The sequence below is a fragment of the Natator depressus genome, chromosome 3, assembly GCF_965152275.1.
Source record: "Natator depressus isolate rNatDep1 chromosome 3, rNatDep2.hap1, whole genome shotgun sequence".
NCBI lineage: Eukaryota > Metazoa > Chordata > Testudines > Cheloniidae > Natator > Natator depressus.
The window spans coordinates 118,407,383-118,479,471 of NC_134236.1; the positions used below are offsets into that span (position 1 = coordinate 118,407,383).

The 72,089-nt window shown below is 42.6% G+C and overlaps 1 long non-coding RNA gene across 1 annotated transcript; it reads right to left on the reverse strand.

Annotated features, from left to right (window-relative positions):
- Positions 1-34,606: 34,606 nt before the first annotated feature.
- On the reverse strand, positions 34,607-54,170 carry LOC141984058 (uncharacterized). Its single transcript, XR_012638629.1, has 3 exons — positions 54,031-54,170; positions 49,988-50,098; positions 34,607-34,751 (listed from the first exon to the last, which is right to left on the reverse strand). It is a non-coding gene; the product is annotated as an uncharacterized LOC141984058 (long non-coding RNA).
- Between the last annotated feature and the right edge of the window lie 17,919 nt (positions 54,171-72,089).

Here is a 72,089-nt window from a genome sequence, read left to right on the forward strand (position 1 = left end):
TGGGGACCAATTGGCTAAGCAGCAGTTCTGCAGAAAAGGACCTGGGGATTACAGTGGACAAGAAGCTGGATATGAGTCAACAGTGTGCCCTTGTTGCCAAGAAGGCTAATGGCATATTGGGCTGCATTAGTAGGAGCATTGCCAGCAGATCGAGGGAAGTGATTATTCCCCTCTATTCAGCACTGGTGAGGCCACATCTGGAGTACTGCATCCAGTTTTGGGCCCCCCACTACGGAAAGGACATGGACGAACTGGAGAGAGTCCAGCAGAGGGCAAAGAAAATGATTAGGGGGCTGGAGCACATGACTTATGAAGAGAGGCTGAGGGAACTGGGCTTAATTCATCTGCAGAAGAGAAGAGTGAGGGGGGATTTGATAGCAGCTTTCAACTTCCTGAAGGGGGGTTCCAAAGAGGATGGAGCTAATCTGTTCTCATTGGTGGCAGATGACAGAAAAAGGAGCAATGGTCTGAAGTTGCAGTGGGGGAGGTCTAGGTTGGATATTATGAAAAACTATTTCACTAGGAGGGTGGTGAAGCACTGGAATGGGTTACCTAGGGAGGTGGTGGAATCTCCATCCTTAGAGGTTTTCAAGGCCCGGCTTAACAAAGCCCTGGCTGGGATGATTTAGTTGGGGTTGGTCCTGCTTTAAGCAGGGGGTTGGACTAGATGACCTCCTGAGGCCCCTTCTAACCTTGATATTCTATGATTCTATGAATGAATAACCCAGACCATTTTAAATTATTTATGCATAAAGGGGCATCTCAGGACATATCTGATATACCCTGAGTGTGCCTATATGTCCCCAACAAGCTGGTAGCTGGTCCTAAAGAAATTTTTGACCTCACGAGTTTCTTCAAAGCATGACCTTTGTTTCTGAGTTCTTGCTTGGTCCTGCTTCCTCAGTATTTTTCCAGCTTCTTATATCCAATTTACTGTTAAGGGCTATCTTACTCAGAGCATAGCCAAAGTGTTTGCTCCTGGGTTATCATCTCAGCACCTATCCCTCAGCAGCCAGTCACGATCCCTTCAAATGAACAGGATCATACTAAACAGGAAAAATCTGAAATTGTTACTTCAGTATATTAAACAGATTATGAAAAGCTTCTTGTTCTGAGTGAAATTCTTATTTTAACCCAGAAACCAAAATCAGATCCTGATGCACTGAACCAGAACCTTTGAAGAAGCAAAACAGAAATTAATTTAAGAAAAAAGTATCAGAAAACCATCTGAACATAAAACAGTGAGGAATCCTAACAGTGTGCCATGTTACCCCAAGAACAAACACAGGGATCCAAGAGTAGCCCCCCTGTTGCTCACTTCCAGGTTCCCAAGACATTGACATATTAATCTGTTCCTGCAAGGTGAAAGGAGAGGGGCCTCTGATGAAGGGCATAGGGTAAACCCCAGCAATTCTAAGAAACTCCCCAGGAGAGACTAGATCTAGTCACCCCAGGGAGGACATGGATACAGCCCTCCGCTCAAAGTGTTGACATCCAGGCAGTACTTTTCCAAAACAAAGTCTTTTCTTTATATAGTGTAACCAGCCTTTCCTAATACATCTAAACCTAAATTAAAACATAAACATAAATCCCTTAGCACAGATATACAAGCTAAAGTACCCCAGGTGGTAATATCATTCAGTTTGAATGGCTTAAGTGTCAGTGTCCTGCAATATGACTGATCACCATATACAGAACATAATCACTTAAAGTCTGTTCTTGGAGTAACAGCCACTGCAATGACAGGTGGATAAGACTCCAGGACTAATTTATCAATGAGCGGACAGTAAGAGCAGCCACTGTTATGAGCTCCTTCTCGCTAACGCAACCTCCCAAAATTAGTTTCTCACTAAACTTAAAACATGATGTGTAATGATAGGGCTTTAATTCCTTTCTACTTTCATTTCCCATATAATTCCTAGCTACTTTCTTCTGCACCTGTCTTTTATTCTTTCCTCATTCTTTGCTACATTTTTTCCTTTTCACTCTTCAATTCTCTATCTCATACACACACATTTATACCAGTGCACTGTTTGGAGGGAAATTCTCTCTCAGGTAACCAAGGGAGACTGTGACTTATGCCTCTCCAGTCCAGACACAGAATTCCAGTTGGTCATCAAAGGGAGTTGTATGCAAGTAATGAGAGCAGAATCGTGGGGTTGAGCACTTGTATGTAGATCTCAGAAAACAAAATGGATTTCACTTTGAAGAGGAATATGTGTTTGTCATTGAACAGATGCAATAAAAGCCAGGAGGACTCATTTTCCGAAACAGCCCGGTGGCATGTCAAAAATAGAAAAGAAGGGCAAAATGTCGGTCTCAGATCAGCACAGCAAATCTTTACTCTGCTCCAAGAAGAGAACTTTCCCTTTATAGTGGAAGGAGAAAAACAAGGAAGGAGTAGGTTAATGCTGAAATTATTAAGGGAGGTGGATGGAAGTGATGATCACCTCAGCACAAGACATTAAGTAGAGTTGGTTGAAACTTGGAATTTCTACATTTCAAAATTTCATTCCAAATCTGAACAAAAACCAAAAGAAAAAAAATCAAAATTTTCCGCTAGATGGAATTTCTAAAAAAATATTGTTTGGGGGTCCAATCAAAGCATTTTGTTTTGATTTTATCTTTTAAAACAAACATAAACCATAATATTAAAATAAAATAAATGAAAAACCACTTGGAAATGAAAAAATTGAAATGTTCTGTTCCAGTAAGGTCAAAATGTTCTGTTTTCACTTTATCAAAATGCTTTTTTCCCATTTTTTTCTAAACGAAATTTCATCAAAATCAACGTTACCTCTGAAAGTTTCAGTTTTGATGAAATGGCACTTTCCAACAGGAAAATGTTGAGTTAGAAAATTTTCACCCAGCTCTAGTGTTGAACACACTAAAGAAAATGGAATCAAGTTGGGGTCAGAATCAGCAACTATGACTCAAAACCTCAATAAATCAATGGCCTGAGGAGGTCCTGATCACATCTTGACTGCTGTTGCTCAGTGCCTCTGGAAGTCAAGTCATTCAAGTGATTAAACCCATTTATGATACTTCCAATATAAAAGAGTTGTTCCAAAAAGATCACAGTGTTATTGAACAAAAAGCTAATGGGAACCTGGGGAAAACAAAATCCTAAATAAAAGAGGTGAAGCTTAGGGAGAGTTTGGGTTAGAGGTAAAAAAAGATGTGCAGCAGATAGGGCAGATATTTTCTTACTTATCTTACTTCTACAGGATTTTATTTAGTGCATAGACATCAAGATCTTCGTTTGAGATTGTCCTGGGCCAAAAGATACGGAGGATTTTTCTGAGGCAGGTTGTATGGAATGAAGACAGTTTGGACATGTCATGCTGTCTCATTCCCCAGCATTCTGCACTATAAAGTAGTATTGAAAGTACGCAGCTCTGATAAATCTTGAGTTTGGTTTTGGTGCTGTAGTTTGATGATTTCCAGACTGTATTTAAGCTCCTGAAGGTGTTCCTGGCTTTATTGATTTTGTTCTGGATGTCCTGTCTTGTTCCACCATCCTGGCTGATGGTGCTACCCAAGTATGGGAATGTTTCTATATCGGTGAGAACATAATCCTCTATCCGTACTGGTGATGGTGAGGCAATATTAAGGTCATGATATCTGTCTTATTGCAGTTGATTTTCAGTCCAATTTGCTGGCTGAATGCGTTGAGTCGATCTCAGACCAAGATCTATTGGCACTGAGTGGCAACATTGCCAGGAGGCATTGGAGATGGATCGGCCATGTGCTTCAGATGGAAACTGATTCCATCACCAGAGTAGCAATAAGATGGACACCTGAAGGCAAGCGAAAACGAGGCCACCCAAAAACAACATGGCGAAGAGCTGTGGAAGCTGAGCTGAAAAACCTGGGGCACAGCTGGGGAACCATTGAAAGACTTGTCAGAAACAGGCAGGAGTGGAGGAGCTTCGTCACTGCCCTAAACGCCAGAGGCATATTAGGAACATGATGATGATGAACACCGAGGCAGTAGGTGCCTTGGGCCCCAATTCTGCAATATAATTTGAGTGGGAGGACCTCTCTGCCTGTGCAAAACAAATTGCAAGATTGAGGCTTTAAAATTTTATAAATAAATATTTGGAAGGGGTATATCTGACTACTATGCCATTAGGACAGCTGTCTTCCTCTGTTTCCCCACCTGCTGAATTAGTACATTTCACAGAGAATATATGCACAAGTAACATCCCCCTGTTCTGTAGATTAACAGCCTTACGGCAACAAGAAGTCCAGAAAAAGAACCTGCCATTCACAGTCCTATATTCCTTACTGGAAATCCTTCTTGGAGAAAGCTATTCCATAGCTGCCAGCAACCCTGTAGTCGGGAGCCATCCGTGATCTCAGGAGATGTGTGCAATCTAGTTTAACAGAAGATTGAAAAAATACACCTGCAACAAAATAGAGGATAATTTTTTCAATCTCATTCCAATCCATACTATAGCAGAGGAAACATTTCCAAACCAGAGAAAATAATTTCACTCTTTTTGAACATAGTTCAGTGACAGAGGCAATGCTAAAGATTAAAGAAAAAAAGGTACTGTGGGAGTACCCCAGATTTACCAGCTGGTTCTGAAGAAGGATGTCACTTCTGTATGATGAATGCACTGTTTAGATGTGATGATTTGTCTGCAGTGCTTTCATGTAGAGAGCTTGGGCAAAGGAGGATCCCTATCATTTTATTTACAAGGGTCAAGCCCTCAATATTTTAATTTTGTAGAGCTGTCTTGCCTCCTTTCCTTTTTAGCTTTCCATTTTTCCTTTACCACGTGATTAGTAGTATAATAGGGCAAACAATCAAAGGATTGTGCTTTTCTAATTTTTTTCTGATTTGAGCTTCCCAGCTTCCTCTCTTGCTGACAGTCCTAGCATGAGCAGCCTCACTAAGATAATTACTGTAATTCATCTAGCAAAACACCCAACTTATATTTCGGTGGCTAATTAGACAAACTCCCAAATGGGTCATTTTTCAGCCTCCCTCCTTCCCATGAGCACCAACCCTGAGGGGACTCTTTCTCAATCAGGTAGATATTGAATGAATCCCTTATCCTCTAAATTGAAGATTTCCTTTTTTGAGAGAGAGAGTTAAGCATCTGAGACCAAACTCAGCCATGGTGTAAGTGGGAGCCACTGCAATGTAATCATTAGAGTTATACCTTCTTACATCCAGATTACATTTGGCCCTAGTGTATTGACAGATTATTAGGGAAACAAAATCTAGTGGGGTTCTTTTTCCTATTGTTGACCAAAAAAAAAAGCCAATGGACAATTATTATTGTTATTTATTATATGTATAGTGACTAGAGGTCTCCCCTGAGACTGGGGCCACATTATATGGTAGGCACTGTGCAAACACAAGCAAGAGCCAGTCACTGCCCCAAAGAGCTTACAGTCTAAATAGACATGACTGACAAAGGGCAGGAGGGGAAACAGAGGCACAGACAAGGAAAGTGCCTGGCTCAAATTCACACAGCAAGTCAGTGAAAGATGCAAGATTTTTACAAAACCCTGCCAAGCATGTAAGCATAGGAGGGGGAAAATTCATCCCTTGTTTTTACTCCACTTAAGTACACAGAATTATACCAGAGATGAATATGACACTAGGGTTTTGGTCATTTTGCAAGAGTAGTAAGAGCTCTCAGCACACTGCTCTTTCACCAGGACTTTCAAAAGTAGCTTTGCAAACTCAGAGATTTTTCTGGGTTTCCAAATAGATGTTTGGGGCAGTGAGAAAGGGACAAACAGAGTGCCCCTGAATACTTGAGAAAGTATTATCCTTAATAAATATTAGGGTGTGGAATGTACATTCAGAATCCATTGAGCAGTTTACTTTGGCTAATGCTGTCCATTCCCACTGTAAAAACAAAACAACAACAAACCAAAAAAAAAAAAAAACCAACACCACACCCCCAAAAGCCACCCGGATCCAATAATTTAGCTGATATACATTTTCCACAGGATTAAAAATTAGCATAGTCAGGGAAAGTGCTATTTTATTATTCAGTTATGTGAGATTTATGGTATTTTGGGTCAGCATAAACTCAGCAACAGTATGCTCAAAAATGTTCTGGTTGTTATTCAAGGGTCTTTCTCCACTTCCCAAGATAAGCAAACAACATGCCACGTTTGAACTCCATCGTTCAGAACTGTGACATGGAGCAATGTGTTGTGGAGACGTAAGCCTTTTGTGCAGGTAACACAGAAGCCACCTCTCTGCTGCTGCTGCTGCTGCCAGTGCACTGGAAATAATTTGGCATAAAATAGGATATGTGATGTGTAAAATCTTCAAACCAGCAAAGTAAATGCATGCTTTGGGGTTTTTTTCCCCTCACGCAGTTGCAAAAAACAGATGCTAATGTATTGTGTGCAGCCTATTGAAGTTCAATTGTTTCCTAAGACAAGAGCTCTTAAGTGCTTCTCAGTAGCTGAGCTCTCTCTCTCTCCCTTTTCTTCTCCTGTAATCTTAGAGGTGGAAACAAATGAAAAAGGTTTTTCCACCGTAGCACAATGTCTCTTCTTCTGTTGCCTGGCACAAGCTTGATGCCTGGTTATTTTCTGCTCCTCTTGCTTCCACAATGAGCCCCAATGAGGCTCCCTAATGATAACAAAGCATCATTGCAGTAGTATTGATACCTGTTGTAATCACTGGCATTCTGGCTTTTCAATTTTCACTGTTTGCCTTGGATCAAGTAGCTCTGTGCTAATGCAACAGAAGGTCACCAGATGAAGGGGCTGATAACAGAGGGACTGTTCTACTTAACATGCGTGGAGGATTATGCTTTTCAGTCGTCCTAGAGCTAATCTTTCAAGTTGTCCTTTTTTGACTTTCTCAGTTTAATCAGTTTAATCTCATCTTCCCTCTTTTCTGATTACAAGGATTTGCTGTTGAAACTTGCCTCCACAATAAAGACCATGTGGCAATTTATTCTTATATTGATTCCCAACATCTCTTTTCCTTGACTAGTGCACCAGTGGGTGGGGGAAGGGTGGGAATGATAGGGGAGGTGGAGGATCCTTCTAGTGCCTCGTTTCTAACAAATCCATATATTCTAGTTCTCTGGGCATCTGAATACTTCTTTACTACATTGGAAGGCAGAAATGGCAGCCAGATTGGAAATACTCTGAAGTGAGTGGAGACAGTACGAGCAAAAAAATAAAAATAAAAATCACAGGATCATTGTAAAACTGGGGCTACTTCTAATCAAATTGTTTGCGCCAAATTGTCAAAAGGCCTGCTTAATATTTGTAAGCACATCCATTTATATGAAGAAAACCCAGCATTTGTCTCCCCACCCCCCACAAATTAGGTAACAATGTAAAAAACAGTCAGGCATGAAAATTACAGTTTGCACATATGAGTCTATGGACATGCAAACAGATGCACGTACAATTCTTCCTGGCAAATGTATACATGTGGCCTTTAATGTGTTTTTGCAACTCTCCCAAGAGCAGCAGGATGTTTTGTAACTATGACTCTTTTTGGATGAAAGGGATGATAATTATTTAGAACTCGATTGTAACTTTGCCTAAGCGTCTGTGCAGGAGAATAAAAGGGAGGGAGAAAAAAAAAACACATCTCACACCCCTAAACAGGCTATACAAACCTTGGGTCTTGATGCACAGGGATAAGCAGGTGCTGCGTTTCACTTATTCCCCACTTGGCATAGGCGGACAGGAAATGGGCTGAGTCTTGGCTCCATTCCCCCATGCACTGACCAGTACAGCAGATCCTACACAACATGTGTCATGATTTGGTGATGGTACAGGCCAACAGCAAGTTACAACCTTTCCTGGAGCAAAGGTTGTGATGCACTGGAGCTTTGTCTGTACAACTTGTGAATTCTCTTTGATATTGTGAAGTTGTGTTATGCAAAACTGCCTATATGTATGTGGATCCATCATTGCTGACGGGTGCTGTAGAAGGTACTTGCCAAACAAATACAATAGAAGGTGTTTGGGACTTACTGTCCCTATTTAGGTGCAAACATCTGGAACAATGGACAAGCTATCTGCTTAGGAAACCAGCTGATGTGTCTGAAGGGAGAGGGAAGGTAGGAGCAATGGAAACTTACCAGGAGCAGAACAAAAGAGGCCAGGTGACCAGGAGGGGCTTAACATAAGGAAACACACAAGAACAGAGAAAGACAGGAAGAGGAAGCATGGGGCAAGTGACAGCAAGGTCACAGAAGCTGGGTAAGGGGTCCCAGAGGGAGAGAGAGAGACCAGTTAGCATGCAACAGCCTGCATGAGGAAGGGACACCCTCTCTACCTGCGTTCCTGGACACCAATTGGGCCCTAAAAACTCCCAAAGGGAAGGGTAAGATAGAAAGAGATGTGTGTAGTGTTTATTGTTTCCTATGATCTGTACTCTCCTGCACTTTACCTGGTTAAGTATAAAAGCGCATAAAGATGTTAAGACTGTGCAAAATGTGTGTATTCACTGCTTCACAATTGTTGTGTGTCTCTGAGAAAGTTAAACGTAAACCAGAAGCTTCACACCCTTCAAGGTGGAGTTCTGAGAGAGGGGTGTGCTCAAGTAACTGGGGCATCTCGGGGATCAGTACTTGTCCTAGAGGCCTACAGCAGGTGGGATGAGGAACCCCATTTCCAAGAAGTGGTGGCAGACTGAGAATCAGTGCCCCGGAAATGTGCCAGAGAGGCCAGTGGAGAAACCTGATTCAGCCTGCTGAGGCTCTAGAAGTTAATTCCTTCCCAGTAGATCCAGAGCATAGAGTTTGGATTTACAACTGAAGAGCAGCTGGGCCAAATTTGAGTATGAGGCATTTCAGCCTGGCACATGGAGTCACAGTACCACTCAGGTTTGGTGCCTGCCATCGATAGTACAGGGAGCAACCCTCCCACCCCAGGCAGGCCCAGATCCCACTGACAATGTCACTGCCACTGGTATCCTCACACCAGGCCTGAGGTGACCCACCAGGCCGAGAGCCCAGAGGTAGGAGTGAGGTTGGGGAGACCACTCCCAAGGGCAGCAGTGCTGGAGCTCAGGGAAAAGCAAGACCAGCGTCCTGGCCACATGCAGAGCAGAGCCTCTGCTCCCCCTCCCCTCCGCCCCATTGGAAGGATGGGGGTGGAGGGGCTGGCTCAGTTCCAGATTTTGCTCTGAGGTCCCAACAATATCCATGGCCCTGACAAGGGGAAAGCAGAAAGGATTATGCCTCTGAGTGTCTGAGCCACAATCCCCACTCCTATACACGTCTACTTCTGGGGTGGTCCAGGTTATGTACCATTCCTTAAACAGGGCCATGGGTGCAGTCACAATCTACCCCTTCATATACATCCACAATAGAAATAATTCTCCCCTCCCCCTTTTTGGCCACTGACTGAATCACAGTGAGATGGGATCTGCTGGTCTGGGCAGATGTGGCTGTTTAGCCCTACAAGCTCTCTCTATTTTTCCTACATTTAATGAAAGATTCCACTCTCTCATCAGGGTTCCTAGAGATAATGATATACTATAGCTAGCTGAGGTGAACATCTGTTTTAAGAATTGTGAACTTATAGAGACCATTTGTCTGTCTGATCTTTCTTTCTTGTTTTCCAGTGTGCCCTATTCATTTCTCTGCTAATTAAATATATGTGAAATCACTAAACCACTGGGTCGAAGAAACAATTAACAACCACAGTTAAAAAGCAGGGGTGGAGCTGACTCCTTTCTCTCTCCACTGATTCTGCTTGGGAGAAATTGCCCTAGTTTTTAGCTTGTGTTTTCTTTTCCCTTCGTATGGAAGTCTTTGGTTCGTTGGGGCTTACATACCTAATGACAACATGGTGGAGTTAACCCAGGAGAACAATGCATCCCATTAATCTGCCTCATGCTTAATTGGTAACTACTGTATGGGGCTGGCATTTCAAACACAGATTGTAAATGTACTTGAATTAGTTACTGTTTAATTGATACAACTGGCACACATCCTAGAACCTACATGCACACACCATAAAGAGAGAGCAAGAGAAAGCAACAAGGAGCAATTATGAATCATCTTTATATGCAGCTATCAATTACAGACAGAAAATAATTGGATTTCAGATCATTTTAACAAGGTGAAAGAGAGAGAGGTGGACACAGTGGAAAATACCAATGACTACTGTCCATAGGTGTGAGCCCATTACCCACCTATGTCATGAGCTGTTGTGACCATGCCCTGGAAATACTGCCTTAAGAGGACAGCATCTCAGCCAGCCAAAGCGCTAATCGCCAAGGCTTTGTTTTGGGTTCAAGAGACCTAGGACACTGCAGCAGGGTGGGATAAGGTTTGTAGGGGCCAGCCAATGCATCTTGCCCCCTACAATACTTTCTCACCCACACACAGGACGTGGAATTGAGCACGGGAGGTCCCCAAGCTCCAGGTGACCCTCGCTTCTCCTGGGTAATTGGCTGGAGCAGGAAGACCAGAAGACATAGTGACAAAGCCAGCCACCAGTAGCCTTCTCTCAGCAAGAGCCAGGGGAACAGCAGCAGGAATAAGAATGGGGGCAAGGTGAGGTAGCTTGAAGACCATGGCTTAGTTCCTTGCACAGGTGAACGGAGTCAGAATCATACTAAAGTCTTTGGTTCTTAGAGATAAAAATACAGATCACCTTTAATTTTAAGAACAGGTAACTCATTTTTATCCGAGGGGAATCAATAAAAAATGTTCACTCACAGGTATTCACCTGTTCCTTTAAATGATATCAGCTGGATTGAGCTGACTTTTGCAGGGACGGTCTACTATTCTGTGTTTGTTCAGTGCTTAGCACAACCGGGCTATGGTCTTGGTTGGCCCTTAGGTACTGATGTAGCAAATATGATTTTGTACCAAAAGTTGCCAGGATCCCTTATAAAACCAGGCTGACCTTCCCATCTTCTCAGATTTTGAACCAGCTGCCATGAGAAAGACTGCACTTCCTAGAATACAGAAAATTGTTTACCAGCCCACCAGAGAACAACAGACAGTTGCTATATATTAACTAACAAATAAAAACAAACCTGACACAAAAATCACAAAAGCAAGGAAGTGAAAGATTAAGCCTCTTAAAACTACATACTGTTTTCTCCTCCATCACCCTCAGGCATGAGTTATCCCACTATCATATACCACAGACTACACACCTGTACCTTGCCCCTCCAGGGATACCAGCCTTCCACCAACCCCTTTATGAAACTATCTCCCAGAAACACACCAGTCTACCCCTCGTTCCTCTTCACTGCATTACCCCACCCCCAACACTATTAGCTGGGGGGATGCTGTGACCAGCATTTCCTAATTTAATAATATTATATGTATTTCTATCTTACGTAAATAATTGTGTCATACACATAAAGCAGAAGACACTGCCCTTCTCAGTGTGGGCAACAAGCAGTCACGTAAATTATTGTCTCCTTGCCAACAAGTGGCTAGTATAGACAGGAAGCGTTCCAGGAAAAGATGAAAATATCCAAGAGATGAAGATAGAAATATTTCAATGTTGACAAATTCAAATTGTTAAACATTCTTGTAACACGGGAAAGTGAAAAAAGGCTTTAAAAATGCCAGGTCCAGATCCTTGGCCATGGTTTTAAGCCCCTTTTGTCTTCCCCCATCATGGGCCATTTGTATATGGATATAGCCACTGGAGAGTGTAAGCATACTGGGAAGTTGCCACCACTCAGAAGAGAGAAAGAAAGTCAGGATGGAAGTTATGCATTCCTGCTGCTCATGAAGAAAGATATCATTGTGTCTTTAGTTACTGGGATCACTTTGAATCAAAGCACTAATTAGACTCATTAGTGATGTTCCTAACTAAGGGTTTTACTGATCAAGTCTCCACCTTTCAGGGCTAGAATCTCACCTGCACTGAGCTAAAAGGCTGGGGAAAGGCATCTGTAAGCCTAGAGCTACTGAGGGTCACAATGCCATGGCTGTGGGCTGAAATGCCCACTCTACCAGCTGAGGATTGGGCAGAGTGCTGGGTGCAGTAATGTGGCACAGCATTTTTGGAAGCAAAGAAATCAGGCGACTTTTAAATTGCTGCCCATGACTTACTGTTTTCCAGAAAACTGGATTACAAACAATCCTGACCGTAAAAATTGTTAGAAAAATAAAATCGTTGACCTTGGTTTATCTTTCCCTTTAGGGAGAAAAATGCCTGGAACAGTTCTAAGACGTGCAATTCTGTTCACAAAGCATCCTGATATAACATCTGCACCAGTATCCAATTTGGATTTTCAAGTAAAAACAGCCCTGCCTTATGGGTGAATTTGTACACTCACAGTCTTACTACATTAAGATAGAATCACACATCATATAACCAGCTACCTTTCCCAGACAGACCTGGTTGCTCTAATCATAAACTTCCATTAGCTGAACATAATGCAAATGCAGAAAGGCGAATCACTAATATGATAATACATATTTACTGTATAACCTCTTGCAATTTCTGTAATCTATTTATTGAAGCTTTTCCATCATTACAAAAGTTAAAGAAAGAGCAGGAAATCTGAGGACAAAGATCCTCAAGAAATTACAGAGAAAGAAATAAAGCACCTAGTTGCTAAGGGTCCTTATTTATATGGGAGAGGCTCCAGAACAGAATCATTAGAGATCATAGATTATTCAAATAGTGTTGGCCCTTTGGTCTAATGGTTAGCCAAAGTTTGAAGCCTTACCAAGCTGTTTTCATTAGCATGAGAAATTGGTGATACAAGTCAACTTGGTTTCATGTTATTTACAAAAACATGCTTACAAAGTCCTGTTCGGTTTCCTGTTTATTTTTAGGCCCAGTCACTCAGCTTTCCACCTTCAACTTTTTGTTTGTTTTTTGTAGGTAAAATCATCTTGTAAAGTTCCTGCTCCTGCAGCACAGCATTTGGGTGTAACCTTTCATTCTGATTTGTTATTTGACTCCCATACTGACTCTGTTGTGAAGAGTTGTCAATTCCATTTATTGAACTGTGACAGGTTGGATCACAGAAACCCCTTTCAGAGTAGCAGCCGTGTTAGTCTGTATTCACAAAAAGAAAAGGAGTACTTGTGGCACCTTAGAGACTAACTAAATTATTTGAGCATAAGCTTTCGTGAGCTACAGCATGCATCCGATGAAGTGAGCTGTAGCTCATGAAAGCTTATGCTCAAATAAATTTTTTAGTCTCTAAGGTGCCACAAGTACTCCTTTTCTTTTTGAGAAACCCCTTTGGGACTGCCAGCTGATGTGCCTAGACTATCTCTGAGCCTGTTTTCCCTTGGGACTTCCCTTGGGCTTGTTTTCCCTTGGGACTTCAGTACCTTGCCTTGTTTGAGCCAGACACGCTGGCCTGCTGCAAACACAGATCCAAGTCTGAACCACATCCCCCACAAGCTGCAGGCTTAACTGAAAACAGCTTAAGAAATGCTCCTGTCTCCAGCACTCAGATACCCAACTCCCAATGGGGTCCAAACCCCAAATACATCCATTTTACCCTGTATAAAGCTTATATAGGGTAAACTCATAAATTGTTCGCCCTCTATAACACTGATAGAGAAATATGCACAGCTGTTTGCCCCCCATATTAATACATACTCTGGGTTAATTAATAAGTAAAAAGTGATTTTATGAAATACAAAAAGTAGGATTTAAGTGGTTCCAAGTAATAACAGACAGAACAAAGTAAATTACCAAGCAAAATAAAATAAAACAAGCAAATCTAAGCCTAATACAGTAAAAACTAAATGCAGGTAAATCTCACTCTCAGAGATGTTCCAATCAGCCTCTTTTACAGACTAGATTTCCTCCTAGTCTAGGTCCAGCAATCATTCACACCCCTGTAGTTACTGTCCTTTGTTCCAATTTCTTTCAGGCATCTCCTTGGGGTGGAGAGGCTATCTTTTGTGCCAGCTGAAGACAAAATGGAGGGGTTTTCCCAGGGGCATACACAGTCTCTCTCCCCCTGTGTAGAATCCAGGTACAAAATGAAGTTTTGGAGTCACATGGGGAAGTCACATGTCCATGCATGACTCAGTTTTCTACAGGAGGTTCCCAGGAAAGCTCAGATGTGGACTGGCGTCTATCAAGGTTCATTATTAGCCAAGTGCTCCCAATTACTTGAATAATCCCTTCACGCTATGTTGACCAAATCTGCCTTAGGTGCTTTCTAAAGCAAACACTTTAAATACAAGCATAGAGCCAACACTCATAACTTCAGATATAAAAATGATACAGGCATACAAATAGGATGAATACATGCAGAAGAACATAACCTTTCCAAAGATATGTTACATGGCATATCTAGCATAAACATATTCCAGTTATGTCATATTTACACTCATAAGCATATATCTATAAAGCATTATGGGGTGGAACACATGGACATATTTAAAATCTGTGCTTGGTCAATGACTCTGGCAAATAAAACTTTGGTGCTTGCCTTGGTTCTTTCTCAGCCTGGTTATTGAAATGGTTTTCTTGCTGTTTTTAGTGCGTCTATCTTAATTGCAATCAGTGCAGAATCATTTGGCTTGCCTGGTATTGTTGTGTTTCACGTTCTTTTCATACGATTCTGTTACTTGGGTCACCACTTTTCTTGCATATTCAGTTTAAGATTTTGACAGAGACATTGTCATAGTTAAGCCTCTTGCGGTACGGGCTGTCTTTTTGTTATATGTGTGCGCAGCGTAGTGCAATGAGGCCCTGATCCTTGGCTGGGTTCTCCAGGAGCTGCAGCAGGACAAATAATAAATAAACGAGCTGCACTTCAAATGTTTATTGTGGCTGTCAAGGCACTACTGGCACCAGCATTATTCTCAATTTTAAGTGTAACCTTCAGCCAGATGTTGGCAGCAACAAGGGCTGGGTTCAATATCTAGGGGTTTCTCTTAGGATCACAAAACAGAACCAGCTCGAGCGCTCAGCCAGAAATCTGGCAAACTAAACACCACCCCTGGGTGCATCTAAGAGGCAATACTTCCCCATTTGCAAGCACTGTGTCTGTGTATAACAAAATTAAACATTTATTAAGAGGAGAAGAAAACACAGCTTTCATCTGGGACAACATTGCAACAATGACTTGGAAGTATACAGGCAGTAAGTAAAATACCCACCCACAGTATCCTGGGTCGTGTCCTTTGCCTTGGTTTCCCACCTTGCCGTGTGAAAGTCCAGCAGACAAATGTCCATTTAACATACCACTCCCCTTTTCCCTCCGCTGCACCCCACTCATGGTTTGTTGTCCTAGGTCAGCTGCAGTCTCTGCTGCCGTTTGTCACTGACTCTGCTGCTCTCTCTGCCACCGTCACTGCTGCTGCTCTCTGCTACACCATCACTGCTGCCTTTAGCAGCAATGCTGTGTTCTGAGGTTCCAGCACGTAGCCCAGTTCTTAAAGATTTCAGATCTTAGTGATTTCACTATTGGTGCCTCTTCTATGTTATCTTTTTCACCGCAACACTGTCTCCATACCAGGTCTAAGAGCCAAGGCTCAGCCACCCTTAGTTCAGCTTATCAGTGATTTCAGCTTTAGTGATCACTGAGAAAGAATCAAGACTCTCAATTGAACCTAGTCCAGTCTAGCTTTAAACACTGGAGGTGGGGATCAAATGGCTTCTAGGAGAGGTCCACGCCACCATGTAGGAACACCCATACCCATCCCCTCCACCTTTCCCCTGGAATTTGGCATCACTACTCCTCATTTAGCGAGTGAGGTTCAAGTCAGCATGAACCCCTTCAATTAGGGCATATTAAATACAGTTCTGCTGCCCATTACTCGTACAATAAGGATTATAACATTTCATTACCCCTGCGCCCAAGACTAAAGTGAATCTTAACCCAAAACAGCCAAAATTGATCACTTCGGCCAAGCTGGTTGGTGTGAGATCACCTAGGCAAAGTTGGTGGTCTATGCAAATATGGTCTGCTCGTGAAGTATTTTTCCCCAGTTCATCACTAGATGGCAGTGGAGAGCTCATTCCAACCACTGCTCACATACACATAGGGAATAGGGGCACTGGCAATACCTCAAAAATCAGAATGAACTTTTTAAGAGTGCACATGGTAAAAATAATAAATATAACGGATAGATTAACACTAAATAGATCCAGGAACAACCAGAATTTCAGGTTTCTCCCTCATCTCACAAAAATCAACTTTCCTCAAAGAGATTCTTCGCACCCTTTACGCTCTTTGATCTTCCAACCCCAAACAAATTCCTTCTTCCTGTCCCTCCTCTCCAAACAGACTGATCCAATCCCACACTCCTCCTGGTGTTCTCTTCGGTCTTCTCCTCGCAGGCTCGCCAAAGAGATTTATTGATTTCTCAGTGATTGGCTGCTGAATGGGGATTCCCCATCAGGCCACCCAGCCAGATGCTAAAGATCTTGCTGTAATGAGCCCCTGTGCATGGGTGAGATGTTATTTCTCTCAGAGCCAGCCAGAGTTTATGTTCTCTGGGGAGAAAACAACTGGGTTTAAAAGTGAATGAAAAACAAGCAGAACATGGCAAGAGTGAAAAGCACAATCCACCATGAAGTCCACTCTGAGCAGTAACCACGTGGATCTAGTTTACTGTCATGGTCCCTATAAAAATATGAGACCATCTAAATTGTTCTTAGTGTCTTTCTAAAAGCATTATGCCTGAAATTCATGCTTGTCCAGATCTTATGTATCACTTAAGCCCTGCTTTGAAGTTTTAAGTGGGATTTAGCTGGTGCATAGGCCGTATGCTGGGCCTCTGCACAGGGTAGAATTTCACCCACTTTGCTATTCTTCGTGTTTCTTGGAACTCTTTCCCTCAAGACACGTATGCTGTGGACTCATTATTTCTATTTAAAAACAACAACAAGACTTCCAAAGTTTTATTTCACTATTATCTTCCTGAATCTGTTTTATTTTGTTCATGAATTATGTATTGCACAGTTTATTGGTGCTTGAGAAGCGGTGCTATGAAATCTCCAAAGATGTAAAGCAAAGTAAACCACAGAACTCAGAGTTGGAAAATATCCTTTTTTTTATCTTCCTATTCTCTATGCTTTATCCAGTCTAGAGCTTTAAATCTCTCAGATAAAAAGGACCGATCTTGACTATTAAAATAATAGAACAGCTGTCAGTTGTGAAGCTGATCCACTGCATAAATGACACCAAGCCCTTTTCCTCCACTTTTCTTCTCATACCCCTGCAATTGAACCTTTCTCAGGTTTCCCTATCACTTGTCATATTGTCCTAGATGGTAGTCCAAAGATTTCATCCATGGACAGGCATCCAACAGTTAGAGGATTAAGTTATCACACATGATTTGTCCCTTGTGGCAAGATGTAACCTGACATAATCCGAAGAACTATATCTTAACATGTCAGGGTGGCAAAGAGATAACATTTACTTTGCAGCAGGTAGCATATGATGAAAGCTACAGAGTATGTAGTGAGGGATCCTTTTGTTGGCATGAATCTAGTGCAGCCTTAATTCCTGAGTGACTAATACAGTGACGGAGGCCAAAGATTAATACTTGTTCCACATTTTTTTACAATGACATTTAATCACCTTTAATTATATTAGACACAGCGTGAAGGGTTAACCTCACCTCCATTTACCTGATGCATTACTGTAATTTTGAAGGGCAGATGTTCCATCATCGATATGTCAACAAACTCAGCTGCTGTCAATGGCCATTCAGAGGTAGAGGACTGTGATGGGGTGTATAAACCCCACACTGGGCAACAAGGTGTTAAGGGATTATTTTGGGCTCAGCCCCGCTCCATCTGCTGGAGGAATTAAAAGGTGGGAAATTAGCTCATTTGCGTGGCAGAGTCGGAGGTGAGACGACCTGCAGCCCACAGCTCCAGTAGCATAGCAGGAAGCCTAAGACTCTGACACCGTTGCCCAAAGGGGACCTCCCTGAGGGAAGGGAGGCCTCACCTCAGAGACAACCAGAGAGGGAAGTATCCTGTGGACCTTGGACTTTGGTAACCCCCTTTACTTATTGTGGTTTGGGTTTTCCCACCAGGGGAAAGTTTTGGACTAAGCTGACCCCAGGGGGCATGGGCGAGAGGAAGAGGTGCAGGGAGGACAGCCTTAAGCAGTCTTGGTTGCCAGACCACTGGTAGCCCCAAAGGGCCCTGGGTTGGAGCCTGGTAGCGTGGGAGGCCCTGGGCTCCCTATACATACAACCGCCTTGGCAGTCAGCAGTCGCAGCTGTGACCATTAGGCCATGCTCCCCAACCAGACCCCGAGTGAGGCTCATTTCAAGGACCAGTGGTGATACAGCTTATGTGTCACACACAGACTGAGTGTGTAACTCCATGAGTCCAAGTGTGCCCTTTATAAAAGTATGTTATTTTGCCACAGGTGTGCTTCAAAACATTCCAGTAACACTGTTTTTTACAAATGTGCTTGGGATATACTGCACTATTTATTGTAGTATGGTTAATACTCATAATGACAGCTGGCCAGAGACCAAAATTTCCATTCCACAAACAGTTCACAAAAAACAAACCTTTTGAAAGCTTTTGCACAAAACTTCCATTTTTATTAGGTGTTTTAGTTGGGTCTCTCTCTCTTCCTCCCATCCCCTCTTCCTCTCCCCAGTTAGAGCTGACCAGGGAACCTTCAATTGCTGAAATCTTCCCATAGAAAACTTTAACAAAAGCCATACATGGCTGCAAAATGCTTTGGCTTTGACAAAACAGAATATTTTGATTAAAAAATATTTAGTTGAAAATGTTCTCACATTTCTGCTGCTCACAAACCGGGTAGAATTAGTGGGGGAAGCAAAAGTGGATGGGAATCTGGGAGGCAGTGACCATGAGTTGGTTGAGTTCAGGATCCTGACGCAGGGAAGAAAGGTAAGCAGCAGGATACGGACCCTGGACTTCAGGAAAGCAGACTTCGACTCCCTCAGGGAACAGATGGCCAGGATCCCCTGGGGGACTAACATGAAGGGGAAGGGAGTCCAGGAGAGCTGGCTGTATTTCAAGGAATCCCTGTTGAGGTTACAGGGACAAACCATCCCGATGAGTCAAAGAATAGTAAATATGGCAGGCGACCAGCTTGGCTTAATGGTGAAATCCTAGCGGATCTTAAACATAAAAAAGAAGCTTACAAGAAGTGGAAGGTTGGACATATGACCAGGGAAGAGTATAAAAATATTGCTCGGGCATGTAGGAAAGATATCAGGAGGGCCAAATCGCACCTGGAGCTGCAGCTAGCAAGAGATGTCAAGAGTAACAAGAAGGGTTTCTTCAGGTATGTTGGCAACAAGAAGAAAGCCAAGGAAAGTGTGGGCCCCTTACTGAATGAGGGAGGCAACCTAGTGACAGAGGATGTGGAAAAAGCTAATGTACTCAATGCTTTTTTTGCCTCTGTTTTCACTAACAAGGTCAGCTCCCGGACTGCTGCGCTGGGCATCACAGAATGGGGAAGAGATGGCCAGCCCTCTGTGGAGATAGAGGTGGTTAGGGACTATTTAGAAAAGCTGGACGTGCACAAGTCCATGGGGCCGGACGAGTTACATCCGAGAGTGCTGAAGGAATTGGCGGCTGTGATTGCAGAGCCCTTGGCCATTATCTTTGAAAACTCGTGGCGAACGGGGGAAGTCCCGGATGACTGGAAAAAGGCTAATGTAGTGCCAATCTTTAAAAAAGGGAAGAAGGAGGATCCTGGGAACTACAGGCCGGTCAGGCTCACCTCAGTCCCTGGAAAAATCATAGAGCAGGTCCTCAAAGAATCAATCCTGAAGCACTTACATGAGAGGAAAGTGATCAGGAACAGTCAGCATGGATTCACCAAGGGAAGGTCATGCCTGACTAATCTAATCGCCTTTTATGATGAGATTACTGGTTCTGTGGATGAAGGGAAAGCAGTGGATGTATTGTTTCTTGACTTTAGCAAAGCTTTTGACACGGTCTCCCACAGTATTCTTGTCAGCAAGTTAAGGAAGTATGGGCTGGATGAATGCACTATAAGGTGGGTAGAAAGCTGGCTAGATTGTCGGGCTCAACGGGTAGTGATCAATGGCTCCATGTCTAGTTGGCAGCCGGTGTCAAGTGGAGTGCCCCAGGGGTCGGTCCTGGGGCCGGTTTTGTTCAATATCTTCATAAATGATCTGGAGGATGGTGTGGATTGCACTCTCAGCAAATTTGCAGACGATACTAAACTGGGAGGAGTGGTAGATACGCTGGAGGGGAGGGATAGGATACAGAAGGACCTAGACAAATTGGAGGATTGGGCCAAAAGAAATCTGATGAGGTTCAATAAGGATAAGTGCAGGGTCCTGCACTTAGGATGGAAGAATCCAATGCAGCGCTACAGACTAGGGACCGAATGGCTAGGCAGCAGTTCTGCGGAAAAGGACCTAGGGGTGACAGTGGACGAGAAGCTGGATATGAGTCAACAGTGTGCCCTTGTTGCCAAGAAGGCCAATGGCATTTTGGGATGTATAAGTAGGGGCATAGCGAGCAGATCGAGGGACGTGATCGTTCCCCTCTATTCAACACTGGTGAGGCCTCATCTGGAGTACTGTGTCCAGTTTTGGGCCCCACACTACAAGAAGGATGTGGATAAATTGGAGAGAGTCCAGCGAAGGGCAACAAAAATGATTAGGGGTCTAGAGCACATGACTTATGAAGAGAGGCTGAGGGAGCTGGGATTGTTTAGTCTGCAGAAGAGAAGAATGAGGGGGGATTTGATAGCTGCTTTCAACTACCTGAAAGGGGGTTCCAAAGAGGATGGCTCTAGACTGTTCTCAATGGTAGCAGATGACAGAACGAGGAGTAATGGTCTCAAGTTGCAATGGGGGAGGTTTAGATTGGATATTAGGAAAAACTTTTTCACCAAGAGGGTGGTGAAACACTGGAATGCGTTACCTAGGGAGGTGGTAGAATCTCCTTCCTTAGAGGTTTTTAAGGTCAGGCTTGACAAAGCCCTGGCTGGGATGATTTAACTGGGAATTGGTCCTGCTTCAAGCAGGGGGTTGGACTAGATGACCTTCTGGGGTCCCTTCCAACCCTGATATTCTATGATTCTATGATTCTATGATTCTACCCAGCTCTACTCATAATATTTATACTGGATGCTCCAGATTCAGGCCTTCAAAACATTGGACATGTTTAACATCTGGTAGGGGTTTTCTAACTTTTAATATGCTATCAACCATGAGCAAGTGGTCAAGCAGGCAATTGCAGAAGGCAGGGAAGTAGCATAAATCTTTGAAAAACCTGATAAAACTTTTAAGATGGCTCCCACATCTACGGCAAGACGGAGAGTCTTACGCAAGACGTGCTGTTGCTGTGGTAACATTACACCACCCTTCTGGTGACTGCAGCAGCAAGGTGTCGACATAACACGCCTCAGTGGTTTTACCATCCTCAGATGCAGACAGGGATATGGGAATATTATCTCAAGTAATTCTCACTTGTTCTCATGCAAAGGCTCTCAGGGGATATGCAGCCTGAAGGTTGGCCTTTCACTTTTTCTTACTAGAGCAAAGGATTTCATTTCTCAGGCCTCTAAAGAAAGTTTACACCTTTATTTATAAAACACAGAGGAAGAAAGGCTTTAAATAATGCATTTCTAGAGCATTTGTGTGCAAATGCCAAGGATAGCCGAACTCTTTTGAACCACGGGGCAGTTTGAAAAGCATTCTCCAAGTGCACACTTGAAATTGGCTGTGAAACAGCTCTGCAGCAACAAAAAGTCACTGAAAACCAGGAAGTACCCCTCAGGGAATAAACCTTCATGGCTTGCATTCCTCTGATCCAGCGCTGCAGAGTTGGCACAGTTAAAACAGAAGCCAAGAGAGATTTTCTGCTTTTTGCTGCAGAAGACTTTTGGTGGAGGGAAAGGGGCACTTTTTAAAAAGAAAATAGTGGTTTGGTTTAAAAGCAACAAGAGCACTGTAGCACTTTGACTAAGTATAGTTTAGTGGCCATTTTACATATGATGTTTTTGGTGCGTTTTAAGAGGAAGAGGCCAGGAGTACATGCTGAGGGTTAAGAGAGTCATAATGCTTGCAGCAGGGAGTTCTTATTTATTAGCAGTGATGAGCTGACAGTATTTTTGTAAGGGACACCCACAGGGAGTTTTCCCTTTAGCCCGTGATAACCAGAGCAACACAGAGGGTGCATGCATACAATGTATGCAGAGAAGAAGGGTAAGGGGCTGGGGAAGCTATTAAATTGCTTTCCTATTTAAAAGACCTGTCTCATAGCCATGTGGACAAAGGCAAGATCATTTTGCAAACAATGTATACTTTCAAAAGGAATCAGCTCTCAATAGGCACCTAAATCTCATTGTTCGCAGAGGGAGCTGCTGGATGCTGAGCATGTTTGAAAATATAATGCTCATCTTCCATCCTGGGAGCATTTACACCATGTGTGAGCTTGGGTCCTCTAGCTATGCTTGCTATGTCATGCACCAGATGGAAAACTGAACAAATTCTAATTGGCCATATCTGCTGGATAGCAGCAACAGAGACAGGAAACAGAAACAAAATGTTAATCATAATTATAAGCCAGCAGGAAAACGTTTGTTCTGCAGCATTCTGGGAATGGATCTGTGTGAAATGGACAGTGCTAAATGTATATGTAGATGCCAAACATCTTTGGGATTCTTTAGGATGAAAGATGACATATTGTGTCTGTTAATGTATCACAGTACCTTCAATTTCCTTGTAATGCCTTATTAAAGATGCCAGAGGATCTACGCTAAAGCCATAACTAACAATAATGGAGACGAGGGGTAACTGTGTATGATTCCTTTTCCTAGCTGCTTTATATGTTGTAATATGAACTATTGCGAGTCAAGAATCAGCCTATGAAACTTGTCCCAAAACAAGGCATCTGTATGACCTACCTCAAAAGTGCCACTCTACGAGATCAAATGCTTTTTCTGTTCCTGTTGAGGTCATAACACTAATTTGTTTTGATTAAAGTAATGAATTATATTAAACAACCTCTTCAGCTTATGAAAAGCAATACATCCAGCTATAAAACCCATCTCATCTTGATGTTATATGGTAGATAATATTTCTTCAAATTGGCTTGCCAACACTTTAGGCCCTAATCTTGCAAGCTCTTAAACCCCTAAGTAACTTAATGGACTTGAGCAACCACAGTGAGTTCATTTTAACATTGCAAATAGTTAGATTCTGCTGCTGAATGTTGCTTTCCCTTTATAGTTGAACATAGGCATTTTCTACATTTTAAATTTCTTTTAGAGAGCAAGCCTGAGGAGATTTATCTGAGTAACAGAAAATTTGTAATGGAATAGTGTTAGGGAAAGCAAATTTAACAGCCATATTTGAAGAGACAGTTGGAAAAGTTTACTAACATTATTGGAGGCAAAACCATCTAAGAAAATTACCCTATATCTTACTTTTTTTCATTTTCCACTCTTTCTACCCTAAATCCTATTAAAGACAAAATTCTATATTCCCTGCATTTCCTTAAATACCCACTAGTTCTTAAATAATGCCTTTATTAGTAGTATACACCTGCCATTACAAGTTTGGGACACCTAAATGTCTGATCCCTAAGAATGGAACAATAAAAAAAATAAAAATATATTATAAAAACTTCTACAGATTGCCCCTTTTCAGTGTGGGACCTTATTATAATCAAAGCAAAGGACTATTTAGGAATCCTAAGAGAGTAGTCAGTTGCAATACTGGATTTTTAACCATATGAGGATTTAACATAGATGAACCTATTTGGGGAGACAGTAATTTTCTACTTCCCTTTGCAGTTATTTTCCACCAGCTCTATCTCAGCTAATAATAACTAGGAAGATAGTTTATCTTCTTAATCATCTAAAATGTTGGCATTTCTTTATTCTATAATATGAACTTGCAAATCAATCCCTTCCTGCCTTCAATCTGAGTTCTTGAGCATCATTGTTCTTTCTGGAGCAGAATTATTAAAAACTTGGGAGTTTCCCCATTCTTGCCACAGGCCACCCAGTAAAACTTTAACATTAAAGAATGCACTTTTTAATTCAGTTATAGCCTTTCATAAGCATTTAACTAGCCCCCCCAGCGGTGAAAATAGAGGGATTCACTCCCCTCTGAATGAAATCCTCACCTCAGTGGTGGTGAAATATTTTGATAAGATTCATTATGAAAACTAATAATGTCCGGCTCTGATTCAACCTGAGTGATAGAGGCAATACCAAGAAGACTCTGGGTAGTAGCATGAGACACAGTAACTTTACATATGGAGTACAAGAAACAGCCAGAAAATCCATAATTTTGCTTGGTTTATAACAAATAGATAAGTGAGATTAAATTCCAATGGGGGCTGATCAGAGTCCATCCCAAAAGAGTTATTCTGACTTTGCTTCCTGGTTCAAACTATATTTAGAAATTATGTACAGAGAAAGAAGAAAAGAAAAAAATATGGTCTATGAGAAGCAATGTGGGAAGCCCAAACTACAAACAAGAAAGGAAGCCAGGCCTCAGGAGATCTCCTACAGCAATAATAGCAACTCAGACTTGGAGGATCAGTGTATAAAGCCCAAATGCAGTCATGTGACCACAAAGGGGGCTGGGTCTCAGAAGCTCTCATGCAGTAATAGCTTATCGTTGCCATTTATTTAAAGGTATTTGGGGAAAGTGCCTTTTCCTTATTTTTTTTATGCATACAGAAGACTTGATTTTTTTTAAAGGGGTGAAGGGGATGTGCACAGCCTATCCCAGGTGTCAAATGACTGGCAAGTGTGGCACTGAGATGTCAATTTGCCCTAGCCAGTAGTGGAGGAGGGAAAAGTTGACTTCCCTTATTCCAAGGAAGGACTTCCTTCAGCATCCTCAAGTGCTCTGTGAGGTATAACTTATAAATCATCCCAGGACAAGAGAAGATACTAACCTAAATCAAACAACACATACATTCTCTTCAGAGCAGGCTACACTAGTTGCCAAAATGGCTTCTTATTAAAGAATGTAATTCCCTTTTCACATTCCGTGTACTCATTTCAGGACAGTAAAGCCAGCAATACCTCTACTATGTATGAATTTGCAGTTGCACTCAAGCCTGTCTTGAACTCCCAGTTCAAAGAGCAGGATTCTACCATCATACTGCTGCAGCACTTCTAAATAGTGAGACATAATTGGGTTCAGTGGAGTTCAAAGCTGTGCTCCAGCTTCATCATATCAAAGCCCATTGATTCAGCAGCAGCAGAAGTGCATTGAAATACAGGCAGGGTGTTAAGGAAGTCATGAGCAGAACACATTTAGATCAGTTGTGTTAGATTTCTGGATACAATAGACAGCTCGTTTTTGGTTAAGCTTTCAAGAGTTCACGTGTGGTCCCCTGGAGAAGCCTTTATCCCCACCTCTAATTGCTGCAAAAATATCTCATTTTTACTAATGTCCTTTGCCTATTTCATGGCTGATACTTGTGAGACTCATTTACATTTTTTTTAAAATGTCAAGACTTTCTCTGGAGATTGTTCATTCATTATATTTATTTTCTTGGACATGATTTAACAAACCTTCCCTGAAGAGTTTGCAGCTATTAACTTTGCTAAACAGTAGCTCAAGTGAGAGTTAAAGGCAAATGGGCTAAAGGAAAGTAATGGGCCAAAGCAACTCTAGGGTATTCATCTGCCCCAAAACGCATTTCAATAATTCTTCCCCACTCAGTGAATGCTGAAAGCAGGAAACAGAACTTGTTGGATGTTGCTACTCTGAGATGGTGATTCCCAAACACCTACACACATAGAAATATGGTTCTTTAGCCTCTTGTGGCTGGCACGCTCAGCATTCCACCCCTATTTCAGTGTTGAACTCTGATGTGACATCAGTGCCTGCTTTGTGTGTACTCTACACCCATAATGGAGCATAGGTTGCCCCGTTTGCAGTCTTGCAACAATGACACTGGGGTTTGGTGAAGATCAAACTCGATTGCAGCTCAGAACTTGCTGAACTGAGGGTAGCTCTACCCTGCAATCAGGACAGCATGTGTACACATATCCAAGCAAGATTTGATTGAGCTAGCTCACTAAAAATAGCTTCATAGCCACAGCAGTACAGGCTAGCCACCCAAATACATACCTCTAGTCCCAGATAAGATTATTGTGCTCAGGTGGCTACCCCATGCCACTGGGGCTACACTGCTATTTTAGTGAGTTAGTTCAATCAGCACTAGCTCAGGTATGCTTTTATATACTGCAATCATACCTCTTTATTGCTGTGTATATGTACCCTGAGTAGGAAGTGGTAGGCCCTGGCTGGTTCAGTGGAGATTTTATTCTGGTAAACTGAGTCAGTCAACCCCCAGAAATGAGGTATCATAGTTCTGAGAGATGGCAGAATAGCTAACATCCTGATGCATAGTCCTCAGAGAGTGGGTTCCAGTCACATAATCTGAGTATAGACTTAATTATTTTGTGGGTTTTAAATGCCAATTACCCCCAGAAATCCCCCCAAATACACTCAGTTCACACATTTACACATGGGCCTAGTGTAGGTTTAGCCTCTGATTTAGTCTTTACTTTTTGCATCTTTTCATTATTTATTAGACAAAAAAACTAAGCCTTTGTAAATATCTGGTATGACGAGGGCTACACAAACACACCAATTTTTTTGTTTGTTTTCAAATATTTGGGCTTTAAAAAAAAACCTAATGTAGTCATGCAAGTACCAGTCAAGAAATCTTGGGATTTTCTGCATGTCATGTGGCTTCCTTTTCCGTTACTTATCTTTCCTTGCTGCGCACACCTCATGTATGTCTCTATCAAATGTAGCCATTTTTTCTTTTCTTTTTTTCAACCCCCCCTGTTTACTCAGCAGTTGATAAGAATGGAGCTCTCTTTCCATTCCTAATCACCTATTTTCAGATATCTAGAAGCCTAGTGGAACAATAATTATTTGCATTTCTATAGCACCTTCCAACCAAAAGTGGTTTACAAATACTAACAAATAGACCATGCCTCCTAACAGTCCATGTGAGGTGGGTATTATTATCCCTGTTTTGCAGAGGGGGAAATTGAGTCATTCAGCATTTAAGTGATTTGCCGAAGGACACATAGTGAATCTTGGCAAAGCCACAAATAAAACTGTGATTTCCTGACTCTTCGATCTATGCAGGGGTCCTGGAACAATTTGTGTAGTGGGGGTGCTGAGAGCCATTGAACCAAACTGTAAACCCTGTATATCATGGAAACCGCTTCAAGTCAGGGGGTGCAACAGCACCCCCAGCATCCCTAATTCCTGCACCTATGGACCTATACTATTCAAACCACAACCCATCCTTTCTCCCTCTGAAAAAACAAAATTTCACCAGGCTGAAATTCAATATTTACTCTCTTTGCCTGGAGCCCAGAAATTTGCCAGAACGGATGGCCCAACCCTCTGGAGCTCAGGTCATTCAACACAGAGCAGCTTACTCAGAATTAGCAATCTGGCTGACTCACGTGAGATGGTACAATTGGCTTCCCCATCATGGCAGCACTACTTCTCCCTCAGAAGCAGCAGAAGGGTTGTTAATCCTGCACACGCAGTATTAATTTACACAGGAATTTGCCACACAAGGCAGGTTTCCTTGGCTGCACAAAGTGCCTGCTGCCTAGCGGTACTCCTTTTCCAGCCTTCCATGTCCCCCTTCCCCATAATACCCCTACATTAAAATGTATATTGGTCATGTGAGGGAATTCAGGGCCGCCATATGTGGATGAGAATTATCCTGTGTAGTTGCCTCTCTCTTCAGCGTACGCTGGGAGGGCTCCCCAAAAGTAAACCCTTTCTGACCAACACATCTCAGGGAACACAAGTTGATTTCAATAGGCTTTGGATTCAATGGACGTCTTTCCATTATCTTCAGTCTGCTTTGGATCAGGCAGGCCATAAGTCTGGAAAGCTTGCACAGCAGCTGTCCATACTATGCCTGACTCACACTAATGCTGTTAAGCATTCACTGTAATTCAGATTAAATCATGCCATTTGCTTCCTAAAGAGTCATGTTGTTAGTTTCTGCTGAACAGCTAGATTAGGAAGGGTCAAACTTCAGCGTTTTTGAATACACCTACAATACACACAGATTTACATAATAGGCCCTAATGTCGCCTTCAGAATCATTATGGTCTATTGAGTAAATAATGTCTGTATTGAAAATGGTTGAAATACCCATTTACTTGATAGACTCTATTGACTCCTAATAAGAAGCTATTAGAGTTGAATAAATATTATGCATTTTAAAACATGCCTAAATATATTCCATTTCCATGTATTTTCATATTTACACAATGGACTGTAAAGCACGTGTTGTTTCTACTCTCAGACAGTTCCAGGCAAGCTTTCCTTTTTGCAGTTTCTTATTCTGTGTGTGGGTATAAGACTAACCTGAAAAAAAGCCAAAACAACAAACAAGATTAAACTACACAAATTGGTATTTAAATAACATTAAGCCCCACATTTTCAAGAAGTTTGCAAAGGATTTAGCCAGACTGTCTTGTGTGTAGCGAGAGACAGTAAACAGGCTATTTATAGTCCATTGCGTAAATATGAAAATACATAGAACATAAAATGAATGTGGTTAGGCAATTTTTAAAAATATATATTATTTATCCAACTATAAAAGCTTCTCTATAAGGAGCCAATAGAATCTGTCAGGTAAATGAGTATTTGATCATTTTCAATCCATACATTGTCTCACTAAGCCACAACAATTCTAAAGGAGCCATAAGGGTCTATTGTGTAAAATCTGAATGCAGGCAGAGTCTTCAAAAGTATTGTTTTGACCCAGATATCACAGTCATGTTATGTGAATCTCTCTTTCTCTCATTTAATAATTTGTACAGTTTGGTGTTGGCGGTAATGCAGGGTTAACAGCCTGGGCACACAGGTGTTTTGTTGCTAACTTCTGGTCAACTCTTTGAAAATCTGGAGATGAAAGAGTTTTCCTTAGACCAAAACCAGAAAGGAAATGTAGAGAGACAAGGTTCTAACTTAGTCCTTTGCCCACCCTACCGTGGACCAGCACTGGTGAGATCTCCAAACAGCAAGTGGGCTCCAATATCTAGATACAGTGGTGTGAGTTTAACTATAATTTTGTTTCATTTTTCTATTTCAGTGATGTCACTAACTCTCTCAGAGGCTGGGGGGATTCACTGAGTGGCGGGATAACCACTGTAACATGTCAGCATCATCTTATGCTTCACAGTCCCCTTGGTCTCGAGACAGATGATGCATGGGACAATGGCCCTCTCTCCAGGTCCCACTTCAACTTCCACCTGATCTTGATAGCACCTCTCCTGAACCCCAGAAACCTGACCCTGCAATGCATCAGTGGAAGGGCCTCCATAGCACTGGATAAAGGGGAAAGCACACCACAGAGATGTTTTCTGCATGCCCTCAAACCAGGGGAAGCAAATCAGGCTTCTCTCTGTGAACTAAGAATGTGTGGTCTTAGTGAGTCACTGAATTGCCAATAAGAGTTGCTCTTAATTCAGTATGAGAAACTGTCCTCCCAAAAAGCTCAGCACCTCAACTTTTGAAATATCTAACTGACCCATTCTCTCTTTCTCCCCATATCTCCAAATTATTTCTCCTGCCTCCACAGCCACTCTTTTCCTGACCTGGGAGAAACAAAGACTGGTGACAAGAGACCCCTACATCCGACAGGGGGACTAGATTTTTTTTTAATGGTCTCTTCTGAAGGGATTTTTTTTTTAAATGAACATTTCCTCTAACACAGCTCTGAAGTGCTCAGTGCTCAGGGCTAGAAATCCAAAGTCCTTCCTTTCTGCTGGCCACAGCTGAGTGGAAAGAAGTTGAAGGTAGAGAACTGGGAAAAATAAGAAGTCAGAAATAACATCAGATTTTATTAGTTTCACTGCAGGTGGTGGGGTTTTGTTTTGTTTTTAACTGTAGCAAATGAATGTAGAGATTCTTTCTGGTCCATGTAAATCTTCGTTTTCTCTCCCCACCCTCCACAGAATAAACATGAAGGTTTCATCTGGTCACTCTGTTCCCAGACCCTACAGCTTTGCTAAAATAGGATGATACTCTCAGTCTAAAAAAACCCCCAAAACAACCAACCTAAACAGTTCAAGCTTTTTATAGCTCTGGCTCCCAGGCAGCATTCACTACAGTAGCAGCACTGGAAGGCGTAGAAGCCAAATAATGCTAATGGGGCAAACAGAATGTAACAGCTTATGTGTGCTGGTTATATCCTGAAACAAATTGTTTCTTAATGCTGAGGTCAGACAGGGTTTAATTAGGAAATATACAATTGGAGTAAAATTTTGCAGCAGGCTGCTTGTTTGGTGTTATGCCAAGTCAACATCAAGCCTTTCCAAATGGAAATTTTCATTAAAGGCCACTGGCAGCCTTGTTAGGCTGAGTTTCAACTTTTTCTAGCCTCCTCGTAAGAGGAACCTGAAACTCAGCATATCTGTTTATTATTAAAGGGATGTCCCCCTTGCAACTGTTCACACAGAGACACACACACACACAGAGTTCCTGTACATATTTACATCCACTGTAATCCAGATCCACCAAGGAGCTGCTCTTCTGATATCTTGCCAGGCTGGATAAAAAGGAAGATAGACTCAGATGTGACCTCATTTAATCATTAAAGGCATAAGCAATTTTTTTTATTGCCTTATTGTTTCCATACCAAGGTGGGGTGGGACCTTCAGCATCTCAGCAGAATGTAAAGCACATTTCTAAGCCTTTTTTGTTCAGCTGTGACCCTTTTTTGTTCTGTCTATGCCATGTTCTCAAGGATTCCTATTGATGCTTGTAGCACTGATTCTGCTCTTTAAATTGATTATTACAGCCTCAGTTCGCATGCTGCCAAGGTTAAGGTTGTATCAGCATTTCCATTATAATCCCTGCTGTTCAAGAGAAGAGTGTTTAACATGACTGCGAAAATTTGCTCCAGGGTGGAATTTTTTTTCCTTCCAACTTTGTGGGTGAAGTTAGTTCTCATAAAAGTGAAGGACTGAGAGTGCTGGCTAGGGGCAGGCTAGCATTGTGCAAGCTTCCCTTAGGCAGCACTTTCTCAGCACACCTCAATCCCGACCTGCGTCACACCTTGCTATCCTAGTCCTGGCAAGGACAAATTTACGGCTCGTATCTGTAGCCAAATGGGCCCCAAATGGTAGGGCCTAGGAGCTGGGTTCTGGAAAACTGTCCCTCAGAAAATAGTGTCAACCTGGGGAAGAAAGGAGCTGTGGGGAAGTTGTGGCAATTGTAGAGGTAGGCCAAGGTACTGGAGAAAGCAAGGGAGACGGGAGAGTGAGGCCTAGGGGAAGTGTGAGCCAGGCTGCAGTGGGTGGAGAGGCAAGCCAGCTGATACAAGTGAGAAGTTGCTGGAAGGGAGGCAGCAGAGGCCCAAAGAGACAGCGGAGTAACAGTAATTTGTTCAAACATGGGCCTTTTTGTTTCAATATTTCCCTTTGTTAGGTCAGAAGATTCCTGAATCAGCTCTTCCAGCAGCACCTCCTGGCCAAAGTTAACAAGTGTGGTTTCTGGCAGGATATTTTCTCTGGCTTCACCTCTCCCCTTTTATATATTTCTAGCTTTCCTCTCTTCTATTGAACCAACTTATGTTGATGAGGGAGAAGCTTTTGAGATGACACAGAGCTTCTTCTTCAGGTCTGGGAAACTAACTCAGAATGTTACAGATAAATACAAGGTGGAACAGATTGTTTAGCATAAATCGTTAACACATATTTCATGGGACAAGGTGGGTGAGGTAATATGTCTTATGGGACCAACTTGTGTTGTTGAGAGAGACAAGCTTTTGAGCTAACACAGAGCTCTTCTTCAAGTCTGGGAAACTTTATCCTCAGAGCATACACACTAACATGCTCAAAACTACCTTCACAAAACAAGGACACTACACGAGAGAAGTAGATTGCCTCATGGAATGGCCACCCAAATACCCTGAGAGATGTTGCTTCAATTCAGAAATAAAACCCCTGCCAACCGCACACTCCTAGTTGTCACCTGCCACTCCACACTGGAACCCATGTGGCAGACGTGGCCAACCTGTGGCTCCGGAGCCACATGTAGCTCTTCAGAGGTTAATATGCGGTTCCTTGTATAGGCACCAACTCTTGGGCTGGAGCTACAGGTGTCAACTTTCCAATGTGCTGTGGGGTGCTCACTGCTCAACCCCTGGCTCTGCCGCAGGCCCTGCCCCCACTCCACCCCTTCCCACCTTCTCCCCTGAGCTGGCCATGCCCTTGCTCCTCCCCCCCACAAAGAGCCTCCTGCATGCCATGAAACAGCTGATTGGGAGGTGTGGGGAGGGAGAGGGTGGGACTGCCGGTGGGTGGAAGGCACTGGGAGTGGGGTGGGGGGGAGCTGATAGGGGGCTGCTGACGTATTACTGTGGTTCTTTGGCAATATACATTGGTAAATTCTGGCTCTTTTTCAGGCTCAAGTTAACCACCTCCGCCATATGGGGTACCATCAAACAGCTACAACCCGCAGTTGATGGGGACCCCGTCCTGCAAGCAATCTTTCCTGAACTCCCACTTCTGGCCTTCAAACAACACCTCCCCCCCTCCCGCCCCCGCCACCTCACCAAGCTCATCAGAAGCAAGCTCCTCACAGACCAGGACACACCAACTTAAAGCAGCATCAGCCCTTGTCAGAACAACATATGCAAAACCTGCAGCCATATCTCCACTGCTACAATGATCAACACCGCTCACAACACACCTTTCAAGATCCCTGGGTCCTACACTTACCTATCACAACATATGGTGTACCTCATCCAGTGCACTAAATGCCCTAATAGCAAGTATGTGGGTGAAACCAGACAATCACTGCATACTCGCATGAAATCGTGCAGGAAAATAAAAGACAAAAAGCATCACAAAATGATCATTCTATATCTGCGCTATCAGTCCTCATCCTCAAAGGAAAGTTGCACAACATTTTCAAAAGATGAGCCTAGGAGCTTAAATTCATACCTTCGCTAGACATTAAAAATCAAGGACTGAACAGAGACACTGGATTTATGGTCCATTACAACAAGCTGTAACCCACTAACAACCCCCACCCCCCTTCTTCCTTCCTCCCTGTGACTGGAGGGGTGTCAATGTGCCATTTCACCTGGAATGGTCCCTTGAAATATGTGTTAACTACTTATGCTAAACAATCTGATCCATCTTGTATTTAGCTGTGACACTGAGTACATTTCCCAGACCTGAAGAAGAGCTCTGTGTAAGCTCAAAAACTTGTCTCTCTCACCAACAGAAGTTGGTCCAATAAAAGATATTACCTCACCCACCTTGTCTCTCTAATATCCTGGAACCAAAACAGCTACAAAACTGCATATTTCTTTTCTCTCCTCTGTTCTATCTTCTCCTCCAGTTTCTCCTGTCCTCTCCTCTCTTCTATCCTCGTTCACTTTGGGGTATGCACACACCCCCGTCTCTCTTCCCCCACGGGCTGGCTGAGGCCTCCAGATCCCTCTCTCCCTTCCCTCCTGGAGCTAGCTAGCATCCTCCATCCTCCCCTGCCCCTCCTCTTCCCCCTTAGGACTGGCCCCCGGTGAGGCTGGAAGCTGGAGCCCGACTCAGGTAAGAGCGGCCTGGAGATCCCAAGCAGCTGTGTGGATCTGCGGACCCTCCACCTGCCCTGGGTGAGGGCCGGGGGGCAGGGACATGGGCTGGGGGATGCTCTCAGGGGCCCCCTCAGACCAGGCAGGCGGAGGGAACTGAGCTCCCTGGCTCTGGCTTCTGACTTGGGGATGGGGTCTTAGGGGGAAGAGGAGGGGTGGGGGCAGGGCACTGGAGGGAAGAATCCCCCACTTTTAGGAAGAACTGGTCACCCCTGCTCTCAGAGTACGGTCCCTTGTTTACATTAGAAGGCAGGGAAAACTTGTGGGCATTTTCTGACCACTCCACCTGTCAGATCCACCCCTACCTCCTGGATCTCTCTTGAGCAGAGGTCCCTGCTGAATTGTGCAGAACTGTGTAGCACATTTGTGAGGCATAATAATCCTACTAATGACCTCTAAACTTAATTTACACACAAATTCAGGGCTCTAGAAGTGAAAGGCTAATGCATTTAACTGGGATAGGTAGAACCAGCTCAGGCCAGATATCTAGCAGCCTGAGCCTTGCCCATCCCCCAAAATCACCCTGCACTTCTTTCAGGCTTAGAGTGGGCTCAGTTAAGTCACTCCACAGCCCCCAGCTTCCTCCTTTTCTTCCCAAGCTCTATGAGATGGTAAAGAATCACAGAAAGCATCACTTTCTTCCAGCATTAAACAGGGAGAAATAGTATTATCCATCTAGTTACTGTCTGTGCTTCACTATGGAGAGTGCATCTAAAACCTTTCCCAGGCCCCTTGTGTCTGGCTTCCCACTGCAGATTTAAAGAAATAGTACCCATATCCTCATACCATCCTCCTTCCTGCATTTGAGGATCAAGGCAAAGCACTGACCTCAGAAGTCAATGGGAATTACTCATACCCTGCAGGGAGACAATCTGACCTTTAATGTTATCTGGCACAGGGAGATCTAAGGTAATGAAAAAAAGAGTGACCTGGACTCATTTTGAGGACATACTTTATTTAGCCAATCTATCCTAATGGGTTTGGAGAACTCCATAGGGCACATTTTTACAAGTGTGTTTTGACCCCACATGCTGTAATGCCTGCAATTACAGTGTGTTGTGTAAATCCTTCTTAGTTATGGTGGGCTGTGGCTGTCTGGCTGCTGTCCATGGTCGTGGCAGCTGAAGTCAATGGTGGGAGCGGAGGCAGGGGGGAATCAGGCCCAAGATGTGTCCCCATGTGTTCTCATACACTTCAGCTGACATCCATCAGCTCAGTCTCTGTTAGCAAGAGAAGAAAGGATCTTTAAAGTCTATCAGGAAAATTATATGCACATTAAAATATGTGTAACATATGCATTACATGCTATATTATCATATACATATAAATATAATCATATATTTAAATACTGTGTTGCAGAAATTTACCTCGTAACAACATTTTTTTGAAAGATATTTTGAAATTTGATTCACCTTTATGGATTTCATGGGGGAGGGAAATAATTCAGCCCACAGAATTATAGCATTAGTTTTGTTTACTAATGCATGCAAATAGACAGTCATTATTGGGACTTCTTTGGTGAGTATTGTAACATCCAATGTTCGTTTGTATCAACATGAAAACATATTTTTAAAATATCTAAACAGTACTCAGTGGTGGTGGCTTATTAGCTGAGTTGGTGTAAGATGTGCAAGGTATGACCAGGCTATCTTGTACAGTCCCATGCTGGATCATGACAGAACCAGAAGCAATCTCTATAGGAAGCAAATTTAAAACAGAAATGACGACTAGTTTGTGGCTCCCCCTCCCCTCAATCCCCACACAGGCAGATAGGGACTGTGAATTCCTACTCAGTTAAACTCTCCCGGAGTCCAAACTTGTTGGCTCTAGGATTAGAGGGTCATGAAGGTGACCTACAGCTACTCTGGTTTCCCCTCTCCCAGAGTTCACACTTCTTCTGTAACTCTCTCTGCTGTTCCTTTCTTTTTTTACTTTTCTCCCCAAAAAATCAGAGGGGCAGATTGACAACCTTTGATGGGAGTGTTCACAACTTCTGTAACTTTGTGTAGCAAGCTCTCCTGTTTTGTTAAACACATGTTTTGTGTGTGTCTTGGAACATATGTATTTAGATTAGTCTCTGGCACCTCAAAGCGGGAGGAGGGAAGGACTAAATATAGCTGTTTGCAGTAAGATACTCTTTCCTCTGGCTTAAAAACCTCCAACTACTCCCGGATGCACACTGTGGGTAGTATTATGACAATGACAATGGAACTAATGCCATTATTATTCTATTTTAAAAAGAAAACATGCTTTCTTTTTAACAAAAAAATACAAGAAAACCAAATAAAGAGCTGTTGTCATGGAATTACTATTTACGAGTGAGGAAGAGTGAGCCCTCCTTCCCTCCCCTTCATAGCCAGAGCAGAAAGAAAGGTTCTCTGACACATAAAGCTGGGAGGCTGCAGGGACTGAAAATGCCATCTGTACAGATGAGGAGTCCCCTGCTGAAGTGGGTGATCAGTGGACCAGGGTCGGAGCCATTAACGCACTCAAAGACACAGCGCTGGATGATCACTTGTATTGGCCATTGCCATGCAGGACACATAGCACAAGGAAGCCGGGTAGAGCGGTGTAGCACCAAGCCTCTATATTTGCATGCAGCACAGGAAAGCAAGAAGTGCTCGTCTCCTGTTTAAAGGCAGCAATTGCTGCTGCACTGGGAGCTTTGGCCTTTTCAGTGGGGGACCCAAGAGACAGCCTGTCAAAAGAGAAGTCTCTAGCTCAAACTACCAAACTTAGAAAGTATGGGTAGTAAAAATAAATGAAAAGGCTCAGCGCAATCTAACCAAAGAGCTGGGGGTGAAGGGGGGAGCCTGTTTTGTTATTTTCACCGGGCTGCACGCAGCAGCAAGGAATCTGGAATTCAGTCAAGGCCTTGAAGATAAATTCATTAATTCAATTTTGCAAACAAAAACAAACAAAAAAGTTGATTTATGTGGTGGATGTTTTATATTTCCTAGATATATTTTTCCTGTTGTGTACAGTTATGCCTGGAACTCTCGACAGTAATTCCCACTGACTGCTGTGATACTTACTGTGCAGGGCAGAAATGATCAACTGCAGGGTATTCTTCTATATTCTTCTTTTCTTAATCATGTTGAATTCCCTTTCCTTTAGTAATCTCTGCTATTCCCTCAGGAGCTGAGTTAAGATTTAATTGTTAAATTTGCATAGTAACTCAGCAAATAAACTCTCCAGTCTCCTGCAGACCTTTATCCGTAGCAGGCTTCATTTTAGTTATAAATTACTTACTTCTATCTCTCAACCACGTTGGCATTTCATACTCATGAGGGAGGTGCAAAAAAAAAAAAAAAAAAAAAAAAGATCCGGTGGCATTCTCTGTGTGTGCTTTTTCTTTTAAGAGCCCCTCCTGTGTACTAGAGCATCATTCTTGGTTACTTCAGCGATAGTGACATGTCACGTGGATTATGTCTAGCTTATCAATAAGTGTCAATGTAGTAATATAATAATTGTACTACTGAGTCTTAGATAGTGCTTTTCATCCATAGATCTCAAAGCAGATTACAGTAATAATGCATGTGGGTAATCTAACTAGAATACCATTTAAAACAATAAAAAACAAAGTAAATGTAAATGAACCTTCATTACTGTTGAATTATGCTAAAATTATTAATTTTAACTGACAATTTTCCAGCTAAAGAATAGTATCTTGTAGATAATAACCCAGCCGCAGTTGTAGTAAGGTATAAAAAAAGGTAGGGTATTGCTGCAGTAAATCCAACAGTAACAGAGATATCTGTAATTCTCCCAAGCTTCTAAAAAACAGTCCACAACACCTCATGCCACCTCCTCATAGGGTCTCCTATAAACCTGGACTCAAAATAGACAGTAACAGAATGGACTTCACTGTTCTTATCACTGGGTTACTAAAACCAGGTGACCATTGGTGTGGTGTGGTCTAGCTTCAGTGATACAGCTTTATTATTTAACATTGTGGTGATAAGGATGGCTACTTTCCCACTTGAACTTACTTCTGCATTTCTGTCCTGCCCTCCTCTATTGCCTTTTATAAATAGGTTTCCATTCCTAAGTGCTAAAATTTTGTTATTGGAGATGTGCTCCTAGATGCCAGGAAGAAGCGTAGGGTCAGACTGTCATATGCCCCTAGTGAAGGTGTGTAGTTATGGGTGAACACAAGGAGCCTCCCCCTTTCAAGGCCCTGCACTATAAGCTAGGACAGTTTCAGTAGTCTCTGCATGTGAAGAAGCATAGGGATGTACCTCTCTGTGTGCCACCAGGGGTTTCCAGCACCCTAGAGGAGGTGGGGTTACTGCCCTGCCTATAGTATGATGAGTGGAACTAGAGGATCATGTTTCAAGAGGGACCTAATCTGATGTGGCACCAGAGGCTCAGGATTGCAAGGCAAACCCAAGCTGTTACCACTTAATCAACAGAACCTCAACAGGTAACACTGGCCTCCCAGCATGCTTTCAAAATTAAAACACGTGGGTTCTTATTCTTGCTTTCTGGCTTCTGAACCTCCGGGGGGCACTTGCTTCAGGTTTTAAATCTTTTCCGCATAATGGTGAGGGCTTGAAACTCACTTTTTTAAAAAAAATGAAAGTGGAGATTCTCCTATAATCTCTTGATTCTAGCATCTGGGTTTTGGGGGAAAAAACAAATGACATGAGATTTGTAATAAAATCGCAAGGGTTAACATGACAAAAGATCTCTTTCCTACAGTTCTGCCTATCTGCAGCATCAGTTATTGGTAATGAAACACTGCCCTTGCCTGCCCCCCACCCATCCTTAACAGCTGTGGCTAATGGTTATAAATTGGCCCCCAAAAGTCTTGGTACTAGATGTCAACATATAGTTCAGACCTCTCTCCCTGATAACCAGAATGCTCCAATAGACTAATGTCTATTGTGAATGTAGTTGTAGAACAATACACATTTTGACCATGTGCATGGAAACTGTGTCACTCTACTGACTGATGCATTGCTATTTTATGGGAACCTATTGATACTTTACAGAAACTTATTATGTTCTAACGTGGACTTAAATTTAATGAGATGATTCAAGAGCAGCTAATGCAGAAAAGCAGCAATATAAAGCATCTATACATGAACAAATTCACTTATACCTGAACTTTGCTAGCCACATTTAGTCTGCTATGGCAAAGCAGAGGCTAAAATAATTGCTATGGGGTCTACAGACCTTGTCCAAACAGTTAATTCAATGAGACTGAATCACCGAGGCCCTTAAGCATATGTCTTAACTTTAAGCATATAGTAGACCCAATGAAGCCAATGGGACTATGCATATGCTTCAGGTTAATCATGTGCTTTGTTGTTTTGCAGGATTGTGGCCTAACTATGCAATCTCCTAGGGGTGGCCAACAAAATGGTGGCAAACAGAATCCAGTTCATATCTCTTAGGCACTGTACAAGTCTACGTCCTCTATTTATTCAAACAAAGACAAGCCTTGATAGTCAAAGCCTACCATTGTGGAGCTATTCTGACCATAGCTAACTATAGAAGATGCTCAGTCTCATCGGTGTGGACAAGCAGAACTACAGCTGAGCAAGTAACCTGCAACAAATAAATGTCTCACATGAAGTTAATCAGTATCTTCTCCCATACTATCTACAATTGGATTCTACGGTAATTGAATTTAACATTTTGTGTCAAATTTTAAAATGTATGGATTGATCACAAACAGTGCCCTGTGAGTATTCAATCCAGCTTGAAGATAAGGTATTGGTGAGTTATGACTGGTCTATATGTCACATGGCATTGTTTCCATTTTGATTCCGGAGCTACACAAGCACTTCTGGCAAGAACACTTCTGCATGTGAATTTCAAATTCTGTTTCTGAGGAGACTTGTGCATGTGATTCTGCAACTTGTGCTCCACAAACAGTAGTTGTCATTCTTTCCTGGGACATGTACTTCATGGTATGTCGATGCCAAATTTATTCCATATTATGCAAGAGTAGTGGAATCCTGCCAGACATTATTATATTCTAATGCCATGTTTTCCTCATAAATGCTATTCAGTCCTATTTTGAACAACGGGTTGCTAAAATCACAGTGATTACCTTGTTTCAGCCTTGTAACTGACTAACTTAATACAAAGGTGAAACACTTACTCAGTTCTATAAAGCTATGGTAAGTCTGAAAGAACAATTGTACCAGATACAGTAACTAAGACCAAGCAAACTCTATGGTTGAAAAAGAAATACATGCCTGGGTCTGGATAACTGAAAAAATGGACATCTTGGAAATAAGTTTGCTTCAGAGACATCATCCTCTACCATCCAATTGGATTTAAGGGAATCAAACTGTACACTCCCAATGGGTTGTTCACTTGATGTTTTACTTTTCCCTAAAACTTTGTGTAAGGGGACTGTTGCCCCCTTACTAACATTCAGTGGGGGTGTTTTGGTTGGCTAGCTCCCAGTACTAAAAGGGGAAGGGTCGATGGGGAATCAGGACCCTAAGACTGATATTCCCCAGGAACAATGGGGAGAGGCCAATGCTCCAGGTCAGCCTGAATGACACGGCGGACAGGCTAATCAGGAGTCAGGAGGCCAGGGAGGTCCCGTCCTCCATGTGAGCTGGAATTGCCTGGGTCAGACAGAGTGGGGCCGAGCTAAGGAGAAAGCAGGGGCCCAAGCTGAGCTGGGGAGCAGAGCTGTGCCAAATCCAGAGAGAGCAGACCCTGTCCTGGGAGCAGAGCTGCAGCCCCAAAGCCAGAGGCACAGCCCAGAGAGAGCAGACTTGCCCTGGGAGCAGAGCTGCACCAACCAGAGCTATGGGGCCAGAAAAGCAGCCCACAAAGCAGGTCAGTGCTGGGAGCAGAGTCACAGAAGCAGCCTGCAGAGCAGACCTGGCCTGGGAGCAGAGCTGTAGCAACCAGAGGCAGAGGGGCCAAAGAAGCAGCCCAGGGAGCTGGAGGCAGAGCAGCAGCCATGCTGAGGCAGAGTGGAGCTAGAGCTGGGGCTGGAGCAGTCTGGAGCTGGGTGTGGTGAGCAGCTTGGGAGAGCGAGGGGGACCCTGGGCAGCGGGCCCAGCACAGGGAGATACCTCAGCCAAGGGGCTCTGCCAGCCAGGCTTGGATCGTAACCCTGAGAGGGATGGGGCGACACTGGGAAGAAGGGTCCTACCACTTAGAGCCTGAGAGCATGTGGCCACCACCAGAGCAAGTGTCCAACCCACAGCATCCCTACAGCATAGCCAGGGCCTGAGAAGGCGGCCTGGGACTTACAAGGAACAGACTGTGAACTGCCCTGACATTCCAGAGACACTGTTTGTGATGTTCCCTGCCACGGAGCGGGGTGATGTGTTTCCTTTAACCTTTCCCATTTTTCCTTATTCTTTTTAAAATTAAATTGTTGATTAAATAACTTGCATTTGCTTTAAATTGTATGTAATGGTCAGTGGGTCAGAGAAGTGCCCAGTGCAGAGAGAGTATTCCGGAGTGGGGACACCCTACCTCCTGTCCTAGGTGACCACAGCAGGGTTGGGGGTTGAGTCCCCCAGGAATCCTGGGCCCAGCCTTGTTGGGGTTATGAGGACTCTGCCAGACCGCAGAGTGGAAGGGGAGTCCTCAAGGGCAGGGAGGCCACTGGGTAAAGGAAGTGGGAGCGAGGACTCAGATCCTTTCGCTAGCCCACTTCACCGGGGTAGTGCAGAAGCCAGGAATGTTCCCCACAATAGCGGGACTATTCCCCCGCTTACATTTGTACAAGCCAGGATGAGAACATATCAGTTGATGCAGATTGCTTGCCTTACTTGCCTATGACAACAATTGGAAGAAGATGTTGAAATATGTTCACCTCTGACAGGTGATCTTAATACTGTGCTACACAACAGTCAAAAGCAACATCTGATCTGAAACGTCCTGTGCTACAGAAAGCAGGAGGTTGCTTTGAAAAAGGATGTCCATAAAGCACAACAATGTTGATTTCAGATGCTTATGGCTTCTTTTACACTTATGATGGGTAAAATCTAGCTCCTCGCGGCAGATCCTGTCATTTATTTTTATGTGTGTACAGCACACACCACCATGGAGTCCTGCTTCTAACTAGAACCTCTGGGCACTATTTTAATACTACTAATAAAATAATAATAACTGTGATATGTAGCACTCATTGGCTGATTGTTCTTATTAAGGTCCAACCCAGATCTATTCATTCCATACAACCTGCCTCAGAAAAACCCTCTGTATCTTTTGGCCAGAACAATCTCAAATCAAGACCAATTCACACAGTGCAGCCAAGAAGATATGAGCACCACCATTACCAGTAGGTGTTGGAGATGCATTGGCCATGTGCTTTGGATGGAAACTGGTTCCATCACCAGAATAGCAGGAAGATGGAACCTGAAGGAAAGCGAAAACGAGGCCACCCAAAAACAACATGGCAAAGAGCTGTGGAAGCTGACCTGAAAAACCTGGGGCACAGCTGGGGAACCATTGAAAGACTTGCCAGAAACAGACAGAAGTGGAGGAGCTTCGTTGCTGCCCTAAATAACAGAGGTGTAATGGGAACATGATGATGATGATGAGATCTATTTGACTTGTTTGAAACTCAGCAGAGAGTGTTCCAAACCAAACAAAGCCTCAGAGATCTTTACTGACAGCCAGGATTCAACTTCCAAATTGAGAGGGCTATAAAAATCCTGGGAAATCTACCGCAGGCATGACAAAGTCACTGTGTTATGACTCTGAGCCACAGCCTGATAAAACAGCTGCCATATGTGGCACTTTTTGTCACAAGTTCCCTCACCTGTTTCTACATGAGAACAGATTTCTATTGGTATAGTAGGACCTTCTCAAGTAGCATCAGAGGACTACTATTATACTATTATTGCAATTGGTTATTTCAGCAAATAGAAGTAGCCGTTACTTCCGCAGAGTACTTTCACTCCAGTAACCAAGTTCTCATTAACAAATTTTAATCATGAAGGAAATTGTCTCTGACAATGAACTCCAGCTTCAAGAGAAGATCTGAAGGAGAGCAACACTAAAGCTAGGGCTGCTTTTATTTATTATCATAGACTGATGGGAAATGGAACATTTTTAATAGAGTTTTGAAAGGCTGTTTGCAAACTGTTGACCTAGAAGGGAAATCCTGAAAATCATACAATACAGATTTCTTACATAACTGTCAGTCTGACATGCAACAACCCAGATGTATCCTGCAGGACTGCTGCAGAGAAGAAGCATGAAGCCCAAGTTAATGGTTAATGTTCTCCAAAGCCATAAATCTGAACAAAAATTGCTACACAGTTAGAGATGCGTGAATAATTTGCATTGAATAACTTTTTCAATTAATATAAGTTCATGAGCTGTTGTGAGTTGCTCAAATTTATTCATTAATTATTACCACAAATTATTTGCTGAATTTGTCTTTGCCAGTAGCAATTCATTACAAGATTGGTATTCAATATTTCAACTGTTTTGAACTGGACATATTTGTCACATTACATGTTTCTGTTCCCTGATTGGCTGAATGTGACTCTTCAAATCAGATTTCTGAGTGAATACTTATAATTCCGAATTAGAAATTTTCTTTTTTCAAATATCCTATAATATTTACTTAAACTTTGCTGTTTTAATGAATACTTCTGCCAGTAAATTCATTCACTAAAATAGCTGAAAAAAGTCAGCATAAAAAGGATGTGAACAGTCAAAACAAATTAGTTAAATTATTCAAACAAACTATTATCTGAGGGGTTTTGGTAATGTTTGCCTAGCTCTGAACACAATTCCACACAACAGAATGTATGAGACATAATTTAACAAAAGTCAGATAAAAGTGAATGGTACACAGATGTATTCAATAATGCCAATTCCAGTGTAGCTTTTTTGTAAGAAAACATAACAATGGATTTATAAAGACAGGACAACTTAAGTTCAGTGGTCCATTTCAGCTTGTGAAGCAGGAAGGTCTAACTACACACATACATTAACAATGGCTAAACATAGGATGCTATACACCTTGCAACCTCACATCAGGAACAAAAGATCTTCCACCAAATTAATTTGTTCCAAGTTTCCGAGTACAGTGTCAGTTCTTAACTAATTTCAAATTATAATCTGAGGAGCACATATATGTGCAAAAACATTGTAAATGCATATAACCTCTCTTGTTTTCAATTGTTTCATGCAGAGGTTACTATACTACAATATTTAAGATTAGAAAATGTTATTTTGGTTATATGATCAGATATAATCACTACTTGGTATATAATCAGATATAATCACTGATCACTACTTGGCAGCTATAAAAATATAACCATATTATTGAGGAATTATTATCATTATGATATTATTTCTGCTAAAGGAAGAAAGTATCTTATGACGTGAAAATTACATATTGATTTGAGTTACTCTGAAGTTAGCTAGAGAGTGCTATAGCACACTTATACTGTATTTTGTTATACCAACGTGGCTGGGGTACAATCTTTGTTGTTGGTTAGAAGTGTTGCTGTTGCTCTTTCTTAATTACAGTACACCACAATAGGATTCTCCATTAATTACCATAAGTCAAAGTATGTCCAAGGGACTGATTCTCCTTTCACATACATAAGTTTTACACTGTCATAACTCCATTGATTTCAGTGGAGTTATTATTGACTTACGTTACTGTGACAGAGGATGTGGCCTCATATTTCCACTCATTTGATCTTACTCTTGACTCTTACTTTTCTGTTCTGAAACACATTTGTATCTGCAGTTCCACAAGCCATATGGTTAAATGTGCCAGAGAACCATTCTTCCAATCCCCTGCAAAAGCCTTCTCTGTTTTATTTATACCAATGGGTAATGTGCAGATGCTTCTCATTCCTGACCCTGGTCAGTTCGAAACTGGGTTTCAGTTTCAAACTAGCTGGGTCTGAACCAAATTCCTGGATGTGAAGAACCCTAGACTTTGGGGAAGTCTGGCTCTGGATACAGTTCCAGGGCCAGATTTCCACTACAATAGTTATGCTAATGGTTCTGAAGAGTGTCACTAAAAGAAGAAAAAGTGGAGTTATTTAGGAAGTGCATGCATGGTAAATAAAAAGAAAAAAAGGGAGAGAGAGAAATTGAAGTTCTGGCATTACTCAGTTAAGTTCTAGGGCCTGTATCAAGCAGGAAGTCAGACCAGATGATCATCATCCTGGTTTTGTAATCTAAGAAGTTCCATTCTGCATGTCTGTCCAGGACTGCGCAGCTGTTGGGCCAGAACTTCAGCGGGTGGTGTCAGTGGAGTTATGCTGGTTTACACCAGCTAAGGAGCTGGGCCCTTAAGTCATTTACATTTTGCTTTTGTCAAATTTTCTCAAAATGTCATAAAAAGGAGTGCTTTAGCTGCAAAAATATTGTGAAAATAAATTGGGGGATTTTAGTTAGTTCTGCACATGAGTATTCTAAACCAATAAGGACTTGAGTACCAAGTGGAGCTGCATACACATGCCAAAACCATGGTTGTTATTGGGGATCGAACTCAGAACCTTCAGCACCAGCTTCTAGGACTGGAGCTAAAGAACTCTTTTGGCTGTACGAAACAGGCTGTACAGTGTCTGGGATCAACCACGAGAGGGAGTCATGATCACATGCACGTTACAGTTTAGCATATCTACAGCCTTACATCAAACATTGTATTGAACAACTAATCTATCATTCTATTGATGCTCAAACAGCACAGAAATAAGTCCTGGTGAATTTCCATATTATTTCCAAGAAATCCACAACTTCAGACAAAAGCTAGAGACTTTAATCTGAGAAACATAACACATCTTCTCAGGATCTATATGCACTGTGAAAAATTTTTCATCTGTTGTGCTTGGAGGTGTAATAGCAGCTTGATGCTCTGATTCTGAGAGTGTGTTGTGGTTAAATGTCACCCAGATAGATAACAGTTTTGTACAAATGAAAAATGGCTTCTGTGATGCAAGATGCAAGATCACTGCCCACTAAAGGAGACTCCTCTTTTCCATGCCTAACACACCTTGATACTAGCTCAAAGCAACCTCCATTAGTCCAATTCAGCGTCGATAGGCTCTAGTAGTAGAGTTCAATTTTCAATCTTTGTACCAAAACTGCACTTCCAACAAGTAACCACCAAGTTCATAAAACATTTTCCCTTCCATTATCCAAAATGGTACATCCTCCTTTCAGAAATTTAGAGGTCTGTTTTTCCTACCAGGCAGAGGACCGAGCTACACAGCCAGTAAGTTAATGTTACGCCCTCTTTCCTTTGTGTTTACTTGGTAGCTCAGTCAGTACTACAGCCAGGCCTCACTTCTTCACTACTAGGCACTCATTACGTTCACCTCAAGAACTAGCTCAGGTATTGTTGCAGTACAGCTGCTCTGAGGGCCCATTCAGCTAAGATCTAAGGCAAATTTTATACCATGTTTGAGAAATGTCAAAAAAATTGTAAGCCAGACGCATGGACTTCAATTCACCAAATAAAATGACTATTTCAGAAGAGCAGGTTTTCATTCTTTATGTAATACTCCTGGGTCCTCCTCCAGGGGTTGCTGTTGCTAGTCAGACTGTCAACGGTGGGAATCTATGGAAGCAGCACTTGATGGAGAAAGGAAGGTCGCTCACCTGTAACTGGAGTTCTCAGAGTAAACTGCGTTTGATAGGCCACATCAACAGACATCCTTCCCTGAGTCCTCAGAGTCCTTCGCTGAAATAATCCTTTATCCAGCCATGTGCCCACTATTTGGAGCTGGCAGAGCAAACTTTAATAGGAACCATCTATTTTGGTGAGCAAAAGGGGGAAAAGTGGGGACCTCCTCAAGGCAGGTCTCACAGTGTTGGACCACACTGGTGAAATTACAAGTTACAAATACCAGTGAAGCCAGTGAAATTGCCAAAGGAAAAACATGATAGAAAGCAGATGTGGAACCACCAAAAAAAAAAATTCCAGAATAAAATAAATTTCAGGCCAGCACTGAAAGACATTGTAATCACTAACCATTTAGGGTGCTTTAAATGAATGAGGAAAGGATTAAGGTCCAATCCTGCAGTTGTGCTGTCTGATGCAATCCCACAGAAGTCAGAGAGAGAGTGAGATGCAGGATCTGGTCCTAAATATCAACTTGCTAAACTAGCCCTAGATCGTGGAAATATGCTGATTTACACTAGCTGAGGATCTGGCCCAAACCGACTCACATATTTCTGGAGGAAGAGGGTGAAGTCCCCTTCCGAAATTCAGAGCTTCAACCTCTTCTGTACATTTTTTAGCTTAGGGGAGGTAGTAATTTCATTTGCACAATTAGGGGCCCTCTTCAGCACTGCAAGGCTTTGCTTGGCTATTTTCTTGCTTTAAAATACCCCTGATCGGCTGGGACAGTCTTGATTATGAAAAGACTGTCCCAGTGGGTCTTAGGTTTCCTAAGAGCCTGAATGATTAAAGTGATTCTCCTTCCTTTTGAACTCAAACAATTTCCAGAGCTGCCTTCTCTTCCCAAAGTAACACTATCAGTCTAAGGCAGGGCACTGAAATACCTGCATCAAGTCTGCCAAAACAGCTTAGCGGAATCCCAAACAGTTCACAGGCTTTAGTAAATCACTTCAGGACTGGGCAAACTATGCATCAAGCAGAGCAGAAACAGAATAAACCACAAGCGGAGGACAATAAATACCATGTGTAGATTACACAGACACAACTGGGGGGATATGGGGAAGAGAAGAGGAGAGAAAATAAGGTGCTGGTTCTGATCTCAAAAATACAGCACATACTGATGCTTATCCTTAGAAACTGGATATTATACTTGCCTCTATGTGTATCTGGCTCCCAAACATCAAGTTCTAAAAATCACAGACAAAAACTGCTCTCCTAAACCATATCACTCACTCAGGAATCCTGATTGTAAGCAATTGTAACCATTGTTTCTGTATCTTTTCTTCTATACCTCTGCTGGCTGTCACTTAAATGGGAGCTGACGGTGCTCAGAACCTCCCACAGTTCCTGTGCAGCATGCAGGATTGAGACCCCTCAGAAACATGGCCATTTTAACAGAAAATCTAAGATGGCAGAGCTGTTCTGACAGAGATAGAGAATCAGTTTCAGCCAGTTTGCTCAATTCTTCTACATTCCAAAAGTAATAAGCAAAGCAAATTACACTCACTCCTCCCACAAACTCAAAGAAAATGAACCTTTTCTGAGATTCAAAAACAGTTCAGAAAATGTTTCTGCCCTGTTATTTCATATGTTAATAACCTTTCTACTTCCTGATTCTGGTGATAAAAGACAGTTATGATATTTCTGGGCTGAATACAAAATGATGAACCAGAAAGCTCACAAGAAAGTCTGTGGTCTTCAGCCCAATTCAGGAAAGCCAACTGTTCAGATATGTCTGGAAAGGTTCAGATATTCATCCATACTTCGGGGTTATTTGAATGGAAATTTTGAACCTTAGTTTTTTTCACTAGAAGGTACAGAAATTTCTCTGCCTCCTGGTACCATGACCCCACAATACAGATAGCCCGTGCAGAATAATAAAAGAGTGCATTATGCCTTTTGGTCTCGTGTGGGGTGGGTGCATAACACAGGTCACAACTGTGCTCTAACGTATTACAGAAAGAGTACTTAGAGTGATGATCAAATCAGAAACATTAGGTATAGTTTTGATAGTCAGTCCTTGAACCTACTGATGACTAGGTCTGTAAAAGATACCCACCTACAAACATCTCACTATATTTTTTCCACTCTCATTTGCTTCCAGGAAAGTATCAGTGGGTGTATTATCTTACCAATATCTTTTGTGCATGTGTAACTATCTTTGTATAGCTTGCAGATTGGAAATGTGTTTTGGCTTTTGTTCAAATGCACTTCAGTGCCCTGAAAAAGATCGTTGTTGTTATAAAGCAGTACTTAGATTGTTTCCAGTGTATACACAATTGTTTCCAAACCCAGGGACCTGTATTTTTGGTTGTCTATCGTTGAAGAGTGGCAAAGATTAAAGAAGTGCAGGCCTTTAGTTGCATACTTTAAAATAAAAACAGCCACAGTTTTCAGAAACCTCTTCTAAGGTGTAGTAAATCCGACTTTCTAAATGCCCAAGGCTGTGTTTATCTAAAAATATCTTGGGGAAGATTGCTATGTCTATTAATCTATTTTCCTGTTTCCTTACCTCAGGGCTTAAAGGCTACAAAACCATCCAGCTAGAAGGCTGTTAGGAAAAGTCTCCACAGACAGATATCTCCCTCTGCTTTCTGTTCTCAAGCAACCCACTGCAGGTGTAGGAAAATCATCATATTAAAGAAAGTTATAAAGCAAGAATAGTAGATGAATGTAATATGATATGGACAAACCAGAATAGTTTCTATATAAGAAGAAATTGTGTCTCTCTATCCTGTTAGAAACCTCTGAAAGAGTTAACAAAACAGTGTATAAAAGAGACCCAGTGGGTATATTTTATTTAGACTTTCAAAAGGCTTTTGATGAAGTTCCTGAGAAGAGGCTATAAAGGAAGCTAGGTAACCACAAGGTGAGAGGTAAAGTCCTGTCATGTATTAAAAAAAACTGCTTAAGAGAGTGGAAGCAAAGAGTAGGAGCAAATGGCCAATTCTCAGCATGGAAAGAGGTTAATAGTGGGGTTCCCAAGGGATAAGTAGTAGGATTCATGTTCAGTATATTTATTAATGACCTGAAGAAGGTGGTGAAGAGAGAAGGTGGAAAAATTTGCTGACACATAAAATTATGAAGGTTAGTCAGACTAGGGAGGGTAGTAAAAAACTCCTGAAAAACTTAAGAAAAACCAAGATAGCTGATAAATTTCAGCATAGGCAAGAGAAACATGGTGCATATCAGAAAGAACCCGTTAAACTACTCAAACACACTAATAGGTTCTGAATTAGTTATCTCATAAAAAATATCCAAGCATCAATATGGACAGCTCAAGGGAGGTAACTCCTAAATGTGTAGCAGTGGTCAAAAAAAAAAAAAAAGGAAGAAGACATCAGGTTTTGCATTAATAAGGGTCTAAAAATAATGAAGAAAATATTATAATCCTGTGACACTGTACTAACCAACAGTACTGGCTATCTTTGCCTTGCTCATTGCATTCAGTTTCAGCCCCCTCATCTCCACCAGGAAAAAAATAGTAGAAAGAAATAGAAAAAGTTCAGAAAAGAGCAACCAGAATGACTGGCAGCATGGGGAGGAGGGCTGCAACAAGAGACTTTAGAAGGCCTCGGATTTTTATTTGTATGGCTCAGAAAGTAGAAGTGTAAAGCAACCCATAACAGAGATACAGTATACTATATATACACATGTAGTATAGCTAAAATAATAAAACTGTACAGAGAACATCAGATTTTCCAACTTGTCTAAATTATAAAGGCAATGGCACACATTTAAATCAGATACAGGAAATACATTTTAATGCAATGTAATGTCTAATTAGCCTGTTGAACTTAGTGCTGGAGAATGCTATGGAAACACAGAGCTTGAAGATTCAACTATGGACTAGACACTTACTATATGTTCGTAGGAGTAGAATCTGCAGTTACACTACTTAAACTGAAACTATAACCTCCATCATCTTCCTTTGGTGTTGGGATACCCTGGTGATGTGCATGATATAAGAACCTAAATAAACAAAACAGAAAGGTTCAGGGTGTGAATTATCATTAACTGTCTAGTCTAGTCTACATGCATGCTGAGGTGTTTATGCTTTTCTCTCAGACATCCAGAACTGGCCATTGTCAGAATCAGCATACCTAACTAGGTGGACCACTAATCCAACATTCCTAAAAGAGGCAGGTTGCTGATATAAGTGGTGTAAATGACAGAAAAATCAGGCATGTTCTCACAATCTCCTGAACAGTTATTAAAACAATATTAAAATATTGTGCGACATCCTCCACAAACTACTTTGTAAGTCAGAAAAAGATGAGAAACAGATGAACGACACAAGCCAAAGATTTCAGCCAATCATTCCTCAATAATTTTTTTTAAATCCTTTCACAAATTACACTGAAATTCTGGTAGATGCTCTCTGAATCACACAAACTTTTTTTCTACACAGGTCATACAGTCCTAGGGTTAGAGGTGACCTCAAGGGTCATCTAGTCTAACCTCCAAACAGATCACATATATGAAAATGATTTGGAGGTCAGTTATGCCCATGAGCAAGTATATACTGTGCCCTTGAGCAGTTATCCACCTGAGTTTTGTGCCTACAAGATGTTGTCACTGGAAAGGCCAAAGCCCAGCACAAAAAATGTCAGCTGTTCCTGAGGTAAACAGAGAAACATTATTTTTCATTGTATGATAATTGCAGTGCTTTGTTCAATCTTCTGGGGTCAGGGAGTTGGTTTTTGTTTGTTTGGTTTGGTTTTTGTAATGTAATGTTCATGGGACTAGAATACACTTGAACAGGTTCCATGGTTCTCTAAGAGGCCATATGGCCCAGTGGATGGAGCACTAGGTTGAGAATCAGGACACCTGAGTCCCTAGCTCTGCCTCTGACCTGGGGCAAGTCAGGGCACCTCTCTATATACTTCATTTTCTCCTCCGTCCTTTGTCTTTCTTGGCTATTTATTTGAATAGAAGCTCTCCAAGGCAAAGATAGTCTCCTGTGTTTGTATAGCGCCTAGCACAGCCCGCCCCCCACCTCTCAGTTGGGGCGTTCAGCCACTATAGGAATACAAATAATAAATAGTTATCAAACGCCTCAGGTTATTTAAATTCTCTTCAGTATTTATAGAGATACTCCTCCGCCACATACATTATCTTTCTCATTTCTGTGGCCGAAGGGTTTGGCAAATCTGAAATAAATGGGGCTCAGTGCTTCCATGAATGGGACCAGGAGCAGGCAAGCATCTCTTAGAAAAGATTGTTCAATGGAGGTGAAAAAAACAACTGGTGATTTCAGCTGGAAAGGCCGAGGAAGAGGAGTGTTCCTGGTCCTGAGATGATAGAGCAGCCAAATGCAGCAGCACATCCCTGGCACAGGAGTAACAGAGGACACACATTCCAAAGGGATTATGCTGAACTGCTGGAAATGAAGCTTGAAAACCAACAAAACGGTAGCCTGGAAACTGAGCCTTGAGCTGAAGCTGGTAATTTGCCTTGTTTGAAATAAAAACAGCTTAAGTTGAAGTCAGCCGGAAATTCAGCTGACTGGAAGCTGCAAGCAAAATTAGCGTAACATTCTGCAGCTGAAACATGGAAGACGTGGAGTGAGGGATTTAGCTGTCTAGGCTGTACAGGGATAGGAATTGTTTCCCCCTCTGCACTGTCACTCATAGCAATCCATTGAAAGTAAAATCATTCTGAGGAGGTCAGACTAGATGATCATAATGGTCCCTTTTGACCTTAAAAGCTATGAATGAAATAAAGTTACCGTAGCAGAATTAATGTAATAGGGAAAAAGATAGCAACCAGACTCCCGAGCTGGTACCACCTGGTAAGTATTAGTGACAGATATAAAAATGTGGGCCTAGATTCTCAGTCAATGTAAATCAGCATAGCTGCTTTATTGACTTCAATGGAGCTATGTCAGTTGCAAATCTGGCCCCTGACCTTGAATGGGTATACCCTAGGACTACAGTGCATGCTGCAAGAATGGGGAAAGGTTAAAATAGCTCTATGTGGGAGAAAGTGACGCTATGAAATGGTGAAAACAAATTGCCTAACCCAGAGTTTTGTTTGCTGATAGGCACCCTATCAGCAAACAAAATCCAGCTCCAGAATCCAGCTCCAAGGTCAGTAAAAAGTCTCTTATTTAGAAATATGAATAGATTAATGTAACTGACTATAATGTGCATTATAACAACCCCAGGGTCCTCCTCCTACAAACCTCTACTGTGCTTATGCTAGCAATAGGAAGATTTGCCTCTAGCAAAGGCAGAAGTTTTCCCAGGCTTGCCACAGGCACCCCTTGAAACACACTATACAGACACATGGTCAGAGGCTTCTGGCTGCCTCCTATACATATGCTTCCTGCCTGAATTTAGTAAGACAATTTGCCTGCCCAGCCCCACTGGATTTACTGTTTTAAGTAAGGTGGAAAACTCAGAGCTGGTGACAGATTATACTTGGGCATGGGACCTGCAAGACTAAAAGAAGAAAAGAAATGAAGACATAATTAAATATAGAACATTACAGAGATGACAGGAAAACAACAGGAAAAGACCTGCAAAATAAATATAGGTGTTTTCCAATTTTCTCTGTTGCCCTGGATTAATGAAGCAGTGTCTGAACTGGCAGAGGGGACAAATCTTCTGAGTGGGATTATTAGCTCTCATTAGGAACATAGGACTGGAAGGGACTTCCTGGACCACCAAGTCCAGTCCCCTGCTATCACAGGCAACCCCTCCATGTTATCCTGTTCATGAACAAACCAAGCTCCATTTTAAAACCAGTTAGGTTGTTTGCACCCATTACTCCTTTTGGAAGCCTGCTCCAGAATGTCACTCCTCAGCTAGTTAGAAACCTTCATCTTATTTCATTGATAAGTACCGGCTGGATTAATAATGTAGCATTGCCGTTGATGAAAACAGCTGCCATATGAGACTGGGTGCTGCTGGCTTGTGCTTCCATCACTGGCTGTTGTAACATAGCTTTTGGTTATAGATGTTGGTACAAAATAACTCTTTTCTAATGTTTTTTTTTCCTCATTCAGAGGTCAGCAAAGCACTTAGAAAGTGTGCAAGACTCCAGTGAGACTGCTTTGTATATTATGTGCGGCAATTCAGCTGCCAAAAGTAGGGTCTTTCACTTAGTCTGACCTCTCATCATGAGATAGACTGAGGGTCCTTAAATGGCTGGTTTGTACGTATATACTGTAAGCATGATATACTGTGGACTTGACTCTCCTTTTACTTACACATGTATACTTCTGATCAATGCAAATCTTTTGCTGAAGTGTCTATTTTCACACTGAAAGTATGCAAAAAAAACAATAACCCCACCACACTTGTTCTCTTTTCAAAACTGTGCAAAATAAAAACAGGCCAATTTACATTAGAAAATGGTCATGTTTCCTTCAGAAGAGTCACATACCCAAAGAAGAGTTTACATAGAAGTTATTCCAATTTTGACTCTATTACAAACTGGCACGGCTCCATTTACAAGATACAACCTGCTGAGGATCTGCCCAATATTTAGAAAAATATCCCTTAATTTTCAGTAGTTTTGTGTTTCATTATTAATGTTTCTCACACGTCTAGTGATTATAGACCCAACTCTAGTACTAGATAGTACTGCTGGAAAACCACTGATTCAAAACCCCACCCCAGAAAGCCAGTGGGGAGGGGGTAAAAAGAAACACAACTGGACATTATATTTTTTCTCCCTTCAAATAAAACCTAAATTACTTCTTTTAATGCACTCAGATTATTGAGCAGGACAGGGAGCACTCATTTAGAAAGGTTTTGTGTCTCCTCAAAGGCAAGCACTGCGGTAAGCCTGTGAACTCCAAAAAAACCGAAGCTCTGTTCCCAGTCAGCAAGCAGAACAATACCTGTTCCTGTTTAATTGTGGATTGCAGCTAGCGGTTTTGCGTTTGAACCCACCTGTAATGTAGTCCTTTCCTTGTAATCATCAGAGGTGATCTCTGCCAAAGCAGCAGACAGTTGTATTTGATCAAGTGTAATAGGAACAGTCAGATCTTCCAGGATTCATGTAGTTATCCATTTTCCATGTGTAATGCCGGTCTATTTCATACAACTCGAATATGAAAAGTGTATTACAAAATTAGAAGGGGGAAAATGTTGGGTGGGGTGAATCCTTGATTTTATTATAGAATTCCTTCTCAAATCAAAGATCCAAATTCTATTCCCAGTTCTGCCACTGACTGCTGGGTGACCTTGGGCAAATCACTCGAACCTTCTGTGTCTCTGTTTCCCCACCTATCCTTTGCCTGTCTTGTCTATTTAGAGGGTACACTTTGCAGGGAGGGAATAACGTTCACCATGGGTTTGCACAGCACCTCGCACAACAGGGCCCTCAATCTCAGCTGGGTCCTCCAGATGCTACTGCAATATAAATACTAAATAATAATAATAATTTACACTTGACCAGAAAAGACTTTAGGATTGGGAGTCCTGTCTTTTCTTAAAATACCCTAGTCCCTGAAAGTAATCAGAGTCAAGTTTGCAATGCGGGGATCTTCTTCGGAACACTGCCCTGTGGTTTCAGCATCTCAGTTTGCTCTAACACTTGCAAAACAAACAAAGGAACAAAAGCCTGTTGTGCTTGCAACCAGACACAGCAAATGTGCTCAGAGGTGTACACTACCTGTGTGCCAACCACCACTGCTAGGGAAGGAGTCCATCATTTTATTACCTCAGAGTGCAGGAGGAGCATCAAATCACTTGCACTTCTGTCAGATGTCAGGGCTTGGGAAGGTGGTTGGTTGGGCGGGGCGGGAGCGGGGGAGGGGAAGACAGTCCAAATGAAAATGGGTTGGTTAATTAATTGCAAGCAGTGCTTGAAGGACCAGCACGTACATTTAATCAGTTGCCTAGTAACAAACGGTGTATGATGTGAATGCTATCAGCCTGCGGCATGAGCAAACGATGGTCCTTTCTTTTTATCAGCCACCAACATACATGCTCTGGGTTTTTTGTGCCCTTGTGTTTAGAAGGGCTGCTTTGCTACCACATGAAAACTCTGTTGTGGCAGGGAGTCTTCCTTTTTGCTTCTCTTCTGCTTTTCCTGACATTTCTGCTCCTCCCCCAGACAACTCAGAGGGAAGACTGTCTTTTCTTCCATGGAAGTGACCTTTTAGATGGGGAAGCAGGTGACAAGAAAAAGTATCCATCCCCTGACCCCACTTCATTTTTTTTTTTTTAAAAAGGGTGACGATCTACATCTGGGCATAGAGCGCATGAGTTGCCCCTTTTTGGATCCTGACAGTGACACTTATGTCACCATTAACAGTATATATCCTCCATAAAACTGTGTTTGCAGAAAGCCAGAGCATTGTGGGCATTAGGCTGAGGCAGAAGCAACAAAAAAGTGGGTTTATTTGTTTTTTTTGTTTGGTTTTTTTTTTTGCAGTGGCCTTAAACAGAGATGGGCAACGGATGGATAGCTGCTGGACTGCAGCACATAAAACCAACCCAATATGAACTGTGCGGTTCTGTTTCCCGTAGGTGAAAAAATAACTCATGAATTGACAAGCACTCCTATGGTGCTAGATTTATGAGGGGGTTTGACAACAAGAATTTGCTTGTTGTTTTCCACTACCCATATGCCATTATGCTAGCTGGGCCTTATATGCAACGGCACAAAAACAACCACACCTACGCTCTCCATATTCTTAAGAGAAATAAAAAGGAAACATCAAGATAATAAGAGCTGCCATTTGTATTCTAACATCCCATGACAATGTTTGTGTGTCATTATCAGGGTTATTTTTTTTCCTATTTGTAAATCTCACTGGATAAAAGGCTACATCATCCATAAAGAATTCCCACCAGAAATCTTTATAAATCCTGCATCAGTGAAATACTTTCCTGTCATGCTGTGCAGAAGCTAATCTAATTAAGATGGGATCTGCTAAATTTAATAGCCTGCTATGAATTTTTATGGACATCTGGTAACTTGAAGGATGGAACAGCTCTAACACATCAAATCTGCATTGTCCAAGTGAACAATATATGGTCAATTATTTCCCACCCCCTTTATTTTATTTCATTTTATTTTTTATTTTTATTTTTTTTTGGTCACTAGTAGCTGATTTGGGGCTCAATCCTGCCCTCGAGATTCATCCATACAACTCCCATTGAAGTCAGTGGGAGTTATGTGTGCCTATCTGAGAGCAGTGTCCTTGCTGCTCACTGAAATGTTGTTTTTCCAATTAATGCAGGATCAGGAACTCCGTGAATGACATTCTCCTCTTCATAAACACTGTACACAGCATAAAGTGTTTGGAGTTTCCATTAACAGACTTATTCTCAGTACGTGAAAGGGTTATGGGTCCATCCTGGACTGGCTGCTTTTCCTTTTCAAAACCCTACTACGTGTTCTCTGACGACAATGTTCATGTTGGGGAGTAGAGCAGTTATGCCATTTCACTCCCCCACCGCTCCCACACAGTCTCCATTCTGTTGCTGGTTGTAAAATAGGAGGAGATATTTGGGGCAGAATAGTGTTCTCCACTCTTACCTCCCTTCTCCTGCCTAATTCAAACACTGGCTGAAACATTCTAATGCTCCCCAGGGAAGGCTGAGCTGAACTGTTACAGGGCTGTTCCTTTCCCATAATCCATTGCTTCAGGAGGCCACATTTACAACGGCGCACATCTTTCTCTCTCTCCGGAGCTCTTCCCCATCCCCATGAGCCACACTCTGAGAATGCTGCATTAATGAGCTCTTGGTACTTTTGTGGTTTAGTAATCCATCAACCAGAAAATGCATGAACATTTCTTTACAGCCAGACTGATTCCATTGGTGTTCAATTTCCCTAGACATCACTCTGAACTGTCCATAAAAACAAACACAAAAAGAAACCCACCACACAGAAATTGCACTCATAGTTATGTAATTTTCAAACAATGCAGACAGCACCCAGGGCACAATGCCAAACCTTTCCAAAAACAATGATTACAGTTTTCAAATACTCATTTCCTCATTTGCTATCTTAGTGAATAAACCTTTTTTCTCAAAGCTCTGTCCCGCTCCACACACTCCTGTAAATTTAGCAATACATCAGGTGTCGTGTCATCCCTACATGACTGAGTTGGCATTTGAAGATTTAATCTCTTTGCCATCCACCAGTATTAAAAGCCGGCAGTGTGATTTTGAAACACATGCCAAACAGTAGGAAAGTTGTAGTCGCTGCTTGTGACTTCCTCAGGGGCTGGTTTTGTGAAACGTTAATAACGAGATTCAGACGGGGCAAGATATAATAAAAAAAACCCCACCAACAGACTACATTCACACTGCTGACAGTAAGCTGGCACATTTAAACCCACAAGAGTCCTGAAATTCAATTTGAAGTTTGGGTGTGCAGTTGTAGGTGCACAACAGCATGTGCAAGAGGCCCTCAGAGTTAAGAGGCCTGATCCTCAGTGATGTAAACCGATATTGGTCCACTGAGTTCAGTGGAGCTACACTGAATTCCACCTGCTAAGGATCACCCCATCTGCTCCAAAAGCAACTTTAAATGTACCCCCTTGTACCACATATACTATATGGGGCAAATCCTATCCCCAGGTTACACCCTGAGTGATTGGGCTGTGTTTCAATATCACTTGCTAAGTAATAACGTGAGAGGACTCCATGTTTCAAAAACTAAACTGGCTCTTTATTAAGAGAACAATTTACAGAGATGCTGCAACTGCAGGTAGCATTCAGGCCATGTGCACACAGACTGACTTCCTGGTGCCTCCTCCAAACTCTTCCCCCTTGCAACCTATGGTCCTTCCTGCAAGTTCCATGCAGGTTGCTAAAGACTGTGGGGGAGAGTGGGGAGGACATGGGGACAGGAGCAGATGGAACCCGCCCTCCAAGACAGCAAAGCAGCACACCCATTCTTTGGGTATTCCTGTATCCTCATTCCATGGCTTTGGAATGGCTGGTGGATCTTCCCCCTTATACCAGATCCACTAGTCATACCCTAGCCCCCAGCCTCCCTTCCTCACATTGCACCACACTTGTTAAATTATGTCTTGTACATTCTGTTGTGTCATATGTTTGCAATGAGACATAATCTTCCAGCAGCTACTGATTAACATGGATGTATGGAAACGGGACACACCTTGCAGGATGTTAAAGAAATCCATGATTTGTTAGACAGTTACATTGCAAGAATGGTGTATTTAGGTTATGCTTTCTTGGGAAAACTGAAAATTAATTTAAAATGATAACATGATTCTAGAAATGAGGTGTAAAACTTTTTTCTAATGTCTTTTGTTTATTAATACCCATATTAGTTGTTACTCACCATATTGAGAAAAATGAGAACATAGACATTGCAACAGAGGTGTACAAATTTTAATTTTTCTTGATAAATAAAATGGACATTTTAACGAATATGACAAATACATTAGCTAAAAATCCTTGTGGTCACAACAGTTCATGGTAATTTACACAGATCAAAAAAGCATTACAAGTATTTTAAATGGAATATGTTAAATGAAGAGCAAGGAAACCATACTTATGCCATATTCTTTATTTTATAGATTAAAATAGCCAAAGGATTCAGTGTCAGACCTTCTTTGTCTGCGACAAGGTGAATTTCCTGATCTTTGTAGGTTTAAATTCTCAAATTTAACATTGCATTAGTGGAGTTATTCATGCTGAAATGTTTCTATGTGGCTTTAAGAGAAACAAGAAAGAGACTTTGGGTTAAATTCTCAAAAGCATCTCAGGTGACTTAGGAACCTAGTCCCATTTTCAAAAGTGACTTAGGCATAAAAGCAGCAAACTAGAGATGCTGAGCCTTAGACATCACAGTAGATCTCGTGAAATCAGCAAGCTAGAACCAGCAACCCTCACAGGGTATATGTGCACTGCACAAAAACACCTGTGGCAGTGAGTCTCAGAACCTGGATCTACAGACTCGGGCTAGTGTTATGGAGCTAAAAATAGCAGTGTAGACATTCCTGCTCAGGCTGGACCCGGAACATGATAAGGCTCTGAAACATGATGGGGGGTGTGGGGGGGTCTCAGAGCCCAAGCTCCAGCCTGAGCAGGAATGTCTATGCTGCTGTTTTTAGCACTGTAGCGCGAGCATGAGTCTGTAGACCTGGGCTCAGAGACTCAAGACCACTGGGATTTTTTTCTGCAGTGTAGATCCACAGAGGCCTAAGTTCTCACATCAGCCCAACAAACTATAGGTGTTGATCCAGTACCCTGCCAGAAGCCTGTGCCTTGACATCAACCTGGCATGCTAAAGTTGCTGAGGTAGAGATACTGATCCAATGACTTCAGAGTAGCCAATAAGCTCAGAGAAGCATATGCCTTAATATCAACCAAGCAAGCAAGTCTTTGACTTGATGCCAGTCCAGCAGCAGAGGCCACTCCAGGCATAAGCCAGCTAGGCTGCTGCCTAGGGCAACAGATTTCAGGACCTTCCCAGGTTACTTCCAGGGGCAGTGGTGGGGGATGAGGCTGGCAGGGCTGCCAGAAGAGGAGGCGGCCACCAGTCAGGGCTCCAAGGAGCAGGAAGTAGGCCTCAGCTGGGCTGCCAGGGAAGCACACTCAGACACTTTCACTTCTGTGCTGCTTCAGAACTGGGCTCCCAGCCAGCAGCCTTGGAGCTTCCTACAGCCCTGCCCCTCCCCTACAATACCCAGATATCACAGGGAAGATCAGATTTCATGGTCCATGATGTGTTTTTCACAGCTGTGAATTTGGTAGGGCCCTATCAATAACTGAGGATGCTTTGACCCACAGAGCTCCACACCATGGGTGAATGCACACATGGACACACACACATATGCATGCACACACACTTTTGTTTGGCTGACTTTATAGGCCTCTTTGTGGACATAGGGTAAAATTTTCAAAAGCACTTGTGATTTGCAGTGGGACTTTAGGCTTCTAAATCACTGAGGCACTTTTGAAAATGTTACCCATGGATTCCTTTCAGTCACATTTATTCAGTTGTCCCTTTCCCATGCTATTTCTCATCACACTAGAAGATGCAATGTCACTTCACCACAGAATCTACCATGACATACTCACTACGAGAAACAACTGTGAGTTCCCCCTCATTTTTTTATCTTTAAACACAGGGTCCTTCATGTCTATAGTGGATCTACTGTGCTTATGCAAAAAGCCATGTCCCTGCCAAGCTTCACATCCAGGCAGCAGAACTCGTCATCATCATCAGGTTCCCATTACGCCTCTGGCGTTTAGAGCAGCGACGAAGCTCCTCCACTCCTGTCCGTCTCTGGCAAGTCTTTCAATGGTTCCCCAGCTGTGCCTCAGGTTTTTCAGCTCAGCTTCCACAGCTCTTTGCCACGTTGCTTTCAGGCAGCCTTGTTTTTGCTTGCCTTCAGGTGTCCATCTTATTGCTACTCTGATGAAGGAATCAGTTCCTATCCGAAGCACCTGGCCAAGCCATCTCCAGCACCTCCTGGCAATGATGGTGCTCATATCCTCTTGCCTGCACTGTGTCAATAGATCTTGATTTGAGATTGTTCTGGGCCAAAAGATACGGAGGATTTTTTGAGGCTGGCTGGGTGTAAAATAAGTGTGTACTCAACCCTTTCAAATGAAGTCAGAGTTGGCACGACAGGAATTCTGGCTGAATTGCTCAAAATTCCTCTTGAGGATCCTGTTGCAGCAGATCCCCTTCACACTACCTCCCTTTCCTTATAGAATCCTATCTTAGAAGCCCAATCCAGTCCATGATTTTAACCCCTTTAACTTTATCCCACTGCTCCTGTGCTTGAACTTCACTTTATATCAGATCAGATCCCTTTCAACGGTACACTTTTCCCAGCCTCTTCAAAATTGCTATTCAGAGCTCAGTAAAGCTGGGGGCTTAAAGGTGTGAAGAATAATACAAGACAAGGATAATATGTCCCCACAGTGTCAGGGAAGCCATTTATCCCTGGAATAATGAAGGTAAATCACAGCCTCCTTAGTTTACATTGGCCTTATACTTGAGACTCACAGGCTACTGGGGCAGCTTATTATTTGAAAGCGTGCAGCAGCCCTGTTGTGGGAATGGGAAAAGGGAGTTGCCGGTGCCTTTACATTATAATAGCAAACATGTCAGTAAAGGGCATGTTATGAATTATTGATATAAGTATCAAATATGAAACTCTACACAAAGGGTTAAACATAGAAGGCTTGGTCCAAGGCGCTCCATCTGGCAACTGCACCTGCATGGTTGCTACGGAAATTGTGTGTGTGTTAAGCACTCTCTTTTGTCTAGAAAGCAACTAGCAGCCGTGCTGGCTCCAGCGGACCCTGAGAATAGTCAAACCTGTTTCAAGTTCCTTTATGCTGCAGAGCAACCCTACTAAATGGTAGTTCATACCCAGGCCTGCCTGAAGTAGTTCATACTTACCTCTGGGAACATGAGTTCCGTGTGGCCAAAAGCAAGAGCTTTAGGGTTTGTCTAAGGCTATGTCTTCATTGCAAAAAAAGTTGGGGCTTTTTTCCCTGCGGTATAACCGACACACGTTAGCTATCCTGCTGTAAGATCCAGTGGAGGGAGGGCGCTGTAGTTTTACTGGGTGGTAAACAGGCATGGTCAACCATGGGCGAAGGGCAGTGCTGATTTTGCTTAGCTAACTCACAGTAAAAACTACACGTGCCTTGTCTCCACTAGGATTTTCCAGCAGGACAGCTAATGTGCATTAGTTATCACATGGTAAAAACACACCTTTTTGATAGTGAAGAGAAAGTTTATTTTAGGAAAAGAGGTTGAGATTAGGTCAGGGTTAGTTAACACATATGGTCCAGGTCAGGCCTAGGGGGAGTCTAAGGTTGATCTCGATAATCAAAATCAAAATTAAAGGTGTAAACCTACTTCCAGACTAGGAAAAAGGTCAGGATTAGGGCCAAGTACACCAACTCTGACCTAACTTCAACCTCTTTTTATCATCTAGATCAGGATCTCAAACTCAAATCACCATGAGGACTAGTACGTTGGCCCGAGAGCCGCATCATTGACACCTTTTCATACAACGATATAAAAGTATAGTCAAAAATGAACAAAAATGAAGAGTAATATAGTATGCTATTAAAAGTCAATGTATTAACTTTTTTAAAACTGTAATGCGAAGAGGGATTTTAATAAAATATAAACACTCAGTAATGCACCTCACTCAAATGACAAAACATGCATTTCTTTTAGAATTACTTTGGTTAAAGCCCCCCACCTCGCCCCCACTCCACCCCTTCCATGAGGCCCAGCCCCTGCCCCACCACTCCCCAACTCTTCCCCACCCTCATTCCAACCCATTCCCCAAAGTCCCCACCCCAACTTCGCCCCCTCCCTGCCCCTATTCCAACCCCTTCCCCAAATCCCCACCTCATCCCCACCTCTTCTCCACCTCCTCCCCTGAGCATGCCGCATCCCCACTCCTCCCCCCTCCCTCCTGGAAAGTCCTAAGTGCCACCAAACAGCTGTTTGGCAGTGAGAAGCGCTGGGAGGTAGGCAGAGGAGCAGGGATGCGGCGTGCTTGGGGGAGGGGGAGAAGGAGTGGAGAGAGGAGCTTGACTGCCGATGGGTCGGCACCTATGGTGGGCTGCAGGAAATAACTCCATGGGCCGCATGTTTGAGACCCCGATGTAGATTAATCCAAATGAAGCCACATCCTAGTGTTCCTTTCAAATGAGTAGCAAGTAGGAAAGTAATACTTAGTTCTGGATTTTCTGTGAGCTTTGTAACCATGGAAGTCTTGGAGTATATAAAATAAGAACTTGATTCCCCCAAAGCACTTCAGCATGTGAGTAGTTCCAATAGGACACGTAGCAGTTTACGGCAGGGCCCCCTTGGCTCCTCTGTTAAATCCACAAAGTCACTCTGAGACCCTGGGTTAGTAACCACTGTTGCAGTTTATTCATAGGCTTGTTCCCACCACCATTTCACCATGTACTGTTGACCCTTCACCATCTGCAGGCAGGAGAGAGGAAAGCACTACCACCCTGCTTCTACTCCCTGCCTTTTCCCTTTCTTTCTGCTCCTCCCTTGGCTTCCTTCCCCTGAGGCTTTTATACAGCCCCAGGCTAATTAGGCAGCAGCTGTTTCTGCCTCCCCAATTAGGGCCAGGTTATCTCCAGCCAGCTCTAATCTATCCCCCTAAATGGGAGCTCGCCTGACAGAGGGCTGAATCAGCAACCCTTTGCCCAGCACCCCGTCACAGGACTACTCACATGCATCAAGTTATGCATGTGCTTTTCTAGCTTAGGGGTTAAGAGAAAATATTTGTTTTTAACATAAAATAGTTATCTACTAAATCTAAATTCACCATTACTGATTTTTTTCATTAACTGGGCAGAGATGAGGAATTAAGTTATCTTCATTTTTGTAGCCTCCTTCTGAACCAGTTTCAAGCAATTTCGTGCCTTCCCATGCATTTTGTATGCAACTGATGCATTAAAAAAAATGCACCATCTTTCCAAACCACCCCCTAAATCTTGAGGGAACAAAGTGAAGGGCTTGAAATGAAACACAAGAATGCAGCTTCATTTGGGTGTCTTGAGATTAGAAAAGAGCTAACACCTTTTATTTCCATTTTCAATTTTTTTGTGAAAAAACACAGAATAGCCCACTGTCTGGTGACTGGGGCACTCACCTGGATGTGGAAGGTCCAGGTTCAAGTTGCTAATCCAGATCAGGCAGAATAGAAACATGAAGCAGGGTCTCCCACCGCCCAGGTGAGTGGCCTGTGCTATTGTGCATGGAAGGATGGGGACACGGACACACACACACACACACACACACACACACACACTTTCTCTCTGACCAAAACTGAGATTGTACAGAGAGCTAAAAAGGTACTATAGAGAGCAATTCTGCACTAGCAGGGAGGTGGGCTCAATACCCTAATATAGTTTTTCCATCTCCAGCTTCTATGATTCTGTCCTACAATACTTGCCATTAACTGTAAGAAAACATTATACAGTAGTACCATAAACAAGAGAACTGCATCAAGGCCAGAATGCAGCCCCCAAGATTCAACACATACTGTGGGGGGTGGGGGCAGGTGAAAGCCACAGGAGAATATTTTCTGTTAAATTTGGAATAGTAATAATGACTGGGTTGAGCATTTCTGGTGACTACCTAGGTGAACATAGTCAGCCAGTCAGCGTCAACAAATCCTTCCCTTTCAGCCATTATTTCTTAATTAAAAGACGTAAAATTATTCTTAAAGTACAGTAGATCTTTTAGCTATTCAATGTACCTTTTCTTAAAAAAAAAAAATCAGAGTTCTGATCACCAGTGGTCATGATGTTAGTGAAGTGTCCAGATTTGCTGGACTTGAAGATAGATCACCCTGTTTAGAATCCTTGAGTGAAATCTTGGCCTTAGTGAAGCCAATAGCAAAACCCCCTTTCATAGATTATGAGGCCAGAAGCAACAACTGTGATCATCTTGTCTTGACCTCCTGCATAACACAGGCCATGGAATTTCCCCCAATAATTCCTGTTTGAAGCAGAGAATATCATTAACAAAAACACTGACTTCAATAGAGGCAGGATTTCACCCATTGCACCTGCAGCCAATATTATTTATTTCAATACTAGAATTATGAAAACAAATATCCACTATATAAATGTGATAATTAAAAACTAAAAGAGAAAATATATGGAACTTCCGCTCCTAAATTATACACATCTTGAAAATCCCACCCCAAGAGATATGGAATCTTTTACTACTTCTATTAACAAAACAAAATTAATTAAGTGGGACCAAGTGAGATGGACTGATTTTAAAATGCCATTGGTAGAATAACTTTTATAACAATGAACAATATAATTACAGTAACTCATAACCTGTGCTGCCTTGACACTTCACAGTTGCTTCTCTTGTTTATCTGAGAGCCTCACTTCTATTGCTTGTGTAATAAAATAGTTGCACTGTCAATGATTCTGTTTAACATTAAATACATTAATAAATACAAATTAATAACCAAAAAAGCAGTAACCCAATATCCCAAGGCAATTCTCACATGAGATGAAGAGGTTAGTTCCAGAGCCATGGTCAAATTCCAATTTAGGTTATTATCAGCAGGTGAGTGCTGCATTCAAGAAGTGCTAGAACACAAGTACCAGAAGTGCTATAAGATACCATTCCAGCTCCCCCGCAAAAAATGCTGGAGAAGAATCCCAGAGCATTCCAGCATGACTTGAGCACTTTTTATTACATTCTACACATATGAATTCCACCTGCAGTTTCACACAGATACAGTGTTCTTAACTTCCTGTCCTAAACTATGTAATATTGTGTATTCCTAATCAGCTAGGGCATTCTACCATACAGGGGCTCCATGTCTGGGCCTGATCTGATCTCACACTGGTTTCACAATGGTGTAACTGCATTGTCCTCAGTGGAATTACTTCAGATTTACACTGATGTAACTGAAATCATAATCAGACCCAGAGTTTGTAAATTGCGTGGAATCCTGTGAGACGAAAAGCGCTGTATAAGCATAAGATTTTTTTTTATTAGCTTTCCCTTCTCTATGCATTTATTTACAAAGACGTTTGTTCTCTGGAGTGGGGGAAGCCAACAAACTAGTTGTTTAATGTCATTTTACTACAGGCTGAAGATCAGCATGTAAAGAGGAGCAGACATTTGTAATAGGCAGCAGCAAGTCCTAGCAGTTGATTAGAAGTGTTCCCCCAGCCACTGTACTTGAAAATTCCACAACAAACTGAACACAAGAGCCAAAAACTCCTTCTCTGTTTGGATGCTGCTCTCCAGGATTTACCCTGACACTTTCCGAACAGACTGCCTGAAAGAGATGTCTTGTCTCGTTCTGCCGGTTATCATTCTTTTTTCAGAGTGATTTCAGCAAAGACCATAAGCTTGTGACAGAGTGAATTTGTGATCTTATCCAATCATCTGGGCTGTTTGCAAAACTTCAGTAGGTGGCAGCGTTTTGTTGATAAATGTTTTGTTATCCAAGTGATCTCATTTAGTGCAACTGTTGCAATATTAATAAACTGAACTTATGATTGCATTTGCCAGGACTGAAAATATTGCTATCCTATCTGGCGTTTGCTCTTATCTGAACTGACAACAACATCCATTGTATTTATAGAGGGGAAAATGCTCTGTTTGTAAATGTATTGTTTAGGGGCAGAAGGGAAAGGAAAAACAAGGGGAAAACGCAGGTTGGATTAAGATTAAAACACTGATGTTGTTAGCCACCTGATTTGTGATTGTAATAAAAGAGCTTTCTGGCAGTGCTGTTAAAATGCTGCTCCAGGGGGAATGGATGACACCGAAGAATGTCTTTCACCTCTAGCTCACGGGTTCAAAACAAGCCAAATTTTGGTAGCATCTAAAAATTGTTCCCATCTGGTAACTGGCAGTTTAAATTCAATTTCTACTGGACGGTATCAGAAAAACCATCATAAGTGGCACCCTTGCTGGTAATCACAACAGAGAAGCCAAAGATTGAATGGACATGGAGTCTCTTCCAAAAAAAGTCATCCCTCCAAAACAAATCTATCCCACTAGAGAGAAGTCATATATATCTTTTTCATATATGTGATAAAGAGTTATGTCTTAATAGAAACAACACAGGTGTTCATTGTGATGCTTGTGTTTCCAAATAAAGCATGCCAGATTTTAACAACCTGTTTATTTTAAAAGGAATATGACTGGAAGATTTCCAATCTGAGAAAAGTACAATTAACTATAAGGAGCAACTGGTGCAAGAAGGGACCGTCATCATAGCCCACCTACATGAGATTAATTTGGGTTTTAAATAAGGAGAGTAGAAATATTTGACAAAAGAACACTCCTACCATAGAAGATCAAAGTCACCAATACCCTAGGCTCAGGCACTTCCTGACAGCTAATAAACAGCTGAGTGAACAACCTAAGGCCTGGTCTACAGTAAGTGGTTATTTCGGAATTAGCCAAGTTACCTCAAAATAAAACTGGTTCCGTCCACACAACCAAACCAGTTTTTTCGATTTAAAGGGCTCTTTATTCCGATTTCTGTACTCCACCTCGGCAAGTGGAGTAGCGCTAAAATTGAGATCGCAGTTCTGGATTACAGGTACTGTGGACGCAATTCGACGATATTGGCCTCCAGGAGCTATCCCAGAATGCTCCCTTGTGACCACTCTGGACAACACTCTGAACTCTGATGCATTAGCCAGGTAGGCAGTAAAAGCCCCGGGAACTTTTGAATTTTCTGTTTGGTCACCATCAGCACAGGCGACCATGCAGAGTCCACCATCTCAAAAGACCACACAGTCCCAGATTCACAGACGACCTCCAGCATGGTCCGAACGGGAGGTACTGGATCTTATTGCATGTCGAGGAGACGAATCTGGGGATAGCTCAGAGCATTGGCCTGCTAAACCCAGGGTTGTGAGTTCAATCCTTGAGGGGGCCATTTAGGGATCTGGGGCAAAAATTGGGAATTGGTCCTACTTTGAGCAGGGGGTTGGACTAGATGACCTCCTGAGGTCCCTTCCAACCCTGATATTCTATGATTCTATGGCAGAACTACGTTCCAAAAAAAGGAAGGCAAATACGTATGCTAAAGTGTCCAGGGCCATGACGGAAAGAGGCTACTCCAGGGACACAGAACAGTGTCATACAAAAATCAAGGAGCTCAGACAAGTGTACCAAAAAGCCAGGGAGGTGAACGGGCACTCTGGGTCACAGCCCCATACATGCCGCTTCTACTGTGAGCTGCATGCAATTATGGGGGGCGACGACACCACTACCCCACCACTGTCCATGGACACCTGCAAGGGGGGAGTAGCATGGAGTGAGGAGGATGAGTTTTTGGAGGACAAAGAGGAGGAGGAGGACAGTGCACAGGCGGCAAGTGGGGAATCTGTTTCCCCCCCTAGCCAGGAACTATTCTTAACGCTGGAGCCAATAGCCTCCCCCTACACCCAAAGCATGCTCCCAGACCATGACCCTGGAGAAGGCACTTCTGGTGAGTGAGAGCTTGATCGGAGCCATGTGGTGGGGGGTGGGTGGAAACCCAGCCACGCTGGGCTGTTTGTGTTTAGTTTAAAGGGCTCATCCCTGCTCAGAGCCTCATCAGAGCCCCGCGGTGTGTGGGGCGGGCGGGGGCGGGGGTGTTGTGTGAAGTGATCATCCCAGAGAGCCCACAGGCTGGCTGCAAGCTGAATTCTGTTGCCTGGCTGCATGTGATTGCTTACTCACACCAAAGTGGCAGGCACTTCAGTATAAGAGGCAAAATGAGACCTTGTACAGAAAGAACATGTGCTATGTACTATGAATTGCCTGTTTCACTGAGAAAGAGTGTCCCCTTTGTTCTCTAAAATGTATCTTTTAAAATACTACCCTCCCTTTTTCTCTTCCTGCAGCAGGTGCAAATGTTTCAATGTGGCCCCTATCTACTCCGTCCCAGAGGCTGGTCCAGATCAGAAGGCAGAATATACGAACTCAGGACGACATGTTTGCCAGGTTCATGCAGTCCTCCTGCACTGATAGGGCCCAGTTGAATGCGTGGAGGCTAACAATTGCGGAGTCGCATAAAGCGTTACATGAATACGAAGAGAGGAGGGATGTGTGTGATGAGAGCCGGCAGGATGCTATGGTCAAGCTCATGGGGAGCAAACTGACATGCTCTGCTGTATGGTGGATCTAATGCGGGAAAGGCAGCAAGACCACAGACTGCCGCTGCAGCCCCTGAATAACCGCCCTCCATCCTCCCCAAATTCCATAGCCTCCTCACCCAGACACCCAAGAACATGGGGGCGGGGGGAAGCTATGGGGACCCACTCAGTCAACCCTAGAGGATTGCACAAGCAGCAGAAAGCTTGCATATCCTAAATTTTTATTTGGTTTCTGGACTTGTTTTTCCCTCCTCCACCTCCCCCCTAACCCAATACCCCCCTCCCCTGTCTAGCTTCTGATTTCTCTCAGTGTTTTGTGCAACAAATAATAAAGAACGGTTTTTAAACAATTGTGACTTTATTTCCTTTCATATATATATATATATATATATAGGGGGTAACTTTAAGAGAAACAAACACAGCTCTCACACCTCTCATAAAACTGGCTTTCAAAGCTTCTCTGATGTGCATCGTGCCCTCCTGCACTCTTCTAATCGCCCTGTTGTCTGGCTGTGTGAAACTGGCCACCAGGTGAGTTGCCTCAACCTCCCACCCTGCCATAAACGTCTCCCCCTTACTCTCACAGATATTGTGGAGCACACAACAAGCAGCGATTACAATTGGAATATTGGTTGTGCTGAGATCTAACGGAGTCAGTAAACTGCACCAGCGTGCTTTCAAATGTCCAAACGCCCATTCTACCACCAACTATAGGCTTAGCAAGTGCAGAATGAACTGCTCCTTACTACTGTCCAGGATGCCTGTGTATGGCTTCATGAGCCATGGGAGCAAGGGGTAGGCTGGGTTCCCGAGGATAACTATAGGCATTTCAACATCCCCAACAGTAATTTTCTGGTCTGGGAAGTAAGTTCCTTCCTGCAGCTGTTCAAACAGACCAGAGTTCCTGAAGATGCAAGCGTCATGCACCTTTCCCGGCCATCCCACACTGATGTCGATGAAACATCCCTTGTGATCCACCAGTGCTTGCAGCACCATGGAAAAGTACCCCTTGCGGTTTATGTACTGGCCACTCCGGTGTCCTGTGGCCAAGATAGGGATATGCGTTCCGTCTATCTCCCCGCTGCAGATAGGGAACCCCAGCGTATTAAAGCCATCCACAATGGTCTGCACATTTCCCGAAGTCACTACCCTTGATAGCAGCTGGTCAATGATTGCGCTGGCTACCTGCAGCACAGCAGCCCCCACAGTAGATTTCCCCACTCCAAACTGATTCCCCACTGACTGGTAGCTGTCAGCTGTTGCAAGCTTCCACAGGGCTATGGCCACTCACTTCTCAACTGTGAGGGCTGCTCTCATTTTGGTGTCTTTGCTCTTCAGGGCAGGGGACAGCAAGTCACAAAGTTCCATGAAAGTGGCCCTATACATATGAAAGTTTCTCCGCCACTGGGAATCATCCCATACCTGCAACACTATGCAGTCCCACCAGTCTGTGCTTGTTTTCCAGGCCCAGAATTGGCGTTCCACAGCATGAACCTGGCCCATCAGCACCATGATCTCCCAATCGCCACATGCCGTGCCGTCTGTGTCCATGTCCTCATCACTATAGTATTCGTGCTGTCGTCACTTCTTCGCCCGGTTTTTCAGGTACTGCACATACTGCTGGATAATGCGCGAGGTATTTACAATGGTCAAAACTGCAGCGGAGATCTGATCGGGCTCCATGGCTATGGCGCCTGCATGGGTAATCCTGGAAAAAGGGCGTGAAACGTAGGAGAGCAGAGTGGCAGTGGAAGCTGTGCTGTTTGGTTCACGGTAGCCGAACAAAGGCTGAAAATGGTTGTCTTCTGTGGCCTTCACGGAGGTGGGAGCCCAGGACAGACAACATGGAGACGCTCGGAAGCGTGGCAATAGCGGGAGAGCAGAGTTGGCAGCAGAAGCTGTGCTGCTCGGTTCACAATGGCCGAGCAGAGTTGAGTTGGAGAGGTGGATTCACAGTAGCAGGAGAGCAGCGGTGCACCATCTGCTGAAAGCAGTATGGCATCTGCACACCAAAAAGGCATGAAACGATTGTCTGCCATAGCTTGCTGATGACACACACCCAGAAACACCCACAAGAATGTTTTTGCCCCATCATGCACTGGGAGCTTAACCCAGAATTCCAATGGGCAGCGGGGACTGTGGGAACTGTGGGATAGCTACCCACAGTGCACCGCTCCGACATTCGATGCTAGGCTTGGTACTGTGGATGCAATCTACTGAATTCACGTGCTTTAGTGGGGACACAGAAGACCGAATGTATAAAATAGCTTCTGAAAATTCAAATAGAATAATATCAAAATAATTTCATACTGTAGACGTACCCTAAGACAGTCATGGTCAGTAAATCCCTTCTGCTACAGGCCCTCTAGCCTGAAGCTGAGTCAAATATATCAAATTTTGGACGAGATCCCACTCCCATTGAAGCCTATTGCAAAATTTCCATCGGCTTCACTGGAAGTTGTATCAGGCCCTTAAAGAACAAATTTGGACTCATAAGTCCTCTAGAAATGTGATATTGTCTAATTAGGTAGGTACAGAGAGAAGCTTTATAAACATAAGGCAACTGTTTTCACTATTAGGAAAATTATATGTACTATTCCACTTCTTATCAAAATCATCACCTGTTATACGACAGTTACAGAGTATCAATTGATACATTTTGGAAATTTTCCTTTTTGTGTTTGCAGAATAAACCAAAACCAGTTCCATTTCATTTCTTCTTCTATGCAAATGTTTTTGAATTCCATTGATAAAATTTCAAAGATTAAGATATTAGTAAAGTGGTAGAGCACAAATAGAACTGGGTAGGAAACTGTTTTCTTGTCCCACTATTTTTTTAAAAAAAGTTTAAAATGTTTTTCTGTCTCAAATGGGATGAAAAGTTGAAAACTTGAAAATATTTGCAAACTGAAAAAACATTTTTTTCCCAGTTTGGTCAACTAAAACATTTTGTTTCAATAACTTTGAAATGTTCCAATTTGATTTGGACTTTTTTTACTTTATTTTTTTTTTAATCTTTATTTTAGTCTAATTATTTTAAATATTTAAATGAAAGTCATTCTGATCCAGAAAACTGGAATTTTTTCATTTTCATAAATATCAAAATGAAATATTGCAACAATTTCATACATTTCTCTTGACTTATTTTTGAGTTGGGAAATTTGTCAAAACCAACCGTGTTTCACAAACTATTTTGGTTTTGACAAATCAGCATTTTTCTTTGAAAAAAAACTTTTGTTAAAAAATTCCCGATCCGCTGTTTTCACAGATGTTATTTAGTTTTCTAAGTTGTTCATTAGCCATGACACCCTTTTAAATAAATTGATAGAAATGGTGTTATTCCAGTTATAACGTGTGTTGTGATAATTGGGCCTATA